At 40.6% G+C, this 72,089-nt stretch overlaps 1 protein-coding gene across 2 annotated transcripts; it reads left to right on the top strand.

Moving 5' to 3' along the window:
* The first annotated feature begins 26,004 nt into the window (after positions 1-26,004).
* Zwint (ZW10 interacting kinetochore protein) lies at positions 26,005-46,946 on the top strand. Of its 2 annotated transcripts, XM_059282237.1 has the most exons (8): positions 26,005-26,107; positions 27,550-27,640; positions 27,804-27,927; positions 28,091-28,257; positions 28,375-28,431; positions 28,598-28,737; positions 28,818-28,934; positions 46,603-46,946. In XM_059282237.1, the coding sequence occupies exons 1-7, from the start codon at positions 26,070-26,072 to the stop codon at positions 28,930-28,932; spliced, it is 732 nt and encodes a 243-aa protein (XP_059138220.1). In that variant the 5' UTR covers positions 26,005-26,069; the 3' UTR covers positions 28,933-28,934; positions 46,603-46,946. The 2 variants fall into 2 exon arrangements, with proteins under 2 accessions (XP_059138220.1, XP_059138221.1); XM_059282238.1 differs by lacking the exon at positions 46,603-46,946 and having other exon boundaries at positions 28,818-28,935.
* Positions 46,947-72,089: the final 25,143 nt, after the last annotated feature.

Raw genomic sequence — 72,089 nt, 5'->3', positions numbered from 1 at the left:
CTGGCTCTGGGTTTTTATTAAAAGATCTTTAAAAATTAGAGCAACACATGGGATTTCAAGACAGGGTTTCTCTGTGTAGTTTTGGTACCTGTCCTGGATCTCGCTCTGAAGATGAGGCTGGCCTGGAACTCACAGTGATCTGCCTGGCTCTGCCTCCCAAGTGCTGGGCTTAAAGGTGTGTGCCACCGATGCCCGGCTTTAAAAAAAAATATCTTAAGAAACGTTCACTTCTGTATTGCTCTAGATCCCTGTGTGACTGTAACACAATACTTGAAGCTGTGTAACTTGATATATGGGCTCAGCAATCTTACATTTGGATGGCACGCACCCCATGCTCCTGTGCCATAGTGAGAGGTTCTCAGGAGACAGCTCAGGTGAGAAATGAAGTCTACCACATGCTGAAGGGGCTACACACATGGCATATTCACTATGAATTATGACCTTCTCAAACACAATACACCCACGGGACATCATTCTCCCTTTGCAAGATGAGCATTTCAAACTTCTGAAGTGGAGGCCCTGGGGCCCAAATACCATGCATCAGGCCCTGTCTTTTGATGGTTCTAATAGCTCAATGTTGCTCCACTGGCAACCAAGCTCGCAGCTCATGAAACTTTTTGGAGAGTTAATATTTATTATTACTTAATTGGATTGGGAATCAATTAAGATAGTCTCTCTGGATTGGGGTGTGAAGGCATTTCCAGGAAGCTATGACTGAGGGAGTAAGATCTTCCCCCAGAGCTGGAGGCACTTTCTGGCTGCAGCATATATGCAAAGAGGTCAAAGGGGAAAGCAATACTGCTTCCTCTTAACCTCTAATTGGTGAGTAAAACTATCATGGCACCGGTGCCACCCTTCCCTGACATCTGATATCAAAATCCAGGTACTTTGGCCTTCCACTGGGGACTGAAGACCGGTGACTCTCCTGGAATCACTTAGGCCCTTAGCATTAGACAGGGATGATTGAGGTATCCAACTTTCTGGACTGAGTGCTACAGAGTTCTGAGCCCCTCCAGTGTAAGACAGCCATGTTAGACTGTAGATGCTATCCTGTAAAGGGATAAATAGTTCCCTTTTGTCATATACATTCATTGTAAGAGGTTGTGGTCCTCTAGAGAAACCTAGCATCTAAACACCATCAGTTCCAAATGAGGAAAACCTGTCAAGGTAACAAGCAATGAATGTGACCTTTCCCTTGTTGATGACAAGATCCTGAGGGAGATTATCACTGAATCTGAGCATCCACTGTGTTGTAGAGAGTTTGAGACCAATAGCTAGTGAGGACAGTAAATACTGCTGATGGGGGCAGGGCTAAGGAGCATATCCAACCTCACAACAGCAATACAATAAAACTCTAAAAGACAGGACAAGTGTCCTAAGATGAGAAGTAGAGAACTTTCCAAGGAGGAAAAACTATATTTTTTTCTCAAGTAAATAACTGCAACAAATTTAGTGTCTTAACATATGCTGCTTCTTATATTTACCTACCATTCTTGAAACATTCCCAGGACATTGACATTTGATGTGACTAGGCATCCTGAAAAAAAATACATGGTGTCATTTATGTCCACAACTTGGGATCATTCTCCTTGAAAAACAACTTCTGTTCTGACAATCAGCTTTGGGTTTTTGTCGGTTGGGAGCGCATTATCACATTAAAAACCAAAGGTCAGACATCTGTGAAACATTGTGTTAAAAGCCAAGAAGCTGAGGCAGAAAAAATTCTTTCTGCTTCAACTCAATATAAATTGCAGATCAAACAGCGATCCAGACTGACAATTGCTGTCCAGTCTGAACTGAATTGTATTCCATTTAACATCTAAAATGTCATACTGAGTATTGCATGGGGCTTTAATTTTCAACTGCCCAGTCTTGTTCCTGATATTTGTTCCTTCCAAATGTGCTTTCTGACCTTCAAATGATAGGATTTTACCCAGGATAAACAAGTAAAATCTTCGTTACATTTGCTATAATCCAACATTACTTATTTACTAAATCATTTATTTTTAACATATATTACCTTTGTGCATAAACAATAAAATCATAATTATAAATTGATATGTTAGTAGACGGTAGAATATAAATAACTTAATTTTTATATTCCGTACAATAAACAATATTTGAAAATTGGTATTTAAAAAAAGACATTTTGCTCTAGGGAGATAGTTCAGGTGGTAAAGCATTTACCTTGAAAACATTAGGACCTGAGTTCAAGTCCAAAGTACAGGTAAAAAGACTAGGTGTGGTAGCATATGCTTATACTATCAGTACTGGATCTTCTCAGGCAGGTGTATCTCTGGGGCTTTCTGGTCAACCTGCATAGTCTCCTTGATGAGACCCAGGTCAGTGAGAGACTTGGTGAATAGTACTGAGGGAAGATAACAGAGGATATCTTCTGGTCTTACCATGCATGGGCACACATACCTATGCACACCAGTACAAACACATGAACCTACGTACATGCTCATGAAAACACATCAAAGGAAACAAAAGCAGCCATATTTTCTCAGCAGATACAAAAATTCACAGCTATGACTAACCGTAGTAGTATACACTTCAAGTTTCCTCTGTGACATATAGCTCATAGTGAAGGTCACTAAGCCTCATAAGCAGCTTTGAGAGTTGCTCTCAGATTTCTGTTCTCTGTAAAATGCAGGTTGTTTCTATGAATTTTTTTTTTTTTTTGGTTTTTCGAGACAGGGTTTCTCTGTGTAGCTTTGCGCCTTTTCCTGGAACTCACTTGGTAGACCAGGCTGGCCTCGAACTCACAGAGATCCGCCTGGCTCTGCCTCCCGAGTGCTGGAATTAAAGGCGTGCGCCACCACTGCCCGGCGAATATTTTTTTTTTAAAAAGGCCACACCTGGAGAACAGAATGCATGTGTATTTGAGTCAGCAGCATTATAAAGACAAGAATGGGATATGGAGGCCATTAGTGTGAATTTGAGCTCTGGGACCACTGTTTGTGCTAACTTGGGAAGTGACTTTTCTCCGTTCCGGTTTCCTTAACTCTAAGATGAGTTTGATGATGTTTACTTCAAGGAAGATTTCTAAAAACTTTATCTCATGCCTAAAAGTATATGATACAATTCAGAACAGTTTGAAAAAAATGAGACATATGTTTGCTATGTAACACAGGTTAACTCAAACTTCTGATCCTCCTGCCTCAGCTTCTTGAGTGCTTAAAGTACAAGCGTGTGCCACTATGCTGGTGAGACCATTTAAAAAATAAGATACAGTTACCATCATGGTATCAACAAAGTGAGTCTCTATATTACTATCATACCAGGCAATTCCCCATATTTCATGGGCATATTTCCAGACAGGATAATCTTCAACTGTTTTATCAAGTGAACTAACCAGTCAGAAGAGGTGTGATCTGTAATTCTGGAGAACAGAAACAACTAGGCACTGAATCAGGAATCATTAAAGACTGGCTAAAATGTCCAGAGTAGCATAGAGAAGTTCCATTTGTGGCTGGAATAATGAAGAACTCCTCAGCCAGCATGGAAAAAATCTGTTAAGGAGAGAGAGACAGAGACAGAGACAGAGACAGAGACAGAGACAGAGAGACAGACACAGAGAGACACAGAGAGAGAGAGACAGAGACAGACAGAGACAGAGACAGAGAGATGGACAGACAGACAGAGACAGAGACAGAGAGATGGACAGACAGACAGAGACACAGACACAGGCAGAGAGACAGAGAAAGAGACAGTATTACTATACTTCAAAACCCAGCTGCATACGAGCTCAAAAACAGCCTTTTTCGGCCTTTTAGGAAGCTTAGCCTCCACTGATGGCATGTTCCTTGAACATGGCTCCTAAGCCTGCCTGCAGGAGCTGCTCCTCTGACACCCAGCCTCACAGCTGCCCTGCCTGCTTTGCCTCGGGCTCCCTCACCTGTGAACAAGTGAAAAGGAAAAGCAAGCATGAAAAGGGCCTGAGAGACCCTGCTTGACATCATTTTCCTACAACCCCATTATGTACTTTGACCATATTCATTCTGTCTTTCCCCCTGCCCCTCTGCCATTCCCATTCATCTCCCTGGTCTCTCTTCTGCTTCCATGTCCTATGTACATACAGGATTTTATTCTTCTGTCTAACATTTAGAAAACACAAATGAGAGAATATGTACCACATTTGTTTCTCTGAGTCTGATTTTTTTCTTTAATCTGATGGACTCCAGCTGCATCCTCTCCTGGAAAGAGCATTTTGTTTGTCTTTTTTGGCTGAATAAAACTCCACTGTCTACATATACCACGTTTTCATTACTCATTAATCTGTTGATAGCCACATAGCTGCATTCTATCCCTGAGTCTTTTGTTCTTCACGCCATCCCTACGCCCTCTCAATAAGACAGGTTAAATAGACCCTGTGGAGCACTTAGCTTCCTTCCTTAGCTACTGTGTCCACTTATCCTCAAAGCTCCTCTTTTGGACATATGCTGTCCTCAAGACCCTTCCCCGAGATGGATTCATTTTTACCCTAACCCCAGCCTGAGGTCAACCTAAAGATTTTCTTCTGTCCATTCCTAAACTGTATTCTTACTGGTTTTGAATGCACAGAGCTTCCCCTCAGAGCTCCCCACCAGAGGTAGCTCCTGTCAGTGCCAGACCTTTGATTTTCAAGGGAGCGTTTAACACCAGCCTGTCAGTGCCACAAACTCTAGAAGACACACGTCAAACTTCCAGAAAATGCCTCTGACTGCTTTCTCTTAGCTGAAGACAACTGTCTTTCTAATTCTGTCCAACTCCTCTTGCTTCTCCAAGGATGCAAGAATGCCTGATATCCCCTATTTTTAATTCCTTTGTAAGTATGCATTGCATAGGCGGACACTCTCTTTAGAACACATGAGTGTGCTTTTAGCTTTGGGCTCTAAACAAAACTAAAATCCAAGTGGGAGAAAATTCCAGTTACTGTTATATTTTTGAATAAGAAATAGTTTTCTCTGACTTTTCCCTTTGGCTACAAGAAAATCACTCTCCTCCAACTTCCACTCACGCCTGATCATATCTGACACAACTGAGCTAGTGAGTCTACGTTCCACGAAGCAAATTAGATCCCAATAGTCTTAGACAAGCTTTTATTTTTGTGGTGATTAGAGGCAAAATAGCCAGCTCTGGCACCGGGTCTGGGGAAGCTAGTTGTTTAGGAAGCTATTCATTTGCTTCTTTCAAATTTCCATCGCTCTTGCTGTTTAGAGTGCTGATTTGAACTGTATTTTTTTTTTTCTTTTTTGGTTTTTCGAGACAGGGTTTCTCTGTGTAGCTTTGCGCCTCTCCTGGAACTCACTTGGTAGCCCAGGCTGGCCTCGAACTCACAGAGATCCGCCTGGCTCTGCCTCCCGAGTGCTGGAATTAAAGGCGTGCGCCACCACCGCCCGGCCTTGAACTGTATTCTTACTCTCTACTTTCCCCCTCTTCTATGAGGACGCCATCCTGACAGGTCACAAACAACAGTGTTGGGGCAGGGCCGATGATGTAGCTCTTGGTGGAGTGCTAGACCAGCATGGAAGGAGCTCTGGATTTGACCCCAGCACCATGGAAATCTCAAGAGGTAGAAAGTGGTACTCAGCTGGCTTCCTCCTTCTTATCTGATAGTTACAGTGGGTTTTTCCCACCTCAACTAAACTAATCTAGAAAGTCCCTCTATGTAGGGACCCTTTATCTCTAAGGTGATTCTAGATCCTGTGAAGTTGACAGTCACTATAAAACATCACACTACTTGAGAAGTATTCCTATAGAAGGAAAATGGATCTGGTGATGATGAAATTTCATTTCTTTTCCACACAGAAATCTCAGGGTCAGTGTAGCATGTTGAGCACCTAACCAAGTTATTATAAAGATTTCAAGATCTATGGACAAACTTAGTCAAAATGAATAAACTTTTACATGTTTAGCTATTTTAATGGCATTACTAGTACATAAATATTTTTCTTTTTAGAGACACACATTTACGTTTTATAAATTAAATGATAACAATAGCTGAAATAAGCTTTAAGTGAAGAGATGAGAGGAAATGAGCTGATGATTTTTAAAGGTAAATGAATCAAGTTTTTTTTTATATATTTAAAGTTTGTCCTTTTAAAATTATTTAAAGTATTGTTATCTTCATAAATTACCTGAATGAACATCTGGAATGATGTAATAAGATTGACAAAGTAAACTTTAAATCATCATGTATCCTAGTTGATTTTATGTTGCGATGAGAAAACTTGTGCAAGATGGAGCTTATGTGGCTTCTACTTCCGAGTCACAAGGCATCATTGAGAAATGTCAGGGGCAAGAGCTTAAACAGAAGCTGAAAGCAGAAACCGTGGAAGAATGAGGCTTCCCGCTTCCTGGCTCACTCTCTGTTTTGCACTGTTTCTGCTTACCCAACTTTCTTACACAGCCCAGACCTACTTGATGATATTTGTGGGCTAGACCTCCCACATATATCATCAATTAAGACAGTCTGTCACAGAGGTGGCCACGGGGCAAGTGGAAACCCTGAGTTTTAGTCCCCTCTTCACAGTGACTCTAGGTTCTGTCGAGTTGACAATAAAACCTGACCAGAACATCAACATGTATGCCATTTTAAAGACGAGCACCTGAGGAGTTTTGCAGGCATCTTGAGGAGACAAACCTTTGGGGCACACACTGACAAAGACGTTTTTAAAGGTACCAAGATCTCTTCAGCAAGAAGAAAGTGGTTTCACTTTCCTGTTTTACTCATTTGCTGGATTCTGTGGGAGAACCTGTCCAATGCTCTGGTGCAACATCCCGAATATGCTCAAAGCACAAAAACATGACCAACCACAGCCAATGTTCAGAATTTTATGTGTGAGATAACCGGGAGCTGACTGGTTCCCTCCAGCTATGATGAATGAGGTTCAGTTCTTACTGAAGCCTCTGGATACTCTTATTTGAATCATGGCTACTTCTGAAGGTAACTTCTCTTGAACCTCCACATAGCTTTCACCATGTGGAAAACAGGAGCCTAATCTCACAGCTGCTCCAGCAAGAGCTATGCTCAGAGACCTGTAATGGGTCACATTCCTCAGCCCTGCATCTGGAGGAGGGCCCATGTTTGGGTTTTACGCTATTTGACCTTCATATTTATATACAAGTTCCAGAAACATCTAGAGTCTAGTCTGTGCTTACTAAAACATTACTGAATATTTGATGAGCGATCTTTACCCCTTAGTTATCAAGTTATATACTAGTTGTTGTGATAGGAAGTAGGTGTGTTAAGTCAGAGGGTTAATAGTTTATAATTCAGGTATTATGGCTTTCCAGGTAACTATCAAATTCTGGCTACTGCTTGGTTTTACAAAGGCTGTGTTATCTGAAACATATTCACTGAGATCTCAGCACCAACAGGACTTTGTTACTAAGTGGAAGCCTTTCAGAGATGACTGGGTCGTGAGAGAGAAGAGCATCTTTACTCTCTTTACAAAAATCCCAGAAAGTTGCCTTGCGAGGACATTTCAGTTATCATCCTTAATCATATCTGAAAATTTCCCTTTCCATGAAGTATAAAACATCCACAGGTTGTGAACATCTGGTTAGGCACATCCTTGGACACCCATTATTTACTTTATGCCCAAAGCACATTTATCTTAAAACAAATAATGTGTTACTTATCATGAAACTGCAAATCTTTCTGAGAGAGGATTATGAGAATCCCCATGTTAGAGTTGTTTCCCAGAATGCTTTCTTCTTAAGATTATCAAGCTGATGGCCCGAATGTCAACCTATAGTTATGATTATTTTCTATCGAGTACTGACCAAATGGTTCTGTGTTATGTAATAAATAAAGTAGAGATGCTGTCTGTGAAATTATGCTGTGTACATAGGCAAACTGTATATATAACATAGATACACGTACATGTGCCTTCACATGGAGCCACACACTTTCACTTTTTTGCTACTTTCCAATCATTAATATATTTAAGGAAGAGGCAATTCTGCCATGGAAGTTTTTGATGCACTTTCTTCTCAATGTATTAAAAATGGACTTACTTTAAAATGTGTATCAGTGCAGCAGAGTGTACCCATATCTTTTGTGGAATATTAGCCCAGGAAGACAATCTTAGTTGCACTCACAAATAATTTTTTCTGAAAGACAGAAACAAAAGCAATGTGTTTTCTTAGGCGTATTCCTTTAGGCAGGTAAGTGTTGGCAGAACAAATCCATAGAACATAGCTGAGAGCAGAATGATGTCATTTAGACATAATATTTTACTGAAATGTCTTATTTCTGCAGTTGAGACATGCCATTTCTGAAACCGCACTGCAAATCTTTTTACAAATTGCCAATGAACCACCGATAAAAGCGCAAGAGAACAGCAGAGAAAAGGAGATGATCCCCTTTCCTCCATCTCCCCAGTGCTAGGATTATAGATTTTCATTACCACACAAGCTTTGGAATGGCTTTTAAATATCTTCTATTCAGTCTGAAGAGAAGGCTCTGTAATAATGAGTTCTTCCTGCTTTCCAGAGGACCCAAATATGGTTCTCAGCACCTAGATCTGGCCACACACAGCCACCTATCACTCCAAAAGGACCTGACACATTTTCTAGTCCACAAACATCCTCACACATGTGGTACACACATTGTCTTTCTCTCTCTCTCTCTCTGTCACATACACACACATGTGATATTAATAATAATAAATCTTGAAAATATTTTATATGAAGACTGGAAAGGTGTAAAAGAACCAACCATCTTGTTGCAGGTCTCTCATGTTATGTGTTATGATCTGGTTACCATGGTGGTCCAGTACCAGAAACAACATTGCATGCATCTTTATGTGTGGAAACAGGAATGAGGGAGCCATTTACACCTTCACAACTCTGCCTGCCATTTATACCTTCACAACTCTGCCTTAGTTTTTACTTCCTTGGTATGTTTACCATTGAGCGTTACATAAAGGTTGAAAGTATAATTCGGAAAGACCAGGGGGGAAAAAAAGACACAGAATGCGTATGAGGATGTGGCCACTCAAGAAACTGACTCCTCCCGCCGGGCGGTGGTGGCGCACGCCTTTAATCCCAGCACTCGGGAGGCAGAGCCAGGCGGATCTCTGTGAGTTCGAGGCCAGCCTGGGCTACCAAGTGAGTTCCAGGAAAAGGCGCAAAGCTGCACAGAGAAACCCTGTCTCGAAAAACCAAAAAAAAAAAAAAAAGAAACTGACTCCTGTAACTTCTGCTACAGTCTTATTTTGTTACTGTTTCTTAAAAAGTGTACTCAACATTAATGAAAATTGTTAGACTTTTCATAAAACTACGTTAAAACATGGACAAGTACTTTGAAGTTGCAAAGCCATCTGACCCACTACATAACAGTTTCTCTCTTGAAGAAAGACAAAAATATTTTGTAAGAAAATGAGAAAAATGGAAAAATGAAAAGAACCACTCCAGAAAGAGAAGAGAGGAGAGGACAGGAGAGGAGAGGGTCTCATTTGAATGAACATTTCTACAAGCATTTGACTTTAAAGAGCGTTAGAGCATGTAGCCAAAGGAATGGAAGATCTATTTGTTGTCATGAATTACCCAATCACTGTAGGCTTCATCTCCAGTTGCAACTTAAGGCACGTTGATGAAATTATGACCATGGTAGCATTTTCAACACCACAGAGATCAATTTCATGATTTGGAAATCTAGTGTGGCAAATCTACAGTGATTAACATCATAGTGATGAATATTGGGATAAACCTGCTCATCACAGCTCCAGAATGGCTCTTCACCATACCCTCTAGTTTGGTAAATACAAAATAGATTTGAGTGATTCCATAGCAAAAGCCTCACCAAGCACTGACTACACTGAACTCAGAAAAATGCTGAGCAAAGCATTACTGCCATTCACACGCTCTCCTCACATAAGCCCACAAGGATGTGTTGGAAGGTTCTTGGTTTGTCCCTCTGCCCCCTAAATTCTTGCTTCTTAGTCTGCACGGTTTACTTTTACATTCATTTAGACTTCTTTTGTCTCTCTGGGAAATCTTTACTCATTCTTTAGGAATCAGATTTAGCATTTATCTATCATTCTGCAGCTTACATCTTACTAGTATTTGAAAGGAGCACCCCTGTGTTAACTTGTAGCGGTGTTATGGATACACTAACATGCAAGTTGGTGACCTTTGGTCTTTATGGCCTGAGTGGGTCTAGTGTAGGCTTGACTAGGACAGGAAGATGGGCCAGTAAGACTTGCTCAGGCTTCATCTATAGAGTGGTTTCTTTGGTTTTAAGCCCACTGCCTAATACTTGACATTTTATATAACAAATCTCCCTCAGCCCTATCTCCCATTTTTAGTTGAAGCCATTATTATCTCTTTTACCCCTGCCATAAATAAATACGACATTCTGGCTCACAGGTAGTATCTCTCTCCCCAGAGAAAGCTGGGGGCTAATTTTAACTTAAAAGAGTTTAAAGAAATATATCCCTTCTAGATGAGCCCCATCTTCCCCACAGCCTACTAGTTCCATATGATCCAGCTCTTGACTTTAGTTCTTCTCATGTTCCCCACTCTGCACATGCTCAAACAACACTAAATATGTCAGAACTTCTTTTGAACATAATTTTACCTGTGGGGTTCACACCTGCTATGCTCTGGCCCTCACATATACTTCCTTCTCATTATTTACCTGTCTGGTATTTTCTTATCTTTCAAGAATCTATCCTTAAATTCTACCACGAAGAAGCCTTCCCGAACTGCCTGATATAAAGTAGATTCCCTTGGCACTTACTTATATAGAACCTTGTTGCTTTCTCTATTACTTGCACTTTTGCATTTGTTTATCGATCTCCTTACCTCAAATCTGTTACAGTATCCTAAAATGTTCCACAGCATAAACAAATTTAACCCATCTTAAAATAACATTCCAGAACATCAATGTCTATTAATTACATCAGTGTAGAGTGAGCATATTAGGGTAGAGTGCAGTACATAATTTTTAAGTGTGTCTTCAATCCCCCCAAAAAGGAAGAAAGGCAATATTTTTTTTATCTCATCCAAGAGACATGTTCAGTTATTAATTAGTGAAAACTTGCAAAACTACTTCCTGTTCCTAAATGTAGTATTATTGGAATCAACACGGATGTTGTGTTGGTTGTAATTCCAACAGTCCAAAGTGTGGGGAAATTGTAACAAAGAAAAGAAAAGCTTCACATTGTACCTTATTGATCTTTATTATGTCTGGGGTGAAGTAACTATTGATGTAAACTCAGTGTTAGGCAAGAACTTGAAAAAATTAGAGGTGAATACAGGATTTCAAATCCTTTTTAACTCTGACTCTAATTATCCTTTGAGGAAATTCAGGAGAAGGTGGGGTGGGGAGGAAATACAAACAGTAGAGGGAGAGGCAGGGAGGGGAAGAAAGAGGCAGAAAGGAAAGGAGAAGGGAGAAGAGAGAAATTAGAGATATCTTTTGTGTTTTTCTTTTCCTGAAATGTCTGTAGTGTATGTTATCCCTGGCATACCTTACTCATTATCTTTGGTCCTTTGAGTTTTAAACTTTGAATGATTATAGTGGCAATTGAAGGGCCAATCATTAACATTATCAAGCTTTGATATAATGGAAATAAATATTTAAGCACAAATAGCAAAAGGAAAAGAAGGGTTTATATGAAGTTGGACATTAGAGGAACTAAAACGTGTCGTTGGCATCCCATAGCTAGAGGGAAGCTTGCAGCAGATGCTTTTACTGGCTGCTTCAAGTTCTACAGTCATGGCCCAGAATTTCAGAGGATGCGTCACACTAGGTTCCACTCTGATATTTGGAAGAGAAAATGCTAGCGATACATTAAAAAGTTCAGACACTATCAGTTCTTAGAGTTTTGGGTGCTGTAAAGGTCAGTGAGATTGTTTCCTTTATCTTACACTTAAACCATTTCAGCCTGTGCAAGTAATGCTTCTGAAATCGGGCAGCTGGGTGAAGTGGATAAGAAGCTAGGTACCAGTCCCTTGGTAATTCATTGTGTTCTCTCCCTCCAACTCAGTATTGCCTTCTTACAGTGTCAAAGCCAAGGTTAATCTAGCAAAGCCCTAAGGTAATCAAAGGCATCACTGCAAACCCTGGCCTCCACCTCCTCTTCCTTACCTCTAAGGCTTGAGTATTCCCAAGAGTTTTGCCCATGCCTTTCCTTCCTTCTGCTCTTATTTTTCATTGTGTTTCTATTGATCTAGAAACCTACAAATGTGATGGGCAAGAACGTGATTGCCTAATACAAGATGGCAAAGACAAGCTTCAGTTACATTAGTGCAAAGAGAGGACTCCTTAAGTTCTAGTTTGGATTTATTTTCCTTAGGAGAAATACATGCATTTCCCATTCCCCTTTGTTATTCATTTAGGGACTGTGACATTTATTTCCTGTAGCTCTTTCATAAAAAACATAGTATAGTTTAGGAAGTAATGTTCCATTATGTGTTATTGCGTTGAAAATTTAAATACGGTCAACATTTCTTTATTTTTTATTCTAGATAACTGCATATCCCACTTGCTGAAACACCCCACTCTGCTGGGCTTTGGTCCTTCTCCTTGAGAAGTTGCTTCAGTAGATGCATTTGTTGCCTAATATACAGAAGCATTTGGACTTCAGTCTTAAACACAAAAGAGTTTTTGGTCCCTGTATTAGCTTTTTATTTTAGTGTCCTTCAATAATGCATTTCTTGGTAAAATAAAATAAATGAGATAATCAAATTGCACTTCCTGAAAAGTAAGAAATCTGACTTTACTCTCCAAGAACAAAGAAGAGCACAATTCTAAAGTGATTTTAAGTAGCATAATCAAGTACCTCCCTGGTAGAGATGTGACTTTCAAGATAAGAAGGGGAATCCTACTTTGTCCCACAACATGATGAATCCTATTGACACTATGTTACCTGAAATAAACTGGTCACAGGAAAAAAAAGATATTTCCTGATTCTATTTATGTGAGTACATCACATGTGTCAAACTTTTAGAAATTGGATGTGGAATGGTAGTTGCTAGGGCTGAAGGAATAGGGAAAGAGAATCTGCTGTTCAGTGCCTATCACACTTCAGTTACAAAAACTGAGAAAATTCAAGACATATGCCATGAGATCATGAACGTGGAGTTAACAAAAACTTACCTCAGATATTTGCTCAGAGTAAGGTTTTATTTTCTATGTTCTTACTACAATTTAAAAAAGAAAATTGCTGTAAAAGATGACTTTAGTCCATGCAGGCTAGGAATTAGGAACTTTGATATTGATCCAAAATGCAATGAGTTGTTGCATGATACATTAATGAATAAATAAAGCTTGCCTGGAGATCAGAGGGCAGAGCTAGCCACTAGTTAACCATAGAGGCCAGGCAGTGGTGACACACATATTTAATCCCAGCACTTGGAAGGAGCAAGCAGGAAGATCAAAAGTTCCAGGCCACCCTTGGCTACAGGAGATTCAAATCAGTCTAAAAGCGAAACAGAGCCAGACAATGGAGGTTCAAGCCTTTGATCCCAGCAATGGGAGGTGGAGACAGGATCTCAGCCCATTCAGTCTGAGGATTCACAGAGACATGATCTCCCTGCCCCCTCCCCATTTGATCAGAGGATTCCTAGAGGTAAGAAGTGATTGTTGCTGCTCTGCTTCTCTGATCTTTCAGCTTTCACCCTCAATATGTGACTCTGGGTTTTTATTGTTAAGACAATTAGATTCACGCTTCAATGAGGCAGTAAACAGAGGTCAATATAGGAGCACCTAGCTAAATGCCAGGTCTATTAGAATCAATAGGAAGTGGCTTCTAACATTTATGTCAAAGAGGAGAATAAAATCAACTTCTCCTTTCAACAGATGGAGACCATTACAGAAAACTATAACCAATCAAAGTACAGAAAATAAGTGATCTTTTGGTGCCCATTCACAACACAGCTACTGCACCCAAGACTCAAGGAATATCTCAAAACAGGGGACAGAAAGACTGTAAGAGACAGTGGAAAGGGATGTCAGCTGTGAGATTGTATCTCCTGGAAATGTCAGGGAAGCTATACCCATGAAACCACAACAACAGGGCTGTCCAAATAAGACCTGAACAAGGACACTACCAACAAACATGTTACCATGCAAAGGGGGAAAGCTCATGGGGCCCCAACCTTAGACAAAGAAGGACAGGTAACTAAGGAATGTTGAAAATGAAAATAGCCAAACTAGTGGAAACGCATGAACTGTGAGCCAATAGCTGAGGGGTCCCCATGGTACTGGATCAAGCCCTCTGGATAAGTGAGACAGTTGATGAGCTTGAACTGTTTGGGAGGCCCCCAGGCAGTGGAGCCTGGACCTGTCCTTGGTACATGGGCTGGCTTTTTGGAGCCTGGGGCCTATGCTGGGACACTTTGCTCAGCCTTGATGTAGGGAGGAGGGGACTGGACCTGCTTAGGCTGAGTCTATCAGGCTAGCCTGACTCCCCAGGGGAAACCTTGCCTTGGAGGAGGTGGGAATGAGGGGTGAATTGGGGAGGAAGGGCTGGGAGGTGGGAGAAGGGAGGACGGGGGAATCCGTGGCTGATATATGAAATTAAGTTAATTATAAAATAAAAATATTTTTTTAAAAAAGAAAATAATAGTCTGCCCAGGTAAGAACAGCACACCAATTGGTTATTTAGCTTCAAATGGTCAGCCCTGAAATCACACACACACACACATACACTAAACAGATGTGTGTGTGTGTGTGTGTGTGTGTGTGTGTGTGTGTGTGTGTGAACAATTAGAGAAAAAGATGCCAGAGGTCATAAATTGGAGAGTGAGCAAGGATTGGAGGGTTACATGGGAAGAGTTAGAGAGAGGGAAGGGAAGAAATAATATAAATATTATACATGCTGACTAGGTTAATGTCAACTTGACTGAACCTAGGGTCATTGGAGAGGAGGAAGCCTCATTTGAAAAAATGTCTCCATTTTCAGGCTATAGGCAAGCCTGTAGGGTATTTTCTTAGGGATTGATGTGGGAGGGCCCCACCCATTGTGAGTAATGCCATCCCTGGGCTGGTGGTCCTGGGTTCTACAAGAAAACAGGTAGAGTAAGCCTTGGGGAGCAAACCAGTAAGCAGCAACCCTCCTTTGCCTCTTCATCAGCTCCTGCCTCTAGGTTCCTTCCCTGTTTAAGTTCCTCTCCTGACTTTCTTCAGTGATGAACAGTGTGATGTGGAAGCATAAGTCAGATAAACCCTTGCCTCTGCAAGTTATTTTAGTCATAGAGTTTCATCACAGCAACAGTAACTCTAAGACAATTATATTTTGATTTCAACATTTTTTTTTTAAATAAAGGGAACTTTGCATATCACTGTTAAGGTTCCAAAAATGAGAGTATCTTCGTACGGAGAGAGTGGAGGAAGGCTCAAGACAAGAGGGAACCATCTGCTTTGGGATGGGGAGTTCAAGCTGGGGAAGGCAGGGAGTTAAGAGGAGAAGAAGATGAAATGAGAGGCCCCTGTCGTAATGAATCAATGAACCATTCACAGGGTTTGGAGTCTCAACTCACCAAACAGACTGAACCCTTCATATTAACTTTATCCCCATCCTACATTATTATCTCCACATGACATGCAGTGTGTTGCATGCATTTGTGCAAGATAAACACTGGAAGAGAAGCAGCACAAGATGCCACAGGAGAGCCAACTCCACAAAGTTGTCTTCTGACATTAGCAGTGCCTTCCCCAATAGCAACAACAACAATAATAGTAATAATAATAAATGTTAGAATAAAAACTTAATAAGCAATAGAAATACATAATAAGATTTAAATTTTAGAAAGCTCAAGCCACATGTGGGAAAAGCATTTCCAAAAGCTCTTATATTAATTATACAGTCTTTTTTGCATTTAAGAACAAACATGTCATGTATCATACTATACATTTGCTATGAGTTGTGCTATAGCATTTGTGTTTATACAATTTATTTATGATACTAGCCTGAATATCATTTTAGATACGCATTTATATATTTTCTTTTGTTGACAATTTATTCTCAGTTGTAAGACCATTTTTCTTGTTGTTATCATTTGATGCTCTTGATATCTGGTCCCTAGTGAGTTTGGAAAAAGAGGTCAGACAGGAATCCTCAGCATTCTGTCAGTGCAGTGGCTTAACATATTAAAAAATATATCTTAAGTGCTAGTGGCACCTGGAGTGATCGGCTTTGCAAGTCATCAAGGCAGAAGGTAGCAATAGAGATGCAAAGGAGCATCCTTTAGGCTCAGAACAGAAGTCCTAACAAGGGCACAGACTGCACAAACAGTTGGATGGGCATTAGCCATGGCGCATTTGTCCTTGATGCTCAAAGGTAATAGCCACTGAGTAGATTTCCCTCAAAGTATAACTATATTTTGAAAACCAAAGTGTGTGACCATCTGCTCACAGATAAAAGCCCTGCTGTCCTTCAGTTTGGGAAACCCCTTTCCCTCCTACTCACACATTCCTGGCTTGGGGGAAGCACAGAACTCTGCTGTTTCACACCACTTCCATGTCCTGCTTCCTCTCTGACTGCTCTGAAGTTGTCTTCAAGTTTGGATGCAGTCTCCAGAGCTGTGGCTCTAAGTTTCCCGTAACCACATTTACGAAGTGCATCATTATAGTATTGTTTAAGATCCAGCATGCACACATGTAGTAAGGATCATAAATTATAAGGAAAACCTTGTCTTTAAAAACAGGAAAATATGGTGATAGAGTTGACATTAATTGATGAAAATTCTATATTGTTATTAAGACAAGTTGTATTTCTTTCAGCACATAATGTTAATGTACTCCATTGACTTTATTTCCTTTCCCTTTTTCTCTTTCTTTAATTTCTTTTCCTGAACTCCTCCTCACTCCCTCCCTCTCTCCCATCCTTGCTCTCTAACTTACTCCCTCCCTCTCTCCCATCCTTCCTCTCTAACTCCCTCCCTCCCTCTCTCCCATCCTTCCTCTCTAACTCCCTCCCTCCCTCTCTCCCATCCTTCCTCCCTAGCTCCCTCCCTCCCTCTCTCCCATCCTTGCTCTCTAACTTACTCCCTCCCTCTCTCCCATCCTTCCTCTCTAACTCCCTCCCTCCCTCTCTCCCATCCTTCCTCTCTAACTCCCTCCCTCCCTCTCTCCCATCCTTCCTCTCTAGCTCTCTCCCTCCCTCTCTCCCACCCTTCCTCTCTAACTCCCTCCCTCCCTCTCTCCCATCCTTGCTCTCTAACTCCCTCCCTCCCTCTCTCCCACCCTTCCTCTCTAGCTCCCTCTCTCCCTCTCTCCCATCCTTCCTCTCTAACTCCCTCCCTCCCTCTCATGTAGTCACTTTTTGATTAAATTTTAATACACTCCTTTCCAATGCTCGGCATGTTCTACAATCACTGCCAAGTCTTCATAAAATAAAAATAGAATAAGATGTGGTACTGCCTATACCGCCAACAGCAGGGGTACCGTGAGCTCAAGTCCCCTTTGAGCGATATAGCAAGACTCTGTTTTGAAAACTTTATCAAAACCACAGCTGTAAAATCAATAGCTGAGCATTCAGAAACAAGATGGAATCAATTCACTTTTTCATGTGACTCTTCTGTAGGCGTAATTCCATACTGGAAATTGTTTAACAGACAACCAGAGACCTCTGGACCTGGAAAGAAGGCCAACAGGCCTGAGAGTGCAGGAGAGAAAAACCAATGTGGTGATTTTCCTGGGTTTTCTTTCTACCTCTCAGATAGCACAGGTGCTGAAGGGGCCTAGAGCAATGAACTGCCAACAGAGATGGAAGAAAAATGGAAACAAACAAACAAACAAAATCACAATGAAAACAGCCTATCTTCCCAGCCCAGGAGACTTTGTGGAGCTCCAGGAACTTCGCAGAAGAGGCTGTGGTCTGCCTCCCTAACAGCTTCTGCCCAGCCTGCCCTCCTTCCTGCCAGCTCTACTCCACACCCTTCTCTGCAGTGGAAGGGAAGCCACAGAATTGCTCTATCCAATGCAGAGCTGGAACCGGAAGTGCTCTGTCTGCACAGGGCAGCTACAGAGCAAAGCCTTGTCTCCTGGCTCCACCTGAGGGCAGAAGGAGACTAAGGTCTAAGGCTTTCTTGCCCTTTCAGAAAGTTACCCTGTGCACCCCACCCCCACCAGAGGGCTCCCTGAGAGCAGATGAGATTAGCATCGTGAAGTTCATGAGAATGAGAGTTAGACTTTGCAAAACGAAATGGGAAATCACAGATTACAGTTGGCATTATAGCTGCGGCTAAAATATAAGACTTAGAAAAAAAGAGCCTAAGAAAATAATAAAAGTGTGTGAGAAACAGTTAAAATTACTATGCTGAAACCAGCAGGACTTCAACATAGAAAACCAATCATTAAGTGACAATATAGAAATTAGTCTCATATTGTAGTTTTCTGAAGTATTGTAATAATGCTTTAGAAAGCATGTAGAAATTCCCTCAAAATTTAAATATAAAAAGTCTCTGAAAATAAATAGAAATTACATAAAATGACTGAATGGCATTTCATATCTAATAACTAAAATAAGTGAAATTATAATGAAATTCTACTTCTGTAAGGTAACATATACCTACTGCGTATAGTTAATCACTTCAAGTGTTAAAATTTCTAAATATACAAATTCATGACAGATTTAGCAGAGTAGCTTAAAACATGATAAACTGTGTGTTATTTTTAAGATGTTTACTTTAAGCATAACATAGGTTAGAAGCAACAGTGTGGAAAACGATGGCCTATATATCTTAAGAGAAAGTGGACCACTGCCTGTGCACATCTAATTAAATTAAAACTGGAACTAAGTCAAGCTGGTGCCTACCTAGAGACTTTACCCTACTGAACAGCATTCATGGTACTGGAAAGTACTCTGCATGCTGCCAGAGAAGAAAGGTAGTCATCAACCAAGCTACAAACCCTTCAATCTACAATGATGGCCTGCCTGAAAGACTCACTGGTGAGATTGTAGTGGGTAGCCATTCCAGCTTTGGTCTGGAAGTTCCAAGCCCCATTGAGGCTTCAGTAACTCTATCACGCCTACAAGGCAGGGCCAAGAGAGGGCCCTGAAGACCCGAGATCTGGATGTGCCACCTTCTCTTGGTTCCCGGACCCTGGACGCTAGAGGTAGACCAAGCAGAGTTCTCCAGAGAACACCGCCCGACTGTGCTACGTCTTCCCCAGACCCTGTAGCCTACCCCTTCATTTGTGAGTTACCCACAAAATAAACCTCCCTTTTAACTACATGTAGTGGCCTTAATAATTTCACCAATATGAGATAGTGACAAAAAACTTCTGGGAGTAACCAACCACTACTTTGTTGGATTTAAGGTTCACACTTGAGATGCAACATATGCCAGACACTGCTTGGGTGGCCAAGAATCTGACACTAGATAGGCCATGGACCTAGGGGAAAACCAATTACTATTGATGTACTAAAGGAACATAGCAATAAAATGACTCCTAACAACATTCTACTGTACTCATAAATCAGCATCTTGCTCATCCATCATCAGAGAAACTTCTTCTGGTAGTAGATGGAACAAATAGAGATCCATAGACAATAATCTGAGAGTGAGAGACCTTGGAACACTCAGTCCTAAATGAGAAGTCTCCATCAAGTCCTTCCCCTCAGGACTCAGGGAATTCTGCAGAAGAGGAGCCAGAAATATTGTAAAAGCCAATGAAGATGGAAGACACCAAGGAGGTAAGGTCTTCTAGATACAACAGGGCTGACACACTTATGAACTCACAGAGACTGTGGCAACACACACTGCACAGGTCCCAGGTAGATGAGATGCCAGCACCAAGAGGGGAAGTAGACATGAGCCCACATCTCTACCCCAGAAGCTATCTCCAATTGACAATCACTTGCAAAGGAAAAATTAGTTTTCTCCAATGCAGTCTCACCGAGTATATGAACTACACTTAGGGGCAGGCCCCATGCCCAGCAGTACATGGCCAACACAAAATGATATTCTGTGATATTTTTTAAGATATCTTCTTTCTCCTTCATAACGCTTAGTCTGGGCTGGCTTTTTTTTTCCTATCAGCAAAAAACACATTCACAACTGGAAGGTTCCCATGTTCCTAAGTCAATCCCATGGCTCATTATTGCAGAGAAGGCCATTCTCAGAACTTTATTTGCAGACTGAATAAAAATTAATCTAAGTTTGAGAAAGTCTGCTCATAAACGTCAATTATACACTTTCAATGGAAATGCAAGAACCATAAGTATCTCCAATATTTGGAAAATAAATGAATCTCAAAGATACATACTGATCCCTTTCAACTATTAATGCAAGTATACAGTCACTAAGGCAATGTAATAGTAATTAAGATGCTATTGGCATAAAATAGGTATACTGATAACCAGAATAGAAAGTCCAGGACTAGATCCTTGTAGATATCTTCCATTTTGTTTTGCACTAAAATGCTAAAGCAATTCAAAGGTAAAGGACAAAAATTTTGACAAATGGTGTTGAACCACTTGAATAGCAACATGTGCAAGACTGAACCTCAATGCTTACCTCACATTCACACTCAAAATCTTACTTGCTCTGTCATGGCTCTAACTCCAGGTAAAAGAAATGGGAACTGTCTAGTTTCAACAGCTGAGAAAAAACAAAAACAACAACAACAAAAAAACCAACTCCGTGTCCTGCTTGTAGGGTCATAGCAAAATTAAATGCGCGAACATAGAAACCATAAAATAAAACTGTGATATATTGGGCTAAGACCAATTTCTCATTAATTTTCTTGGAGGAATACCATTGGTAAAATGAAAATGAGCAAGATATAGTGGTGTAAACCCAAAGTTCAAAGATCTGGGCAGTCAAAGGAGGAGGACTGCTTGAGGCCAGAAATTTGAGGGAAACGTCAGCAACACTGAGACAGTTTCAGATACTATGTAAAATTAAAACTACCCAAATAACTAATAGGAATACCCAGTACATCATTATTTTATACTATCTCAGTATCTTATTATAATGAAATAATGGGCACCAATATCATCCCCATGGTTTTCTTTGAGTTCTTAAGACTTACCTGGAAAACTAGCACATTGCCCAAACCAAATTGCTTTGGGATCCTTAGCGAGAAATGGAGACAAAGAGAGGGGGAAATCCCAACAAATGATGTTGCATTTTTATAAGCTTTTCAAATAAACCCAACTATTAACTTACCCCAAAAACTCATGGCTTATTTCTTTTATGATTAAATAAAAATTCCCCAGGGTGACCTGGTACCTCCATAGGAATATTGCAATGGCATCTCAGAGTCAGACATGGATAAAACAGGCCAGGAGAACTGTGGATATTCCCCTTGTTTTGTCTGTCTTTCCCAGGACAGCCTGTTTACGGGTCTCTCTCATTGGCGGTTGAATGGTGAAACCAAATCAATTTAGCATTTGCCTTAACTATGGAGAGCAAGATGGTTCTTTTCAAAGGTAATGTGGAGATCTGTGGAGATAAGGCAGTACAATATCCCTTTAAAATCAGATGGAAAGCAACCGGAACAACCTCAGTGTGATAATAACATCCATAACATTGAGTTTGAGACTTAAAAATCATTCCTTTAACTTTCAAGCTTTCCTAATACGTGTTTTGGCTCATCTCTGCCAGAAGAGAAAGAGTAAGAAGCTGAAGGGCTAGACTGATTGGGAAGGATTCAGTGGGTTTGAAGAAAGGATTTGCTTTTGGGGAAGTCATCCTTTCTCACAAGGGCTTGCAATTCCGGTCAGGTGGTCCGAGTCCAGATTGCACAGATGCTGAGCATTGCGAGAGGAATGACAGACTTAACAGGAAACTGAACAGTGTGTGAGGCAGAATCTATCCATCTGGAACTAGCAACCCAAGACAAGGATTGCCTTAGGAGCTGCAATTTAGATGCTAAGCATGAAGAGTCTTCCTAAAACACAGTGGAACATCTTGGTTCAGAAATTCCAGAAAAGCGTAGTTACAGCTAATGTGACACTAACACCGACCTTCTGAGCATGGTTCGTGGAAGAGCAGTATATTGCCTCTAAGATAAATACTAGGCATTTGGGCAGCTGTTTCTCTGTGAAACTTGAAATTAGAGTTTTAAGTGTATTGATCAAATTGACAGCGAAAAACAAGTGACAGCAAACCTTGACAGGAAATGCTTTGAATCCCAGTAAATGTTTTTGCAACCGGAAGAGACACTTGGATTGGAAAATTAGTCTCATTCGTGTTTTACCCCTTTACACGTTCCCTACTTATGTAGAATATTCTTCCCAAGACATTTCTGCCGTTTTTTCATGTTCTGCTCTCATTTACCCATGACTCCTACAGGGAACTGACAGTCACGGTAGCCAAAGCATTAGAACTCTACGAGAGCTACTCTGTGTCAACCAGAAGTGAGAGATACTTTAAAAAATACCTTTCATGGTTTTCAAAAAGAAATGTTCTCATAATCATTATAGAGAAACATTCCTATCCTTATTCTCCTTAATAAATGACAAAATTAAATTCTCAGTTAAGTAATTTATTCAAGGTCATCAGTGTACTAGGTGGTTGAACCCAGACTGAATTTGAACTTCTTTTATTCCAGCGTGTGTTCTTTGCATTGCCATGGATTGTGTGGCAAGCAAGCTAATTAAAATCTTCTGTAACAGGAAATTCACTCTCTGATGAGATGTGGCTCTCTTAGCTAATATTGGGCTTTGACTATAGGACAGACATAGAGAGTGTTAAGATTTGAAGTGCTGGACATTCGGGTGTTCTGATTAGAGCATATTTTTAAAAACTGTATGGAGGCGGGCGGTGGTGGCTCACACCTTTAATCCCAGCACTCGGGAGGCAGAGCCAGGCGGATCTCTGTGAGTTCGAGGCCAGCCTGGGCTACCAAGTGAGTCCCAGGAAAGGCGCAAAGCTACACAGAGAAACCCTGTCTTGAAAAACCAAAAAAAAAAACCAAAAAAACAAAAAAACAAAAAAACAAAAAACTGTATGTACTGTGACACCCATTCTTTGTCTGAAATTATCGATAAATATTTTATAAACATTTAAATACTAAGAAAAGGCATATTTCTTCATATAGTTATCATAGCTGGTGCTTTCTACTCTTCTGCTCATATTCACATTCCATATGTCACTTTCCCATAAGACTAATGCATTTTATCTTTCTTATAGAGTGTGGATCTGAAAAATCACTTCCACTTACACACTAAAAATGCCTTTAGTTAACCATTTCGAAGGCTGTTTGCTGCTTATAGAGACCAAGGTTGACTTGTCTTTTTAAAAAGTACTTTACAATTGTTCCACTGCCTTTTTATTGCACTATATCCAACAAAAATCCCTATATTCATTGTTTTTGTTTTTTCAACATACAACATTCTTCCTTCTTTTGCCAGTTGCTTATGGTATTTTCTTTTCATTAAAGGTCTTGGATAAAGTGAAATAATTATGGTATGCAGTGGCATTTTCATTCATGTTTCTTGTGTTAGGGCAGTGGTTCTCAACCTATAGGTCGTGGCCTTTTAGGAGGTCGAGTGATCCTTTTACAGAGTCGCCTAAGGCCATCAGAAAATACAGAATTCTGGTTGGGGGGTCACTACAGCATGAGGAACTGTGTTAGAGTCGCATTTTAGAAAGGCTGAGAACCACTGTGTTAGGGGCTTTGGGAAATTTTGGATTTACCATGAAATTTCAATTTGTTTTTTTTGTTGTTGTTGTTGTTACTACTCATTTCTGTCTTTTTCCCCCTTATTTCATTGTCTCTCATTTAAGAACTCTATTTAAAAGTATATCAAGTTAGTTGTAAGGACTCATGTCTCAGTTCACTGTTGTTTTGCCTGTGTCATTTTAGTTTTTTTAATAAGATACTCTGTGGCTCATTTTGAATGATTTCTATGTTTTAAAGCTTATTGATTTAATTCTCGTGTTTAATCTGTTGTTGAGGCCATCTAATTTAGTGTAGTATGTCCATCTCCACAAGGTTGGCTCATCTTTGTTTTGTTCCACATCTCTAAACAATGGTTTTTTGGATATTTGTTTTTGAGCATTAAAAAATGGCTTTTTGGATATGTCATTCAACATAAACTAATTTTAGATCTTTTTTTTATTAACCCCCCTTAAAAGAAACTCTTTATTCCTTTCCAGATCCTCTCATTAATTTGTCTGTACCCTACTTCTTGTTCTCTCTCCCACCCCTTGTTCAATATTCATCCACTTTCTACTTGCACAGATTTGCCTTGTTTGGATATCCCATATAAAAGAAATAATAAAATCTGAAAAGGTTTTTTTCCATACTTGATTTCTTTCACTTCATTTTTTTTCAAGGTTCTTTGCTAGTTTGTTATTGCCAATTTACATTACATTGACAATATGTACGTTTAGTTCTTTTCATTCCTTATAGCATGACGTCTTTGTTCCACTTTGGGTCCTTACAGACTTTGTGTTTGTATGCATTTTGTTTATATTTTGATTTCTTTTGTAGTTATACTTGGGAAATGACGGCTCATTCCATCATTCTATGTTTCACACTTTGAGGAAATGCTTTATTGTTTTCAAATACACGTGTCGTATTACATTCCCAACAGCAACATGAAAGTTCTTCTCTCCCACATTTGTGCCACATCTTGTTTTCTGTTACCTCTCCTCATTCTTTGGAACATATAGATTTACTTACAGCTGCTTGCTTGTCTGCTGTCTTAACATACATTTCAATTCTCATTCATGACTTAATTTTCTAGTAATGAATTTTCTTGTAGTCATGTTGGTAATAACTAAGTGAGGATCAGATATTGTAAAATGAACACATTGCTTGGCGACTTGCAACTTCATAGTCAATATTGCGGTTTAGTCGGCCACATATTTAAGTGATTGTTAAATCTCATTCTTTTAATCAGCTAGGTGGCACTACAACAGTGCCCAGTCAAGGGTTAATTATTGCTACTTACAGGGCAACACTTATCAGAGGTCTATCATCTTAAATAGATGATCATGCATCTCTCAATCCCAATTTGTGAAAATGTGAAGGCCTAGACTTAACTTTACAGGCTCAGGAATATGCCTTGATAACTCAAATGGATACAGAGCAGTATCCTCCTGCAGACATCCTGTCTGCTGTTTATACAGGAGAGGAAAGCTTAACAGTATCCTGCCTGTGGTTTATGGCCCTGGGAGATCTCTAGATAAATCCTGCTGAGCAGTCCAGATAATCCTGTTCAGTGGGTTGTGGTTTCCCATCAAAAGTCTAGACCAATAGTTTCAAAAAATCACCTTGCCCCTTCTACCCAATCCCAAATTGCCAATTCCCAGCTTGTGGTTTATTCCTGATAAAAACCCCTCTACACCTGGGCTCATGGCCGTGGCCACATTTCCTTCCATCTACCTTGAGGCAGCCCAGGTTGAACATGAATAAAAGGACCCTTATGTGCTTGCATCGGAAACCGGCTCCTTGGTGGTCTCTGGGAGTTTCGTAAAACAAAAAAATGGTGGCCGATACCGATTTCGCTTAATCTCCAATCACCTTTAACAACCCTTTAGGGATTTTCCCTTGATGTTGCTCAGGACTCAACTGAATATTTCAGAAACCTGAACCTCTAGGAGCAGTTTTCTCTGCCTCCCTCTGGTACTCTGTCGACCCCCTCAGTTTCAGCTGGATCTTCTCAACACAGGAGACCCAGCTGCTTCTGCTGGGGTCTGTGAGAACGTCTGTAAAAGCACAATGTTTTGCTCGCTTAGGATTTATTTATAAGATCAATATTTTCAGCGTCCTGGAGGATAGCCCCACCTCCTTTCTTTGGCAGCAGTAAATTTAAAAAAAAAAAGCGTGAAGAGTGAAAACGTAAAAATAACGTAAAAAAAAAAAAACCAACAACAACAACAAAAAAACCCTTTTCTCAGTCAGCTGCAATTACCAGAATAAGAGGTCTCTCGCTCTTTTGGCCTTTAGGGCCAGGACTCCCTACCGCGCAGGCGCAGAGCCTCCCGCCCGCCCACACGCTCCAGCTACATCTGCGCGTGCGTCGAGGGCGGGTCCGGAGTCGGCACTTGGCCAATGAAAACAAGGTGATGGTCCTTAGGTTCCCGCCCACCAACGCAGCAGCCAATCGCTTGCCTGGGCGCGCAGTTCCGGGAGAATCCAAAGGCGCCATCGCTGAGGAGCCATGGAGGCTGCAGAGAACGGAGCTGATGCTGCTCAGGAGTGAGTGTGGGCGGCGGGCGGCTGGGGCGCTCGGCGGCCCTGCCCGGCGGCTGCGCCCGGTGGCTTAGGAGGGTCGGTGTCACCCTAGTTTAGGAGGGCGACCTCTGAGAGACGGTTTCGCTCTTAATTTAGGAGTTCAGGCCCTGAGGGGCGGTGTCCGTAATTCAGGAATGCAACTTCTGGGGGGACTGACTCCTCTGTTTCAGGAGAGATACCTCTGGGTGGCTGTCCTAGGTCACCTTATGTCAGGGGCTGCCTTTGAGGGACTGCCCCTTGCCCCTCCAGGGCCCCTGTGGTGCATTCTAGAAGAATCAGTTCCATTACAGTTTGTCCTAACCAACCCTTTGGCATTCTAGGAGACTTGTTTAATTTCTGTCACAACCCTTTTCGTTGGTGTGTTTTGTACTTATATCTGTCCCCTAGTGGATGGTTCCAGCCAGTAAGGAAAGGTTGGGCAATGCATCTAGTCTCCTCAGTGTCCCCTCATCATGTGTTTTGAGAGGAGCCCTTGCTAGGATGACTCCTAAGGCTCACCTCAGTTTTGTCTTTTATCTGTTTCTATGTATGTGTCCCTGGCTACTTTCAGACTGACTCAGGTAGCTTTTATCCAGTGAGACACTCTCCCTATTTAAAAATTTAGCCACTTTAGCACCCTCCTTATCCACCAGTGTTCCTGATGGCTTTCCTCATGACACTTGGTTACCATTGCATGTTCTCCAGGCACAGCGTAGTTCTTCTGATCCCAGTCTGGAGCCCCTTCCGGTCCTTGTGTAGACTTTGGCCAAGTTGGGACCCTGAGCGTTGGCACGGCCCCCTGTTGCAGTATATTATTTTAACTGGGCAAAGATGTGTTACATTTGTTTATGCTGTGGAATATTTCTTTAACTGTGTAAAGGTGGGTTACATTTGTTTCCTGCTGCTTTTGTGAACGATGTAAAGGTGTGGTTCATGTCTTTAATGATGAAAAGACGTGTTGCTGTTTCACCTTGCTTGCTTAAGGCACCTGGTTGGCTTAACAAAGAGCTGAATGACCAATAGCTAGGCAGTGAAGAGACATGTGGGGCTGGTGGACAGAGAGAATAAATAGGAGAACTCTAGAGAACAGAAGAAGAGAGGAGAGAGTGAGGGAGAAAAAGAGGGAGATGGCCAGGGCCAACCAGCAAACACAGAGTAAGAAAGAAAGAATGAAGGCAAAAAGCCCCAAGGCAAAATGTAGGTGAAGAGAAACACATTAATTTAAACTAGAGAAAAAAAAAGCTAAGCAGAAATGAGTATAAGCTAAGGCCGGGCATTCATAACTAATAATAAGTTTCTGTGTCATGATTTGGGAGCTGGTTGGTGACCCAAAAGAAATCCTGGGACAGTCCCTGACATATATGCATGTGTATGTGTCCTTTAGAGGTAGTGTGCTATGCTATCATGGCCCCACTTGTTTTCTACAGGGTCCTGGCTGAGGTAGCAGTCGTTCTAGAACCTGTAGGCTTGCAGGAAGAAGCAGAGCTGCCGGCTCGGATCCTGGAGGAGTTTGTGAAGGTATGTACAAGATTCGACCCATCTTTTCAGAGGGTAAGGGCTGGTCTTAGGATTGCCTATTGAGATTTCAGGCAGCAGTGTGGAGGAACAAAATGGAAGATGATCTTGGCGTAGAGTGCTCGAAGGTAAGGAGAGTCCCTGCTTCTGTCCCCACTCTGACTAGAACTCTCGGAAGAAGGACAAGCTGCTTTGTAGCCAGCTGCAGGTAGTGGACTGCCTACAGAATTTTCTGGCTCAGGAGGATACTGCCCAGAGCTCAGACGCTTTGATCTCTGAAGACATGAGTCGTGAGTAGGCTTGGATTTGTGGTAGGGTCTGGTCTGAATGGTTGAAGAGGGAGATGTGAGTGATGTCTGTGTCTAGCTAATGGGAAGACTGTGGCCAAGTGCTTTGGAAAGCTTGCTGCAGGCCAACCTCACTCATGCTCTCCTTCTTTGTGGCCCATCTCAGGACGCCAGGCAGCGGAAGCTAAAGAGCGATGGAAGGAACTGAAGGCCACGTACCAGGGCCATGTGGAAGCCATAAAATGTGCCCTGACCCAGGCCTTACCCCAGGTAGAAGAGGTCCAAAGGAAGTACACAGAGCTCCAGGAGGCATGCGAGCAACTTGAGACTAAGGTACACCTAGAAGACTTGAGGGAATGAAGGGCAGGAGGAGGGGAGGGGTAAGCTGGGTTGCACTTTAGGCACCGTCTCCACAATCAAACCTCCGAAGTCAACCTTTTCTCCCCGCAGAAGCAAGTCATCGAGGAGAAACTGCAGACAGCTCAGAAGCAGTGGCTGCTGCACCAGGTGGGCTCTTGCTCTTCTCTAGGCTCTTTTCTGCCTCAGAATGGTGAGGTACCTCTTTCTGTCAGTGAGGGTGAGCCCTGAGCTCTGTCCAAGCAGGGGAGATTGGAGGTGTGACTCCAAGGGAGCAGCATCCCATGAGTCATGTCTGCACCCTCACCCCCATCAGAAACGTCTCCAGGGTCTGGTGAAGATTGCTGCAGAGGTAAAAGAACATCAGGCGAGAGCTCAGCAGAAGCTTGACCGGTCAAATCAGGAACTGGAAACCTTGAATCAGCAAGCAGGAGAGGAGCAGGATAAGCTGCAGAGGTGAGGCTGGAATCCTGGGTGGGAGACTCAGACAGTCTGCCTGATACTGTTGTCACTGCACACAAACTTTGTCCTTTTAGGACCCAGACCTACCTCCAGCTACTTTGCACCCTGCGGAATAAGCTGCTGGTACTCGAAGCCAAGGCTGAGGACGGGGACATCACAGGAAATGCCCTTCCACCTGAATCTCTCTAAAGGTAAGCCCCATCAGCTGACCAAAGAGCACAGCAGAACAGGGAACCCGTGGAGGGGCAGTAGTGTGTCCTTCCAACTGAATTAAGAGTTGATTCGGCAGATGCAAAGAGGAGCTGGGGACTTGATCTGACTCATTGTCCAGATTATATATCAAGGCCAAAGGCCCACACCCTCAAGTGATGACGTTCTGGGTGATGGTAGAAGTATGCATGACTCAGAATTTGGTGTCCTTTAATTTGCAAAGTTGAAAGGGAATCCTCTCCATCTGAACTTTAGATCTGAGGGAACAGGAAGTGGGAGGGTAGGAAGAACATGATTGTAAGAATTTCTGTTGTGTTTAGGAAAACATAATGCTCCTAAGTGCATTTTTAATGTTTTTAGAGAATGCCATTCGTAGTAATTGCTATTTTTTGATTAGACTGGAAAAATAGTTATACCCTCAATGTGGTCTTTGTTTAATGTTTCCTAGGGGTTTGGAATTATTTCTTTTAGAATTGTGTGGTGTTTCCTTTGGATTGTGTGTGTTAATTTTTTCCACTTACAGTTTTAATGTGTTTGTTTTTTTGAGGTCTGAAAAATCGTGTTTAAGTTTTCAACTATGATTGTTAATTTACTTATTTTTCTTCATAGTTCTGTTGTGCTTGATGGTATTTTCATCGTTTACCTAGGCTCTTCTGTACCAGTCCTTTACCATTATGTACTTGCCCTCTTTATCTCTACACAAATACCTTTGGACTTATAGTGCAGCATTTTTAAAATTAATGTAACCTTGCCAATTCTCTTTGCCTACCTTTTATCTGGCTTACCTTTGTCTGGATTTCAATTTTGAATTTCAACCTTTTTTTTTTGTTTGTTTGTTTGTTTTTTTCGAGACAGGGTTTCTCTGTGTAGCTTTGTAGCCTATCCTGGAACTCACTTTGTAGACCAGGCTGGCCTTGAACTCACAGAGATCCTCCTACCTCTGCCTCCCAAGTGCTGGGATTAAAGGCGTGCGCCACCACCGCCTGACAGAGTTTCAACCTTTTTTAATCCTATCATTTGTTACTTGTATGCAACATTTTTAGGGCTTCTTTGAAAAATTGGTTTCAGTCGTACTTTAAGATTTCATAATGCTCAGTTTATAATTACTGTAATTTTTATTATTTTAATTTTCTTTGTGCCTTAGTTTTAATGTATTGTCTTGTTGTATCTCTTTTGTCCTTTTTATTGCTTAGAAGCTCTGTAAGTTCAGCTATCATTAGCCTAAAGTTAATGTGTAAGGAATATTGATCCTTTTCTTAAACACAGAAAGATGCCCAGAAGGCATTACTATTGACCTATCATCCCACTTTTAACCAATAAAATACAATTGTTCATCATACTACTTCTAGCCTGTTTGTATTTTCACATATTAAAATTTTAGTCATTCAGTGCAATATTCACATCTACATATGAATTTACCATTTACTTTACCTTGATTTTACATTTTATTGCTTTCTTATAGAGTAACTTCATCATAAAGAAATGTCTAATAATTTCCTTTAGAGTTGGTCTTAGTTAACTTTTCTATTGCTGTCAAGAGACACTGCCCAAAGCAATTTAAGGAAAGCATTTAACCTAGGGCTTCCTTATGGTTTCAGACCGTGAGTCCATGACTATCGTGGCAAGGAGCATAACAACAAGCAGGCATGGCTCAGGAGCTGGCAGCCGAGAGCTTACATCTAGTCCATAAGCAGCAGGCAGAGAGGAGAGACTGGGACTTCTGGTTTGGGCTTTTAAAACCTCACAGCCTCACAACCTCACTCCAGTGACCCATCTCCAAAAGACCACACCTCCTAATCCTTCTCAAATAGTTCTACCAACTAGGGACCAAACATTCAAATATATGAGCCTATGGGGCCCATTCTCATTCAAACCACCACAGAGTACAAAGACTGTATAGTTTGAATAATTTTGTTTCCTCCTCAAAGTATTCCCTCATACTTTTCTGACTCTCATTGTTTCCTATGAGAAATCAACTGCAAATTTCAAAGCTCTTTCTAGGGTATGCTTTTCTTCTTTTTTTTTTTAAACTTTATCAAGGTAAAAATAGAAAAACAATATATAGTATAAAGGTATACAACATGTTTTGATATAGGTATATGCTGTGAAATGATGAAATCAAAGCCAGTAGTAGTTATTACTTCACACTTTTTTGCATTGAGACTACCCAAGATTCACTGTCTCAGCAATTTTTAGCGTACAATAAATCAACTGGTTACTGTGTTATACCCAGATTGCCAGAACTCATTTATGGGTTCTTACTTAGCTCACTGTCTGCTCGCAGAATCTAGTGTTTTCTACTTTGTCATTTTATTATGTTGTGAATAGTTTGGGATTTACTTTTACTTGCCATTAATTGAGCAAGTACCAGCCTTTCAACAATTCTAGACTATTCGCAGCCTAGTCTCTTAGGAATAGACCTCGTTGTGTTAGTCTAAAGGAGCATTTAATATTTTTTAAATGTCATTGTAGTTGTATGTTGGTATCCATTATTCAGTCATCATGAATTTTTAATTTTCATTTCAAGATGTTATATATAAAGCCCAGTATACTTTTAGTTGTTTATTTTTCTGTGTTAAGAATGATGCCCACAGAAATCTTGTCATCACTCTTGGCTAGGTTACTAGTTTACAACCCTGGTACACTGCCAATATTGCATGCTGCCATTTGTTTATGTTTGAGTAATCTCACTGTGAGCTCTCCTCTTCTTGACCTTTGTCTTTGGCAACACTTTGTGCCTCATGCACAGCTGAAACGATTCTGCCAGCGGCTAATGGGTACCACCAGTGTAACTTGTACAAATTTTAAAGTACATATTTGTGCTATTCTTTATATCTGCATATATCTGCATGCTACCTAGTTTACGTTCTTGCTGTCTGGATGTTATTTCTCTTTCTCATTAGTATTTCCCAAGGGGCTTTTATTTCTTTTGTTTGTCTTTGCAAACTCTAGCTGAGGGTACAGATAATGGTAGAACACTTGCTTAGTATATACAAAGCTCTACAATTAATCCATAGCTCCACAAATCAAGGAGAGTGATGGGACATTTCAATCTTTGGCCTTTTTACAGCGTTTTTTCTTCTTTTAACTCACTCTTTTTTTAAATTATTTGTTATTTCCTTTCTTGCGACATATATTTTTAATATTTGTATAATTTAGATAATTGGTAGATTAAAAAAAATGCCCTTTCTTCCCTGTGTAGGGTTATATATTTTATGAGGCATTATTATTTTATAATTTTGTTCTTTCTAACTTAGTTACCTAAAAGCATACTAAATTATCAGTCATAACATTAGAAATTCCTGCTAACTTTGAAAATGGAAAATCTCGTTTCATATACTGTTAGTCCTCTCCCATTTTCTGGCCTTTCAGAGGTGTGTTGCATGAATCCTAATTGGTCTTATAATAAAAACCTGAAGGCAGGTAATGGGAGAAATGCTGTAAGATCAGAGGAAACAAACCACAGCTACTTCTCACCTGGCCAACTCCTCAGCTGAAAAGGGAAGAAGATCCTGTCTCCGAGAATCCTCAGACTGAATGTCCCTGAGTCCTGCAGGGTGCTGAACTCTTGTCTCCTCCCACCTTATATTCCTTTCTCTGCCCAGCCATGTCACTTCCTGTCTCAACCTTCCTAGTGCTGGGATTAAAGGTGTGTGCCACCACTGCCTGGCTTTGTTTTTCTTTTAGACTGGATTAATCTCCTGTAGTCCAGTCACTGCCTCCCACATGCTAGGATTAAAGGTGTGTGCCACCACTGCCTGGCCTCTGTGTTTAATCTAGTGGCAGGCTCTGTCCTCTGATCTTCAGGCAAATTTTATTTGTTAGACTACAAACAAAATATCACCACAAAGATGAGTACATTTCATCCCTATCTTACAGAATCTATGTAACTTGCATTAAAATGTCTTCTTCGTGTGTGTTTTATGCATAAGTTATGAAATACTAGTGGAGTGTGAAATTGAATACATTGATTTAATCATGATTCCTGGCCCAGTCTTTGAGTGACCCATTTGATACTTAGATTGTTGGGTTCCGAAAAACTCACTGTTCGGATTCCTAGTCTATTAACTGACAAACATGCTTCACTGACACACTTGGCACTAGAATCAGCATCCCTTAGGATTTTTGAAGCCTTTTTCAAATGTCTTTTGAAGAAACATAAATTATCCTACTTTAGTTTAATTAAGAACAAAGTTCTAAAAAAGTTTTTTTCTTTGTGATACATCATCTCTTGCTTTGTAGGCCAGAATGGCCTTAAATTCCTAGTCTCCTGCATCAGCCTTCTCATGGCTGAGATTATACCTGTTTACCAACACATCTTGCTAAAAGACCTCTTCATGGAATCTATAATATGTAAAGATTGGTACCATATTTTTATACATCTGTCAAATTATGACAGAATTTAACTAGTCCAAAAGGTTTTCATACTAAATTTTTTATCATTGTGTATCTCAGCCATAGTTTTATGTTCTACATGTATGTGGAAAGAAAATAGTATCTTTGAGGCAGAGCCTGGTCTTGATCCTGGATTAACTGGATCAGATACTGTAGTATTTTTTTTTTTTTTGGTTTTTCGAGACAGGGTTTTTCTGTGTAGCTTTGTGCCTTTCCTGGAACTCACTTGGTAGCCCAGGCTGGCCTCGAACTCACAGAGATCTGCCTGGCTCTGCCTCCTGAGTGCTGGGATTAAAGGCATGCGCCACCACCGCCTGGCTCAGATACTGTAGTATTAAATGGGTAATTTAAAAACAGTCTATTTAACAAAGCATAGTATCATATCTTACTGTTTGTGTTAAGAACTCCAAAATTGTTAGAAATAGATAGGCTGTTTCTAATTTGAAAATCTCTATTCATAACAATAGCTGCATTGCCTATTTCAACATGTCATGTACAATCTGAGAGGAAATAAGAGTAAAAAGAAACACTAAGCTCATTGTATGAGTTCAACCACAGAGACACATAATGTACATGTACATGTGTGGCATATGTCCATGCACACATGCACATGCATTGGGCAGGGAACCAGATAAGATGGAGCAAGGGTGTGACAACTTTATAGTAGGTTTCCTTTTTCAGATTTCTTCTCCATACTCCTATGTACAAGACCCTACATACTTTTGTCATCAAAAATTAATATATACTTTGATTTACGGTGTATTCATACTTGAAGAGTATGGCAAATATTCATTGTATACTATTAAGGGAAGACTAGCTAGAGAGCTGGGGCGTTTTAGCTCAATTTCAAGCATGTAATTACCTGGAGGCAAATATAAAATATTTATTGAAGGTGTTGTGTGCTGAACATAAGTCCTGAGCATTGAAGGCAGTGGTCCTGTACTCTCCAAGCTTAAATTTAGAAATGGAAGAGAAAAATGAATTCTATCAAAAAATGATAATACCTTCTACCATTTAAGGCTAAGAAACAGAACGTTTTGGCCACATCAAGGATGATTACATTTATCAGGCTGAAGAAACATTAAGAATGGAATCAGGAATACTAGGAGCCAAGCAGAGCTTGGAGCAGAGGTTATAATATGGTAGAGGAAGTAGTGAGTCTCTATGAGCTTTTACCATCGTGGTTGCATAGTCAGAGCCTTCATCCAGAATATAGAAAACCTAGTGAAGTTTCTTACTTTGGGAAAATATCTTCAATTACATTTTAATTCAGGGAAATCATCAGTGTTTCAGTTCTTGGCAGAATGGGCATCAGAAAAAAAAAGTGCTTCCATTCCTATTGCTTTTGGGGACTATAGAATGACAGTAGCTGCAAAGCTGAAATCCGCTTCAGGCAATTAGATACTACCTGAGAGCAACATTGGAGTGGCATCCGGATGGAGCCTCTTATTTTGGAATGCAGCTACGTTGAAAAGCCTACTTTAAAAGAATACAGTGTAGCTGTGAGCTACAGCATATTATCAGGGATAATGAGTAAGGTAGTTGAATGACACTTGTATTCCTAGGTGGTGTTAGTTACCAATTAAAAAGCAAAAAGATACCTCTGGAAAATAGAGAACTACCTACTTTTGCAGTTCATACTTCATGGTAGTAGTCACTAAGGGCTCATGAATGTTGGAAAGCATTTTTAGCAATGCAAAATTACTCATTATGTCTAATAATAATCTACCTATCAAGGATATAGGAATTAATTGAATATATGAAAGGAAAAGAACTGCCATCTGTATATAAGCATTTAAGTAAGAGCTATGCTTATAATAATATTATAAATAATAATTTTAGACAATGGGTGTGGTTTGTCAGTCTTACAACTTTAATACTTAGATTCAACAATATTCGTAGGTTCCTTAAATTTAAAGCAAAGAGGAAATTTCAAGTTCTGCTGTCATCTTTGGTACTAGAAATAAGCTTTTTTAAATTTATTTTGAGAAATTAAAAATTTTATCCAGTGGCATCAAGGAGATGGCTCAGTTGGTAATGTGCCCGCTGTGTGAGCCTGAGGAGCAGAGTTCAATCCCTTGCATCTGTTTCAAACATACTGGACATGGTGACAGAAGTTGCTTGTAAGCCCAGTATTGTAGAGGTGAAGACAGCTGTATCCCTGGGGCTCTGAATTAGCAAGCTATAGATTCAGTGAGAAACTCTTATCTCCCCCAATCAAGGTGGACATCAGCTGAGGAGGGATGACACCAAAGGCTGTCCTTTGAAATCCACACACATGCACACATAAGTGCATGCACACGGACACACAAACACACATCCACATGCATACAAGTTACCTAAGGGAATACTTGATACCATTATGGGAGTTTTTATTACCTTTATCTCTTTTTCACAGTCCCAGAGATCTTTAGTAACTATTTCCCCACCTCAGTTAAGCCCCCTTGGCATGCTGGGTGGTGACTGAAACAGTAAGAGTTACTAGAAACATGTGTCACAGCAAGAAAAGGGAAGGGTAGTAAATAGGTCATTTACTAAGCATCACTGCCAGTGTTTTGTTGCTGTGGTGCCTGAGATAAACAAGTTGAAGGCACCCAAATCTGGGCTCATGATTTCAGACTGCAGTCAGTTGTTCCCATGCTTCTGGGGATGTAAAAGATCTCTGGGCCTGCTGATGCTGTGTGGGTATCATTGCAGAAGGGTGTGATGGAAGAGAGTGCCTTACCTCATAGCAACCAGGAGAGGGAGGGTGCATATATGCCTATGTGTTCATGCTCGTAATTGCTAACACAGCTATACTCTTTAAGGCATACTTCCAGTAATCCAATTCCTCCAACTAGGACCCACCTCCTTGTCCATTCAGCTAGATTGATTCCCTTGGTGAAAGTAAAGCCATCATGATCCAATCACCTCTCCACTACCAGTCAGGTCCTAGGTCTTCAGCACATGAGCCATTCTGTGGTCTATTTCATATCTAATGCAGAAACTATAGATTGTGTATCTTTTGAGGAAAGTTAAACAGATTTAATATGTTAAAGCATAACTTGTTTTGCATCTAATTAAATTATTTAAATTAAACATTTCTTTGGAAATTGAGCTCCCCAAAAGTAGAATATGATTTAAGATAAATATTTGTCTCAAATTACTCTTCCATAAAATACAAATGTGTTTAACATGTTTTTGTATTTAATATTACTTTGTAAATTTAGTTATGAAGCTAGTACATTTTGTTTTCTCTAGGTGTCTAGTCTAATAAAGAAGAATTTTGTATGTGTATAAAATTACATATGGGTTTATACATATGCAGTATATGTGTGAACTGTCAGGCATCTGCCTTCTAAATTTATCCTGCTATGAGCCGACGGTGATGGCACACGCCTTTAATCCCAGCACTCAGGAGGCAGAGCCAGGCAAATCTCTGAGTTCGAGGCCAGCCTGGTCTACGGAGTCTACGGAGATCCAGGACAGGCACCAAAGCTACACAGAGAAACCCTGTCTTGAAAAACAAAACAAAAAAAACCAAAACAACAACAAAAAAAATTATTCTGCTTTATTCTTTCAAGACTCATTTCAGTCATGAAGACACCTGGAGACTATAGGAATCTTGTCTAATTTCGCTGCAGTTTTGATTACTACCAAGTTTACTATATTTCTTTTTTACTGGGTTTTCTATTCATTTGTTTACAAAGAAGCTAAATGACTACTTGGTTTAATTTTTAATTTTGTGTCAGGAGCTGTGTTTACATTCAATGCTATGGTGTATTTCAAGAGATGTTTGCTTCTTGGAAGTTTTTCTCAATTTACCATCATTGAAATTTTGTGAGACTATGTATTTTATTCAGTCAGTTGAAATATATATAATGGTTCCCACATGGCTGATGGATAGTATAAAAAAAGCGTTAAATATGATGCATTTTCTTCAGATATTGCTGTCTTCACAGCATATGCTTTGCAGGAAATGTGGATAAAGTGTCTTCATTCTTATGGCAAATCCTCCAAAGCTTTCCATAATGTTTCATGATTCATGATCCTCAGTTCCTTCATTGGTAATTTCTCTGCCCTCTTAATACATTCTGTATTAACAGATTCCCTATTGGATTGGCTGAAGTCTTTCTTGGTTTACTTTTCTGGGTGTCCTGAATAAGAAACCAAACCTAGATCTCTCTCGGCTGCTTGCTTTCTTAGTGATGTTAATGGATAGCCTGAATATGGAGACACTGACAAGACTTGCTAATTATTTAATGTATGTTTTCCTGGCTATATCTGGCATGAAAATCATTCTTTGAAGGTAACCAGAGGCTCTGTGAACATTGCATTTTCCACAATGGAATGAATGGCTCTTGAAAAACTTCACAGTTCATGAACTAAGACAGTGAAGAGGTGAGGTAACCTTGAATATAATTATGGAAAACAATTCCAGTACACTTGAATACAACGATATTTGTCTATGGTAAAATTTTATAGTTTAGGTTAAAGGTTGCTACAGTACTATATTGTGTGCTTATTTTCTCGTTTTGATCCCATGGTGGAACTTGTTCTGTATACAGGGAGTTATCTCTCATGGCCAGTCTCAGCTCCTGTCCCTGTATGGAGAGGGACCTTAGTAGTCCAGTAGTCAGTCCAGTCTTTTTCCTAATGACACAAGTGAACTATTGATTAACGGACACTTTCCATAGGAAGTGACTTTGTTCTATTAAATATGCTATTATCGATGTAAAATACATATTCCTAGGAAATATGTGAGGGCTTGTCTAACTCCCTGGAAATTAAGTAGATCAAGAAAATATCTTAGAAATGGTGAGGGGTGAAATCTTTGTAGAGATAATGTCTTATCAAGGAAGCATTAAAGTATATTTTAAGCACAGTAAACATTTGGATTCCAAAATCCAAAAGAGATGGCATAAATATTTTGATGAACAGTAAGAAGTGTGGCTGGAGAGGCTAGAATAGATGGGATTGTGCAGCTAGGAGAGAACATTGCTTGACTCAAAGCAGTTGTTGGACAGTGTGGCAAAGGACATCCTGAAGAATTTGAAGATTAGAGGTTAAAAACAAATAGATGTTAAAACTTCAAGCTCTTGTCTGTCTTTTTAATATTAATGTGTTTATTTTATTATCTTTAAAATGAAAACAACATCTTTTGAAATCCTCCTGTTTTTGAGCAAAGATAATATTATGGTTATCACATAACTTTTGGCTTCCAGATATTGAATACTTAAGTATTACTGTTATTGTTTATAGACCTAGTAACTATCCATCAGATGCTTAAGGTGAAGAGAATTCCAGCAATTGTTGTAACATTCAAATTTAAGGGCAAGTGTATTCAAGTTTCTTTGTACAGGTCATACATAGTTAACATACATTTATATTTTTGTCTCCTTAATGATCAAAATATACTATGTTGAAGGCTTTGGTTCTTAAGATTCAGTTCAGGAGAATTGATGAAAGTTCTTTAAGCAAGGTTGACTGTACAGATTTGTCATACCTGCTTCCTAGTTTAGGCCTTGAAAACATTAAACATGTCTGGTGACTGTAATGCTGTGAGCTTAGGACCCAGGAATGGTATGCCATTTAACAGCATCAACTTCTTAACAGTGTCATCTCACTAAGTAGCTTTTACAAATACCATTGAAACACTGACCAGAAATTTTTATCTTGGATTTCTTGAGACAGAGCTCTGTTTTGTAGTTCAGATCTGTGTCAAACTCATAACCCACCTGCTTCCACTCACTTGATGGGATTATAGGCCACAACACCCAACTGGAGTGAGGAGGGGACAGTCCAGAAGTGGAGCCTAGGTTCTCCAGTCTTGCAAGAAATAGCACTAGCAAGGACAGTTGTGCTGGACTGTCTAGGAAAGGGAAGAGGCAGGTTTGTACATTATATGCTATCTCCAGAAGAGTTCTGTCACATACAAACATTCTGATATCTCCAACCAAACATTTTGGAAAAATCCCATTTACTGTGAGTGCTAATAATTTTTTTTAATATGAGAAGCTACTTCAAGGATTATTCATGTCCAGTTTCAAAATAACAGCATTCAAGTGGATTCTGTGTGCATTCAATTCTATCCTCACAAAAATGATGTGAAACCCTACTGCCAGAACAGTACTCTACTGTTCCTTCAAGTAGCCCTTATGCTAAAACACAAAACCATATGTGCTTTGAAGAGACCATTACTAAACTGCTTGTATCCTTAAATATCTCATAAGTCACAAAATACCACTGTGTTCTCAGATACTGAATACCATATTAAATCAGTTGCCTTATACTTGGGAAGATGTCCTAAGTTTATAAACCCCTCACACACTGGGAATTTTAGAGTACTAATGAATGCTACTTCTACTGATCCCTGACCTGACTTATGCTTTGATTGGTAGGTTTAGGTTTTGTTAAAGTTGTAAAGGAGGGAAAGAGTTGACGTACTACTTTTGAGTTTGAAATATTCTAGCTTCCTTGAGAAAGCTGTTTACTAGTCTTTGGGGTGAGTCACTTATATGTACATTGATATAAGAATATAAGTGTACATAGTACATATACACAGTGTATATATTTATATACTTATATGTACACTTATATACTTATATGCTATGTACATGTATGTACTCATATCCATGCAGTGTGTGCTCTCCTTTATTTTCATGTCACTTCCTTGGCTGTATCTCCAACTTCTGTGACACCCTCGAAGAGCCTAAAGGGCCATGAGAAAGTGACCTCATGAATTACATGACTAAGTACGCTTTTGTATTCTCCTCTTGGAGATTTAACATTCCAATGGAAAGTTTATTTTTTTATTTTCATTTCTTTTTGTTTTTAATGTGTATGGATATTTTTGCTTGTATATGTGCCTGTGTGCAATGTACATACTATACCCAAGGAAGCTAGAAGGTGTTGAATCTCCTAGAACTGTCGTTACAGAGGACTGTTAGCAGCCATGTGGGTGTTGGGAATTGAGCCTGAGTCCTTTGGAAGAGGAACCAGTGCTCTTAACTGCTGAGCCAGCCATCTTTCTTGCCCCTCAATGCAAAGTGTTTTAATCTTGCAATGATTTCCTTTTGTCTACTTTCCAATTTTCAAACCACAAGGGTTTCCAAAATACTTTTAATACTTGCTTTTTTGATTGTTCTTAAAGATTTATGATTTATTTTTATTTTATGTGTATGAGTGTTTGCTTGCATGTATGTATGTACTCTTCTGTGTTCTCCTGGCACATGAGAAATCCAGAAGAGATCATTGAGTCTTTTGGTCCTGGAGTTAGAGATACTTGCGAGCCCCCAAATGGGTGCTGAGAACTGACCAAGCCTGAGTCTTTTATGAGGCAGCAAATACTCTTGACTGCTGATCCATCTATCTCTCCAGCTCCTTGTTTGCTCTGTGATATTGCTCTGTTTCAGCCCTGTCTGTCATCTCTCTTTCTCTTCCCTGCCTCCCCCTAAACAGAGAAGTATGTCATGTGATGTTTACAGAAAGTTTTCCTTATTTTTGACCCTGAACTAATTGATCTGGAAGATTTTACTTACCTATAAAAATCCCAAGTGTAATGTCTGTGATTAATAATTAAAGATGTTGATTTTTTTACTGTCATTTCCGAATATCTCAAAAGAATTGAGTTGCCATAAAATATCTTAGAAGTGCAAATGCAGGGAAATCTTTTAGTAAGAGATATCTTTACTGCATCTGTTCCTAAATGTATTGTCATTTGGGGTGAGAGTGCGTGTGTGTGTGTGTGTGTGTGTGTGTGTGTGTGTGTGTGTGCGCGCGCGCGCGCATGTAGCCAGCCAACTCCTTAAGACTTGAATTAGGTGCATAGCACAGGTACAGTGATATTTGAAAATAGACAAGGACAAAATATGGTAGAAAGTCAAGTCATTGGTGCCAGAATAGCTTCCAGAAAGGTGGAGGAAATATGAAAGCAATAGCATTGAGATAGTAGAGTGCTTCATGTCTTTGGGGAATGGCTAGAAGGCCGAGAGTGAGAGCAGAATAAGGAAATAAGGAGCATGAAATGATTCCTGAAAAGCTCAGAGCCAGGTCATATTGGGGCTTTATGGACTGTAGTTGTGAGTTTAGGCTTCATTCTGAGTTAAGAAGCTAGCAGGAATTTTGAACAAGACAACTATGTGTATGTAATTTAAAAGAGCTTAAAGCTGCTGTATGAATAAAAAAATGTAAGATGAGGCAAAAGGTAGTAGCTGACTGAATCAGAGTCGTACCTTTAGAGGGAGTGATAAACAGTGAGATGTAGATACATCTAAGAAAAGAGCTAACAGTTGTGCACCTTCTGGATTTCTGCTGAAAAGACAGTGATATTAATATTGTATGGCAAATTGAAAGCCTGCAATGGCCTTGTCTTATTTGACAGATTTTATCTAGTCAGGGTCTTGATGGTCTCTCACTCTTCTTAAGACATTGGTTAGTATATCTAAAGGGAAACTATGATGGAAAATAAAAGCTAACAGCAGGGACCAGCATAGAGTCTCCTAAATAGGATTTTGCTGACCTAGGACAACCTCAGGATGCTGCTCTCAGGCTGCCTTTCTTCCTTTTCTAGAAGTCTGCTTGTCTTGGTTGCCCACAGAGGACTTTGATGGCACTAGTGATACTGCATGTCTTTGCTTGACCTTGGTATTCAAGTTGGCAATGGGAAGATAGTGGGAAATGCAAGCAGACAAACATGTAGATGGGGCTCTGTTGGGGAGAGGCCCTGCTGAACCTCCAGATGGAGGTCATCTCCCCACATCTGCACTCCTCGGTATGGAGGCAGCTACTCTTCCTGATTTGTTAGACTCCTCAAGAGATGTTTGTCCTTGATACTCAGTGATTCTATTGCTTAGAATCAGTTCTGTGATTTAGGTGCAGATAAATAGTTTAAAGGTTATTTTATTAAAAAAACTGTTGTGTGTAAATATCAAAGGTAGTCCTTTGCAGTCACTAAGCACAGGCATAAGCATTTACACCTTCATAGCATTTGATGGCCTATTGTTTCAAGACTTGATCTAATTTAGGACTATTTAATGAAGCATGGTTTTAAATAACCTTGAACATTGAATTCTGCTGTGGAATAATGTTTGTACACTGTAAATATGTATTCTTTCATTGGTTAATAAAGAGCTGACTGGCCTATAGCTGAGCAGGAGAGATGGGCTGGAAAGCTAGACTAGGAGAATTCTGGGAAGAAGAATGGCAGAGTCAGAAGAGTTGCCAGGAGATGCAGAGGGAGCAAGATATGCTGGAGGACAGATAACGCTGGGAGCCACATTGTCAGCACATAGATTAATAGAAATGGGTTAATTTAAGTTGTAAGAGCTAGTTAGTAACAAGCATGAGCTATTGGCTGAGCATTTATAATTAATATTAAGCCTCTCTGTGGTTACTTAGTGGACAGAAACAACCTATGGAGTTCAATTTAAAAAAAAAAAACTTTTTGAATGTATGTGTTTGTGCATGCATCTGTCTTTCTGTGAGTCTGTGCACATGAATTGCAGGTATCTGCAGAGGCTGGAAGAATGTGCTCTTCTTGGATCTAGAGTTTAAGGACATTAGTGAGCCACCTGACTTCAGTGCTGGGAATGAAACTCTGGTCCTCAACAAAAGCACCTAGAACTTTCAACTACTGAGTCATCTCTCCAGGTCTTGAATCCCATCTTTAACATAGCACATGTTCTTGAAATTTTGTTGTTACTGGCTTTGGCACAAACAGCCTCCTTGATCAAGGTTCTGAAAAATAGTTCTATATCTCATGTATCCCTTCCACCGTGTGTGTGTGTATAATATATAATTTATATTTATATAATTTATATATAAAAACATGCAGATATAATATATAAATGATGTAAATAATTTTATCAGAATTATAAGACTAGTTCAAGGTTTGTTTCAGTATCAAAACTTCTTTCTGGGACATGACTGGAAGAAATCACACCTGTCCTAAGTCATCCTGGAGTGAATGTGTGAGATGGTGCATGTATGTAGAGGGAGAATGTGAAGGGCACATAAGCATCAACAATATTGGATAGGATATTTTTGAGTCCATATTTTGTTAACCTACTCTCAGAAGTGAAAAGAATAATTGCAGAAATATAATTTCCCCAAACTCTTATGAAAAGCATTTGTATCCTGGCTGTGATTCCTAAGTTTTGATACAAACATCCCAGAGTCTGCGTTCTCTAAGTATGTTTACAGAAGAAGCACTGTGCTAGAGTTTCTTAATCTTCTAAGCATCATATTTACTGTTTACTCACTTGTTGAGTTGCTGTGCAGCATCATGGTGTCCTGTCATGGATAACTCAAGTGAGACTTTCAGTTGTACAACTAATAATAATAATACATTTTTTTTTCTTTATTTGAAATTAGACTTTTGGGTAAATTAATGGCAAAAATAACATTCTTACAAATAAGGCAAATGACTAGTCCTTTGGCAAAAGGGACTTGGAAATGCTGACACAGATGCTGGAAGACATGGGGGTTAAGGTCATGGTGAGCTTGTGCAGTAAACATACATGAATGCTCATGTGTAAGCTGCCCGGTGGCTTCCTGTTCCTTTCTCTCCTAAGACACTGATCCATAAAGTAGCATGAACCTCTGCTGTGTGCTGTTTTGATCTTAACACAAGTTACAGTGAAAATCTTTAGTGTTACTGATATGTATAGTAGCTTTCTCTGATACCCATTTCTATGAAATATTATACTAATACATTACATTCATTTTTATCTACTAATAAGTCAAAATTTAAGGTAGTTTATATTAAAGCTAGCTGAACTGGCACTCAGTTATTGAGCAATCTTTTCAAAAAGACTAGATGAGTAATGACGCCGGAATTTAGATGCAAAATTCTGACTTCAGCTTCCTGTGTCAACTGACTCTAGGGAAAGAGAACACTATTGTAAAGCTGAATATTTGGCAGTTACATTTAGTAAGCTGGCTAAGAGTAATACAATGACTTCCCCAAAGGTCTCATTGTGTCTTCTTTTGGGAAGTGTATTTTTTTCCTCTTCTCACATTAACTTTACCACTCATTATTTGTGTTAGGAAAAACAAGTGTCTACTCTTGAGCGGGCCTTGAATTCTGATTTTGAAAATAATAGATGTGATGGTGTATACTCATAATGTTTATCCTTGGAAGGCTGAGACAGGAGACTCACTGGTAATTTAAGGCTTCACTGAGCTGTGTAGTAAGTACCAGGTTAGCCTGGGATACAGAGTAAGACCGCCTCTCAAAGGTGAGTGTACGTATACACACACACACACACACACACACACACACACCAAAAAAAAAAAAAAAAAAAAAAAAGCTTCTGGGATACCCTTCACAATAACTGCTGGCTCAGAGAGGCTGGCTTGACTGCAGGTCGTTTGCCCTTCTACACTGTATTTATGGATCATCTTGAAAAAAGAAATCAGTGCTGCCAAGCCACTCAGTAATGAAGGGGAAGAAGCTGTAAACCCCCAAATTAAATCCACCCACTTTACAATTGTCCTGCTACTCACTTGGTCAGCCACATCCTGCTGGGGAGAATCGAACTTATTAACAAAAGCCAGGAGTGTGGGATTGCAAGGTCTTACCAACAAGCTATTGGCTCTGTGGTTCTGCATGAGTGAAGGCCACCTCTGCTGATTCATACCAAACTTACCCATTAGCACAGAGTCTAGGGATGTGCTTGCTTGACAGTCACATACAGAATGACAAATAATAGCATATTTTTTTCCCAATAATACCTGCTTTCCCAATTAGCAATTTGTAAAAATGACACAGGTGAAAATAGTTTCTGAAGTGTTACTCAAGTCATGTAAGAAGATATTTTCTCTTCCCTAAACTCATTTTCTTTTAATACTAGAAAGCTTCCTCCAGTGTAAATACTAAGAAGTGGAGTCGAACCTATTAAACTCTTTAAGTATTATTACAATACAGTCATGTAGTCATGGTTTTTAGGCTCTTTTCCAACTTTTGTGTATATGTATAACTTAAAAAAATGAATTCAAATAAACAAACCTTGGCCAAACTAATATTAGAAAATATGCTTTTCCCTTTATTGCCATGTTTTCTGGCCCTGTTTCCTCCTATTTCATCTCCTAATACTAGAAGCTCATTAACCACAACTTTCCAAATGGTAATCATGCATTCCAAAAGGTTCACCTTCAGCATTACACCATTGACACTCTAGCACACATAATGAAGTAAATATAGCAAGAAAAATATTGAGTGAAAATACATCAGGGAAGGAACAATATTCCAGGGGCAAGTGAAGTTCCCATGGGACAGAGTTTGTTACGAAAGTAGATTAAGTAGAGGAAGACAATTCTGCACTAAGGGGGAAAAAAAACCCCACAGAGTGAGGACTGAGCCATGTGAGTTATCTGTCTGACTAGATTCTATAAATGATTCTATGAAAGGGGCTTACTAAATAGGTAATAAATGGACCTTGATGACAGAGCTTATAGGACACTGGATTGGAGCCACTCTGAGAGAAACATGTCAATAAAAAGCTTTGAGTATATAATCTCATTTATATTTATAAGGACCACTGTCTTTATACAGATTAGACCAGGGATGATAGGTTTGAAATAGTTATTTAGAATTTATAAATGTACTTAATAAGGCTGAAAGATGACTAAGATTTAGGCAGGTATTTTTGCCAGAAATGTATTAAATCATGTGATTATGGATAGTTTGAGCATCTGCTTTACCCCATTGATAGGACATTAAATGTTTGAACTATATGTCAGGAGAACTCCAAAGTATCTTTATTCTAAACTGGTAGGATCCACTTCTATGCTGAGATGAAGAATAAACAGGGCTAGACACTGGCTGGGAAACAGAACTTAATGATAGTTAGTTATACTAGGTTTATGGTGCCCACCCATTCAAGGGGCACATTTTTTTTTTCTTTTTTTTTTTTTTTTTTGGTTTTTCGAGACAGGGTTTCTCTGTGTAGCTTTGCGCCTTTCCTGGAACTTACTTGGTAGCCCAAGCTGGCCTCGAACTCACAGAGATCCGCCTGGCTCTGCCTCCCAAGTGCTGGGATTAAAGGCGTGCGCCACCACCACCCGGCTCACAGGGCACATTTAAACCATTGTATTCATGTGTCTGGGGACCATAGATCATACTGGAATTATGTAGCTTTAGTGCTTCAGTGTATGCATCTTATAAGGCTGGAATAGTTAAGAATACAAAAGAAGTATGGCAACATCTGAAGATAGGGTTGACATCACCAGCTCTTTAACATTGTTGTATCACACTTGTTTGTATTTTATAAGGAACAAAGAAAAATACTGGTTTGGCATGGAGCACCGTATCCACGGAGAATCAGAAGTCTCGTGATAATGCTGTGGCTTGAGAAGTGAGATGGTATAATGACGTCTTCAAAAGCTAAGGAGTGTGGATTGAAGGAAATCTAGTTAAGATTGACAGCTGGTTGCAAAGCCTGTTAGCTGATCTTCAGGACATACTGAAATGCAGCAAACCTGAACTGCTGCTGAAGAACTTGCTGAAGAACAAGACTCTGGCCTGGAATGTTGACCCACCCTATGGAGATGGACTTCCTGGGAAACCTTAGGTTGTTGGATACCTTCCTGGGAACAGGAATCAATCTTTCATTAAATCTCTCTCTCTCTCTCTTTTTTTTTTTTTTGTCAGTGCAGTCTACCTTATTCTGCCTGATTTAAAATAAAAAAAAAGATTATGTAAACTATAGTTTTTTTGAAAGTTTTCTCCAGTCCTGCTTGGGCCCCCGCAGTTCTGCAGCCCAATGCAGCCCACTTATAAAATAGTCACTCAGAAGCTCATATTAATTAAAATTGCTCAGCCATTAGCTCAGGCTAACTGTTGACTAGCTCTTACATCTTAAATTAACCCATTTCTATTAATGTATAAGTTGCCACGTGGCTTGTGGCTTACCGGTAACTTTTACATCTCGCTTCCTCTGTGTCTGGTTTGGCAACTCATGACTCAGCCTTCCTGTTCCCAGAATTCTCTTCTTTGCTTGTCCCGCCTATACTTCCTCCCTGGCTACTGGCCAATCAGCATTTTATCACTCAATCAGAGCAACACATTCATAGCATCTGCAGCACTTCCCTTTTTCTTTTTTTCAAAAGGGTAGGTTTTAACTTCAACATAGTAAAATTACATATAACAACAATTATCAAGCAAGAATTACAGTTATAATATCTAGTCTGTAATATCTAGTCTATTTGTATTTGGCAAAATTAAAGAAGATATCCTATCTTATATTTGTGAATCTAAGGTTTCATATCTTTTATCATAACTAAGGAAATTATAACTATTTAGTCTTCAACTACATCAAAGACCTCAGAAGGATATACTATTACCTGAGAAACGGGAGAAGGATGCAAGCAACTTTCAGGAGTCTTGCGAGAGTAGACAGAGACAGCTGGCAGCCTGGACAGTCATCCAAAGTTCCTCTGTAAAGTTGGGGCATCTGTCTTCAGCCCACAGGCCTAGCAGTTTCCTCTGCAAAGCAGGAACCTGTAGGATCATTTCATCAAGCAAAATTCAATAGTCACCTTTATATGGGTCCTGCATGTCCAGTCGATCAAGCAGTCCAGGCAAGAACAATTTCTTGCCCAAATGGCTATTTTTGCCAAGAAGAAGATAAACTCCATATAGAGTGTCTTCGATGCCCATCCTCTCTGAAGTAAATTGGTGCTGCCAGGAGCAGACATGTCTCACTGTCCAGAAAGTCTAAATTTTTTTAAACATTTTAAATGCCATATTATGTCTGTAGGTCTTTGAAGTGTTTGAAGATTACCTATCTATCTGAAATATATCTATGTATACTTAGAAAACTTAACTAACACGGCTACAAATTTGTCTATCATAGAAGACTAATTATTAATCTGTATTTCTTAATTATCCATTACAATCTAAATGAGTTACATAAACATAATACCTCAAACAAGAGTAGAAATATACATACAGTATAACAAATTAAATTTGTATCAATAAACTAAAATCCATATTAATGTAAAACATTTTAAACAAATTGGTCTTTAAAAGTAGGTTCAACAATTTACCCTTTTATCCTATCATGTCTATATCCTATATTTCTGTATCATATCCCCTGTTCTTTTAGAAAAATATTGACTATGACCAATAACAATTTATAATCAACAACCTAAACAAAGACAAACATCCATAATCTAATTTTGGGGAATGTGGGTGTAGTTTTCTAGGACATCCATCCTTACTGCTGGATGAGGGTGCTGTATTCTTACGGGGACATAAAGAAAATTTTAGGATTATGGAGTAGTCTTTGAGGCTGTATTGTCTGAGCTAGTTGCCTTGAAACCATTCTGGATGTTGGATCATCTGGGCCATGGTGTCATCAGAGACCTTTCAGGGGGTCTTGGCTGGTCAAACCTGATGTATCTTAGTCTGGAACAAATCCATAGCCTCTTGCTTCCTGTGGAAACAAAAGCAGAACCCCCTTTCCAAAGCAGCATTCCTTAGATCTAAATTTTGAAGTCAAGGTACTTTTAAAATACACATATTGGTTTAACTGAGCAGTCTTTACAATCAAACGTCTTTCTGTGGTTAAAAATCCCAAAGACAACACAATCTAGATTCTCTATGTGATATCCATCTTAACGTGGCTTATTTTTTTATATTACTTTTACTTTTTTTAAAAAAGACTTTATTTTTTAAAACTTTATATTTCTTTAATATAACTGTCTATATTTCTTTTTTTTTTCCTCTTCCAAACCTGCATACATTTTTACACACATTGTAAACCATTTAGAGGTTTATCCCATCTGAATCTGTCTTATTGTGAATCTATTTGCTTTAAACTGTAGCATTTCCACCCACCTCAGTTTCCCAACATGGCAAAACTATGTTTACAGCCAGCTCTGGGAACCATGTTCCCACCAACTTTGGGAAGCGGGAAGCAGTGGGTCTATGCTTCTATCAAAGCAGTGTGTAGCCCAGAAACTTTTTTTTTTTTAACTAGCAAAAGCTATATCCACTATGCAGCATACTGTGTGACTTGGAATCTGCCATGTTTCATGTAGGTCAAACCTGCATTCCACGAACCTGCCATAGAGTAACTCAAGCCTGTATGTTGCAGCGTCTAGCCACCCACATGAGACATAAAGTGGGAACCTGGTTTTGGCTCTATTTAGAATTGCTTATTAAATGGAAACTCTAGCCGTTGGGCACCATTAGTAGTTGAAGTTTCCTGTGTCCATCCTTGCATTTTCGCAGCTGCTCAGACCCAAATAAACACACACAGGCTAATATTTAAAACTGCTTGGCCATTAGCTCAGGCCTACCACTAACTAGCTCTTACACTTAAACTCAGCCCATTTCTGTTAATATAGATGTTGCCATGTATTCTGTGGCTTTACCTGTGTGCCTGTTACATGCTGCTCCCTGGACAGCAAGCTGGCATCTCCTGACTCAGCCTTCCTGTTCTCAGAATGAACAATGTTTAAGATAAGAGGAACATGATGATAAGAAAGAATAAGTCAGAGAGATGCTATCATATGAGGGTTAAGTTGCCAAGAATTGTGAGGGGAGGTAGAGAAGATGGAATTGAGCCAGGAGACACACAGTGATCATAAAATGGGTAACATAAATTGTGTAGACAATTGCCATAATATGCCAGGTTTTTTTGTTTTATTTAGAAAAATACAAGCTTTTGTTTCATTTCTGTCTGATATTGTTGTGAACCCCAAATATATTTTTAAATATATATATTTTTTCTTATCATTTGTCAGAAGGCATGTGCTCTACATTTGTAAGTTGAAAATCCTCATATTAAATCTTGGGATAGGTTAGTTATGTTTGGTAAAACTTAGGCAGTCACATGTCTGAAGTGTAGCACAGTTATGAACAGATTATGAAGAGAGCCTGTTTTGTTTCGGTTTTTTTTTTTTGGTTGTTCGTTTTTTGTTTGTTTGTTTGTTTTTGTTTGTTTTTTTATCCACCTCCCTGTTCTGCTTGTATGGTTCCTTTGGGAAGAGTTTTTACAGGTTTAAGTGCAGTCAGCTATGTATGATCAAGGTTTGAGGTAGTCATTCTTTTTCGTTTGTTTTCATATTTACTCTTAAGTTTGAGTATTTTTTTTTAATTTTTGTTCTTTTGTTTGTTCTTTATAATTCTGGCAGTGCCTACAAGCCCATGTTGTCCAAAAGGAGGTCATACGCTGGGAGAGATGTGGAAGGCGCTACAGTTGGGGTTGGGTGGGGGGCAGTCACAAGAAGTAATACTTTGATTATCTTCATGATGGTGGTTTCTGGCAATCCACATTGGTTGTTGTTTGATGTATAGCTAAACTCCTCCCCATTTGCCTCCATTTCCTCTGCTCTCGGTGTGATAATATCTTTTTCCAATTTTTTGTCTAAAGACACCAGTAATGTTTAATTGAGACTCACCCTAATGATCTCACTTTAATTTGATTATTGCTGTAAAGCCTCATTTCCAAATAAAGTCATGGAGTCATGGAAGGCTAGATTTTAACAAATTCTCTTTTTATAGAACATACCAGTAAACAGAAAAAAAAAATATACATGTTCAAGAGGTAGTATAGATACTTACTAAAAAAAATAAAGTTATATAAGAATATCCTGAAACTTACCTGTTTAGTTACTCTTCTATTGCTGGGAGTAGACACCATGACCAAGGCAACTTATAAAAGAAAGCATTTCATGGGGGCTTGGTAACAGTTTCAGAGGGTTAGTCCATGATTATGGCAGGAAGCAGACAGGCATTGTGCTAGAGCAGTAGCAGACAGCTTTACATACTGCTGCACAGGCAGCAGGCAGAGAGATTGGGCCACCATGGGCTTTTGATACCTCAAAGCCCATTCCCAGTTGACACACCTCCTCTGACAAGGCCACACCTCCTAACACTTCCCTAACATTTCCACAAACTGGGGTGCAAACATTCAAACATGGACCTATGGGGGCCATTCTCATTCAAATGACTACCCTTCCTATCTGACAGTGCCCAGAGGATACTATGCTTTAACTGTGTCTTAGTTACATGGGTGCCACTAATGTACCAACAATGTCCATGTAACTTGCAGTTGATTTGCACAGCTAGAATCCATTAATTGGTGTAACATGCGATCATGCAATTAGGAAAACTTAATGTCAAAAACCATGCCATAACAAATTAATATAATTATATTGTTATAAAATACAACTGTACTGTATGTCTCAGTAGCTGGATTTGTGTACAAGCTGCAGTATAGGTGATGCTCATTGATCAATATAGCCTTGAATCCATTCCATGTTGACACTAGCTCATAAGGTAGTAGAGCTTTAATATGCTCTTGCTCAGTGCTATAGGTACATAATTCCCTAGCTTTTAACTTTTTAATTTGAGATGTAACTGTGGGGAAAAAGACATATGAGAATATACATTAGACAGTTGCTTTCATCACTGTGAATACCTTTGGGTTTCAATTGTGTTGTGGTTTCATTCTCTGCCTGTGATGCTAGATTGATAACCTAATTAGTGAACCAGAAACACGGTCATGAAAACATGTCCTCCGGGAGGAACAAAAGAACGACTCTGCATTTAATTTCAAATTCTTCCTTGTCAGTACAGCTTGGATTTCGAAGAACACCTGACACCATATGATCAATGATCCTGATCAAGCATCCTGTCAGAGAGAGGCATAAAACTGATTAAAGGATGTCCCACTTCTTTCAGAATCCAAGCAGTTGTGGGGAAAATGCTGAAATAATTTAGATATTTGACTGTAGTCCTGATCAAAGGACCACATAGATGGAGGGTAGCATGTCTCTACATTTCTCAGAGTGACTTTAGGAACTCTGGGGTTTAAGTTCAGTCAGCTGAAAAAGTACAGAACATTTACTATGTGAAGGTGGATGTTTTAGAATTCATCAACAGGATATGCCAAAGCTTTTGTGTAATTTAAACTTAAAATAAGGTGTAGCTTCTGGGTAATACCAGTAGACACGCTAATTCGGACAGGGGAAAGCTCAGAAGGCCTCAGCCCTAGACAAAGTGGGCATGCTGTGAGTTGGAACAATATCTTCTTCCTCAGGGAAGAGCACACAAATTGTTTGTCCAAAACCAAATCGTCAGTTCTGAGATCAGACATACAAGTAACGTGGACAAAGCAGCTTGCATTTATGTATTTATGTACATGTATACACCATACACACACACACACCAGCAATTAATTTTAAAAATCTGAATTTAGAAGAAAGCAAGAGCAGTGGAATGCATGCAGATGTTGGAGGGAGGGAAAGAAAGGGGGAAAGGATGTAACTGTTAACTCAAAATTAAAAAGAAAGCATTAAAAAAATGAGGTCAATTTGTTGTGGGCCCTAATGCAGAGGTTAGAATTCTGTGATTATTTTAATGCATTCAGCTGTGCATCCTGTGAATCATGTGCTGTGCCACTGGAATTGCAGCATGCTCCTGAATGTGCAGGTGCCTGGCCTAATTGAGATAAATGATGGTGCTGGGTGTTCTGGAAGTTCTGCAAAAAGTGTAAGTGAAATGGAGTAAGATGTAAGACTAAGCACAGTAATGACCTAAGGAAAAGTAGATGTGGTTGCTAAGTCGCACAGGGCTCAGGGAAATTAGGGATATAAGGAGCCTGAACTTTATTTAGGGATGGTCCAATATTCATTCATGTAATAATGCATATGTGTGTAATCATAATTTTACACAATATCTAATAGATATTGTGGTAAAGGTTTGGGTGGTAGATCTTTAATTAAAACAACCCATTGAGTTTATGAGTGGTGTGTGTGTGTTCAAATGAAAAATAAAACTAATTCTTTAGTAAGTTGTAAAAGATGAGAAGTTTCGTTTTAATACTGCGATAGGATTGGCAATCATTGTCTTAGTACATGGTTTACACCATAGTGTTAAGAGATTGTGGAGTATAAGGGAACCAGAATCCAGCTAGCCACACAATTAGTGTGAGAATAAAGTGAAGAGAAGATAACAACTCATTGTAGTGATGTTCTCAGCAGGGATTGTGTCCACACATACTGAGTTAACTTAGTAGTGAAAGTATCAATGCTTGTAGGGTTTGGAATGTGTCCCAGAAGCTCTGTGCCACATAGACTGTTGCCCAGGCTGCTCTAATGCTGACAAACTCCCTTTCTAGTTACACATGTAGTGACTGTGTCAACTGGGACTTCCCCAGGTTTACCTGACACCCAAGACTATTGAATGTTCATTATGTATTGTAAATGTGCTGGAGTCACAGAGGCAGCAGTGAAGGACAAGGCCCCCCACAGCTCTTCCAAGTTCTGACTGAAGTTCTGACTGATGCTATCATCAGGAAGCTCAGTGTGGGGATTTCCTCATGAAACACCTCAGGGGTGAAAGGAAAGGCATGCACTGCTCTGAGAACAGACAATTCCAACAAAACTGAATCTTAAATAAAATACATAAAATAATATTCTCATTGAGTTGACAGTCATTTTCAAATGTAAATTTTTCTTGAGACAGCATCTCATAAATCCCAGGCTGGGACTAGGCATGTGACTGGGGCTAACCTTGAAGTCCGAATCCTCCTACCTCCCAGCCTGACTGATAGGTATTGGGGTTTAGGTGTGAATCACTGTGCCAGCTTCCCAGGTAGAATGTTTAATTCAAGAATTTAATAAAATAAAAGTATGTTACCATTTTTTTTTTCCTTCTGGTATCATGGGTACACTGACAGTCTGCTCCTGTTTAGCATTGTTCCTTAGATTTTAGTGTGAGAGAAAAAGCAGTAGAGATGAGATTTAGCCAGTTCTATTGGAAAAGACTCAAACTCTCTGTCATCTATTTTCTTTATCAGTCATATGGTAATGGCAATCAATGCTAATATAAATTAAGTTTGGATTTCATAATTTGATTAATTTCTTTCTAATTTACCTATTTCTAGATGTGAGGTGACTTGCATTCTCTTCTGGATCATAGTTTATTCCAAATGTTCAGTCCCCTGCAAATTAAAATTAACTCATTAAGGGAACTTCTTAGGATTCAGGGAAGGATTTAATTTATCACACAGGAACTCTTGACATGTCATGTAATTAATCCCTTCTTAGACAGCCTCCTCAGGGTGCAAAGTTCAGCATCCTCATTTCCCATTAGGGTTCTGTGAGCACCAAGGATCTGATGGCAGCCTGGAGTTCGTGTGTGGGGTGTGGGGACACAAACGAGGAAATAGGCCCTGTGATTTTGTTGTTCAGGAGGCCAAAGCAAGATGATCTCTTGAGTTCCAAACCATCTTGGGGTACAGAGCAAGATATTGTCTCACACAGAACAGAGCAAAAGGCGATAGAAGTTTATATTGTAATTGCGAACCTTGGCAAAAGAGGGTGGGTAGAAAGTTACCGATGATTGAATTCCACATGGCACGGAACCTTGGATTAATATTGACTGCAATAATAGATGGCCTTACTGGTGCCTGGGAAAGAAATAGAATTAAAATGTCATACAAAAGAAAGTTCAAACAGACAGCCCAACTTTTGTTATTGAGATCTCTTCAAATACAAGATTACCAGTAGCAAATTACTAGGCCAAACGACGGAGGTTGGACTGTGTTACTGTCTGGTGTTTTCTAAACACATGGTAAATGATAAAAAGAAAAAAAAATCATGATCAGAATTCTTTTTTAACATTTTAAAACTTTCTTCTGAAATCACCGTAATTTGATATATTGAACTGGAAAACTTGGCCAGTAGATAATAGTTCACAGTGTTTATAATGCATCAAGGCCTTTATAAACACTTCCAGTTGAACTGTTAAGTACCATCCTCAAAGCCATTCTTTCATCTCTGCTCCACTAGCATGAATTCTTCCATGCCTTGCTCACTATGATGGGCTGAAATCCCTCTGAAGTAATGAGCCAAAGGCCAGCACTCAGAAGGCAGAGGCATGAGGATCACCACGAAGTCTCAGGGCAGTCTGCTCTGATTAGGGAGTACTGGGCCAGTCAGTACTTCATAGCACACCTGTCTGAAAAACAGTTCACAACAATGAGGGAAAACAAAGCCAAAGTGAGTCTTTCCCGTTGAAGGTGCTTCATCACAGAGATGAGAGATGTAGCAAACACTCTATTTTTATTTATAAAAGCTGACTATGGAGCTTAGCATTTTCATTGGTAGTCAATGAATACTGAATTCAGAACTGGAATCCACATCTTTCTGACTGTGAACTCATTCTATTAACTATTGTGTAGTATAGCTTTAGGCACTCTCTGAGTAAGTACTTGATAATTATTCATTGATAGAATGGAAAAAAATGCTGTGTTGGTAATCGAAATTGAAATAACACACGTGGCTGTCAGATCACCCAAAGTCCTCGTGACGTGCTGTATCCTTTAGAGTATATTTAAAATACTGTCTCCTCTGTCTCTCCTTTTCAACCAATGACCTCTACTGGAAGGGATCAGTCTGAAGACTGGCTAGGGATGTGGAAGTTCAGCAGTTAAAGGTGTGTCCTTGTAACTGCAAACCTCTGGAGAGTGAAAAGATGGAGAAGAATCTAGAAACAGCTAGAGGAATTCTTTTAGTTTAAACATTTGTGGAGCTGATTAAGTTTGGAAATCAATATTGTGTGGTGATTTAGCATTTCGCTGAAACACAAGTTGTAACCAAGATCAGAGTGTAAAAGGAGAGGCAGTGAAGGGAATGAGATTGGGGGAGCTCACCGCCATAGACACCGATGCACTGTTTTCCTTCATTGTTATCTATGGAATTATGTTCTAGAGCATATATTAATTTATTATCATGCTGTTACCCGAGTGGTTAGCAAAAAGTGCAATTTACAGGCAGTAAGATCTAGTCTTTGAAAACATTAAGGATCTACAATTGTATGTTCTCCATTCAAAGCAATTAAAGGTGTTATATTTGAGATTAAATATTTTGTTGTAAATTAAGTAAAAGCTACAACTGCCAATGAAATCACTACCCCCTAAAGTGAAAGACTATGACTAACTGCTGTTAATTAATGAATAATTAATATATTATTGCCGGAGATTGAACCCAGGGTCTTCCACGTGTTAGGTAAGAACCCTACTACTGAGCTCCCTCTTGGTCCCAGGATACCTACTTTTAGGTAGGTATTCATAAACAATAGTCTATTTAAATTCCAATAACTCTCCTGTAGGATTAAATACAAATGAATTGTGTTACAGAAGAATGATTCAAAATGAAACATAGAGACCCACATATGTGCATACACATAAAATATTCACATAAACACATAAAGTCATAAACTATTCTAAAACACTGCTACAGCAGAAGCTGAATAGATTCATGTCCTTTCTAAGTGGATATGATAGATGTATATGAAAATTGTAAAGAAATCTGGTGTCCAGATGCAAGCTTCCTGTGGTTAGATGCAAAACCTTCCTTGACAGCTGGAGACACAAATGATGTTAGGAAGCAGATGATGGCAGTAAGTTCACTCCGCACAGAGCCTCCTGACAGCCAGATACTCTGGCTCATCTCATCACACTGTCACCTGCTGGGCTTCTAAACATGACAGCAAACTTTCTTCAAGAAATTTCATTTCATTAAGTTTAACGTAAATGCCACTCAGACTCCTAGGCTTCTCCTAAGCATACCCTTATGGCTGCTAGGTGACCAGGGCCTCTGTGGACAACAGACCACATTGCACATACTCCAGTCTGAGCTGCTTCTGCCAGTAGTCTTTCAGTCACAAAGGCATGCTGGCTAGTTTTTAGGTCAACCTGACGCAAGTTAGAGTCATTTTGGAAAGGGAACCTCGTATGAGAAAAAGCTCCCTCTGACTGACCTGTGGGCAAGCCTGTGGTATTCTCATTTTGTTTTTTGTTTGTTTGTTTTATTTTGTGTGATTGAAGATTGAGGTGGCAGGGCATAGCTCACACTGGTTTGTACTACCACATGGTTCTGGGTGCTTTTAAGCAGCACTCCTCTGTGGTGTTTACATCAGTTCCTGCCTTTACTCACCAGGATGACGAACTACAAGCTCTAAGATGAGAAAAATACTTTCCTCCCCAAGTTGTCTTTGGTCATGGTGTTTTATTACTGCAATAGAAACAGACTGACTAAACCCTGACTAAGACAAAAAGTAGAACCAGAGATTGAAGTGTTCTGACAGACCTGGCCATGTTTTGGGGAGGATTCTGGAAGGATTTTGGAGCATGGGACTGGAAAAGCAATTGGGTGCTCAGAGCTCAGTGGGCTATTCTGTGGAAGTTTGGAAATTAAGAATGTTGAGAGTGATGCAGACGGTGGTGGCTTGTGAAGCTTCAGAAGGAAATTTTTAGGGTCCCTTAGAGACTCTCCTGGGCCATTTGTGTGATGTTTTCTGTTAAGACTCTGTGGTGTCTAGTCAGCTGGAGCTGAAGAATCAGTTGTGATTAACCAGACCCCAGCATGACTGAAGTAAATCCTTGGCTTTGCTGGGACAATGGATGCTTATTCAGCAGGGACCAGAGAATCAGCGGTGATTAAGAAGAGACCAGCATCACGGAGACAGAATCTTCTGGGAATTGTTTCCGGGTTAGCATATGGAGGTTGTGATCCAAAGGTAGCAAAGGTTGTACCTCGTGTTGGCAGCCAAACTTGGTAGTGTAAGAGTCACCCATGTGGTACTGGTTTTGAAGGCATGAAGGTTTCATAAAGAGAAACTGAGGCTTGGCACTATGTGGTGGGACTGAAGTCCCTGGAGAGAGGCTAGGACAGACCATTGGCAAGTGAGCAGCCCCAGTTACAGTAAAAGGCTTAGGATTAAAGGGGGTCATGGAGAGAGGATGTGGCTTTTCATCATGGGGCAGGGTGAGAGGTCCTGTAGAGAGCCCAGGAGAGACTGTTGTTGGAAGTGTAATCTGATTGCAGTGCAGACCAGAGCATTATGGAGATACCAATGCTATGGGACTACCGCCAAAGCCTGCAGCACCCACGGAGTGGAGCTGGCTTGAGCCTAGGAAACCACACTAATGTGTGCTGAGTAGGGTGGGGCCAGGGAAGTGGCTCCAAGCCCTCTGGAGGAGCCCAGAAGACTGTGAATGAATCCAAAAGTCGGACACTGATCTTCATACTGTTGGATTTTGGTTTTTCTTTGATTTGATTCTGACCATGCCCTGGTTCTTCTCTATCGAAATAAGAAAATACTTAACTAATTTTGATTTTACAAGGGCCCAAAGTTGAGAGGCTTTAAAAGCTATTTTAAATTTTTAGAGAGACTAGGATATTTAGAGACTTTGGATATTCTGAAAAGACTAAACCTCTCAATTGAATTTCTAAAGACTGTGGGCTTTCAAGTTTATAGCATGTTTTATTTTGTGATATTTATTAATATGACATCTTGGAAACAACCAGAAAGAGAAGGTTATAGTTTAGTATGTGACATGTTTGTGTGCCAAGTTGACAAGGGGACTATTCTACTGGCTAATTTCATGTCAACAAGCTAGAGTCATTTTGGAAGAGGGAACCTTAGAGGAGAAAATGCTCCCAACAGATTGACTTGCAGGCAGGCCTGTAGTGCATTTTCTTGATTGAGGATTGATATAAGAAGGCACAGCTTGCTGTGGGAGGTGCCACAGCATGGGCAGGTGGCCCTATGTGTAGTAAGAACAACTGAACAAGCCATGAGGAGCAAGTCAGTAAGTAGCCTCTGCATCAGTTCCTGCCTCCAGGTTTCTGCTTTGACTTCCTCCCCCGACTTCCCTAGATGACAGACTACAATCTGTAAGATGAAATAAACACTTTGCACCTCAAGTTGCTTTGGGTCATGGTGTCTTATCAGAGTGATAAAAACTCTAAGGCACAAGTTGACTTTGATGTTTCTGGAGTTCTTTCATTTTGAGTTAGTGAAGAATGGAGTTGGTGGGGTCAGAAGGATGAGTGTATGCGTGTTTTTTATGCTTAGCTAGCCTCATCTCCAATATATTCTATCTGGGCATGTTGAGCTCCTGGGCATTCACTGCCTCTGATTTCTTCCAAGCTTACACTTAATAGACATAGCATATGGAAAGGCAACAGAGATCTAGATTCCAGGCAGCTACTTTAATGTATAAGTGGTCTGCACTTGGGTGTTAGCTAAGCTCCCATTTTCTCTCCTCTCTTCTGAGGGAGTGTTTTATTTTCTATGAAATGGAAATACTGGGTCAAAAGGCACATAGTTGGAGTAAGTAATGCTTCAACTCAAGTGAGAGTTCTGTTCTAGTTCCAAAGAGTAAGGAGTAAAAGTCAGATTAAGTGCAGGCACCTTGAGGGCAAAAATGACTTTTTCTACTTTTATTGTGTTCTCCCTGGCCTGGTTATTTCTCTGCATATCATATTTCCCTAGCTTCCTTAATACAGTGCTGAAAAACTAATGGCTAATAGACATAGTAATAAAATATCTACTAGGGACTTTCTTTTCTACTCCATATCTATAAGAACCTAAACTGAGTCCTCAAATATCCAGGCTTTCATCAGAGAAAATGTGAAGTTGGAAAACCAAACAAACAAAAACACTTTACAAACAGAATATTGATCATTTGAAAATGCTATTCAGTTCTAATAACAGCATAGGCATATCTACATTTTAAATTTCTTTTTCTAAACTGCCCAGGAATGCATTTTACACAGTAAAAGTGCTCAAGAAATTTTTGTTTTTATACATTGAATTAGGTGCTAACAGCACTTATGTTAATGAAGAAAGTTGATGAGGCAGCACTTGGGCAATTACATTCAAGTACATAATCCTTCTCAGTGTTTCAAATTCAGGCTTTATTTGAAGTATCAAGTGGATACATTTGACCTGGTTGTGTGTGGATGTTCCTGATGCACCCATTCTTGGATCATGTAGGACAGAAATTCCTACATGACACAGCAATGATTATTTCATCTATAAAGCAGAAACAGCAACTTGCCTGCATTGTTTTCATTCATGAACTTATTCTTCTGGCCTACAATAGGATCAGCCCCCAAAGGAAGATACAGCACCAAACGTATTGGTAGGGGTTAGAGAAATCAGCAGTAGAGGAACCATTTCCTAAATAGAAAACACTTGGGACTGTTTGGTCAAATCATGAATGTATGAAAGAGTCTTATGTGGATTGAAAATGCAGTACAATAGGGGGAATTAAAATGGGGGTATTCAGTAAGCCTAGACTAGATTCTCAGTTGTGCCACGCACACATTTGTTAGCATTACACGTACCAAAAAGTGCTATCTGGCTCATGATTATAAAACGTTTATAAAATTCTGAAGAGAGATGACTGACCTCTATAGTAATTAACCAAGATGACGACAAGACCTGAAAGAACTTCATAAAACTTAAAGGAGGAGAGGTCCACAAAAGAATGAGTTGCTTTCTGAGTTAGGTGAGCACTGCTGAATACCAGTGTTTTGATAGCTAATGGGCTACGCAGTCTACTTAGTATAGTTAACACTTACTGGTTATATTCTCTAAGAAAGCATTCTAGGTGATTTGGGACAAAGGTAATACATTCCAAAGATGCTTATAATTTATTAATAAGGCTAACAGGGAACATGAATTTTTTTTAATTTGCATGATAGACAATTTGAAATATTCTTACTGGGAGGTACATTTGCAAGGTTAGATATTGTGAAGTCTAATTTTTGGGTGCTGAAAAAATTAGGTTCTTAAACAGAGATTTAATTAGACCTCAAAAATATGCAAAGTAATTTTCCCTGGTTCCTAACATCTTTCAGAATTAATTATAGATTCCCCTACTTGTTCCAAAGAGCATTATATATCATGACCCAAATTCACCTAATTTTTACCCTTATCTCCCCAGACTGCCTGTGTATATGCCCAATAAAATAAAATTTACATTCCTATTCCCTAACTAGTCTGCTTTCTGACACAGTACATTGCCTATGCACTGGGATATCATTAACTTTAGTAGACTTTTGTCTCTTTCAAGGCGGGAGTCAAGGCCTCCAACCTTCATGGATTTTTATTCATCTTTGAGGATTTTGGTTGCTTTCCTAGAGTCCTTTTTGTAATGTACAAGTTGTTCAAAGGGAAAATATTTAGAACAATATAAAGCCCAATCTCTCTCTCTCTCTCTCTCTCTCTCTCTCTCTCTCTCTCTCTCTCTCTCTCTCTCTCTCTCTCTTCTCCCCTCCCTCCTTTTTTTCTTTTTCTTCTTTGTCACATAGAACCCCAATTTTTGGTTTGGTTTTGTTTGGTTTTGTTTTGATGGTAGATGTGCTCATCTCTGGCTTGGACATCACATTATATGAAGCAATTGCATGGATGCAGAAGGCCAAGGATAAAGAGGAATCTGGTGTGCTCAACGTGAGACTTCAGATATTTAGCTGGGGATCTTTAGGAAGCAGTTAAATCTAGAAGTCTAAAAAAAGCTGTTCTATAATTTTGCCTGGAGAGGGTTGAAAGCCTCGACTAGACTCCAGCTCTAATTCTAAGCCATTTGTGCCCCATGAAGGTGATCTGTCCAAAGAAAGGACTGGTTCCTCTTTTTGTTTCTTATTTTCTTCTTATTTCAATTACAAAAGCTTTTGACTTTCTAAAACATTCACAAAGTGGATTTTATTGACTGAGAGTAGCTCTAGGATATGGGAAGTGATGATTATGGTTTAAGAAAAGAAATTCTGAAGCTGCATGATCCTTAGTTCAAATCATTGACACGTTCTCGCCTGCTTTATTTTTCACTTTAGATTAGAAAGACACATCATTTAAACTGTGATGGCTAAGTTGCTCATTCGTAAGACAATAATTGATCTTTTAGCTCTCTGTTATATAGTGAGGAATAAAAACCAAATGTGTACAATCTGCTTATCAGAGGTTCTGCTGCATCTAAGAAGCTAGAAAAATGAATGACATTATTTGCTGCTGCTGCTGCTGCTGCTGCTGCTGCTGCTGCTGCAGCTTCCTCTACTACCCCACAGGCACCAACAGCCCCTCCCTATTGTGATCAGATCATTGTGCTGGGCTCTTTTCCTTGTGCATCCAAGTGACATGAGTTGACAGTAGGAGAAAGGTATTCTAACAGAGAGACCTTTAGCCCCTTCTAGTAAATGGTATATGTGTCTCTTGAATATGTTTCCTCCTAAAAATGGATGTCTGTTTCAAATACTGATAATTAAAAATCTCTTCTCCCCTTCTCTAAGAAACTAAGAATATGTAAAATTCTAAAAATGAGGAACAAAAATAATGCTTCCCCTCTGTATATAATCTCAATGTTTTGTGCTGTGGTAAAATTCTAGCAGGATTTCACTCATGTATTTTGAAGATATGCTTTAAGTTATTTTTGAAATCTGCTATGGACCAAATGAATCACCTTGCAAGTCATAAGTACCTGTATATGCACATTCATCCATGATCCCAGAAGATTCTTCTCCAGTCTAAATAACAGAACTCAGTATTAAAGAATTAATAGTGATAAACATATAAACTAGTATTCATTAAAGCTGTTGATAAAATGTGTTCAGAATTATGAAAAGGCTGTCTGATTTGTGTTGATGAGGTACAGTTGTCACACTTAGAAAACACGGGAGCTTCTACTCTATCAGAATGGCTATATGGAAAGACAGGTGCTCGCTTCATGGTGCCTTTCATTGTTGACTTTTCAGAGATCGTTATAGGTCCTATGGGTCTCAGAGAGAATGGAAGGATAGATGGAATAAAGATGGATGGTTTTCCTGATCCTGATTCACACACACACACACACACACACACACACACACACACGGGGTTGGGGGAGAATATGTGTAACAATGCACTTAAGGGAAGGCACAGGGAGCTTGAGAAACAGGCACTCATGTATGTTGCATTGGTTAGGAGACTTTATGTTTCTCATTTATCTGAGAAAATATTGACAGAAAATTTCTATAAATCATGAGCAAGAATGGCAGTTATTAGGACTACAGATTGAAACAGGCAGAGAAATTTTGTTGCATAGCAAACAGGAAAATAAGATCCATATTAGAAACTGTTTTAAAGAGGTTTAATTTAGAAATACACACAATGTCATTATATTAAACCATTATCTCAAAACTTAAGAATGTCTAATGATCATCTTCCAATCCTAATTCACCACTTGACAATGACTGAGTATTATATATTAAAAGGAATTTATTTTTGTAAATCTATATATTTCATGTGTATTCTTACAAGATATTTTCAAATAAAGTCAGGAGGAAACTGAGTTTTACTGGAAAATGAAGCAACCCATAAAGCTTTTGATTTTCTTACAGACTTAAAATAAAACAAGTTATCTATCACATAGCACTCCTAAGAATGAAAGGACATACATGGGACACATGTAGAGTGCCATAGAAGTAATACAGTCCAGGATTTACAAACTCAAGTTCTGCAGAACTGTGTGTCTTTGGAGAATTTACTTGCTGTCTCTAAACATACTTTTCCCAGCTACAGAAATGTGTATTATGGGACTGCTATAGTATTGAATGTTACAACTGACACCATGTTTAATATGGGATGATCATAATAGAAAAGAAATCATAGTTCTTTGGGTTGCCAAAATTGCTTGCACACATGGTGGGGTGATTCTATTTTTGTTCCAAAAGGTAGATAGTCATACCAGCTAAAGATTGTCATAGCTTCAAATTAATACTATATTTTCCATTTCCTCAATATTAGGGTTACTGTCAGATGTTCAGTCACACACTCTCTTATTTAGAAATAACCACCACACTTAAACTATGATTCCACTGATATGGGCTTGTAAAGAGCCCACCTTTCTGATTTTCACAGAGATAATTTCACTAGAGATGGGAGGCATAAAGAGTGAAAAGATTAACCATTCACATGGCACATCCTGGGTTTTCTACATCACATTTTCACTTTCTTTCCAAACGTGTTTGTTTTGAAGTGATTCATTCTGATCTTCACATCTCTAGTGTATTTTTACTTGCACAAACTCTCTTAGTCTTCAATTCTATTTTGTAGGCAGATTACTGATCCTTACTGCATTTCAGATGTAAGTAACATCAATATAAAGAACAGTATGTGGTTTTGCCCAATTCACAATCAGAATGATAGGTTTGAAAGAAATTGCTGTATAGATCTTTAAATAAAAGCAAATGCTTCAGATGCATGATTTGTTCATAAGGCAGCCCTGCTGTCACAAGCAACAAAAACACAGTGCCCTGGATATTTAAGGCATCACTGCATGCAAAGCTATCACTGTGGAAACCCAGTTAAGAGTTACTCCATGTTGAGTGCTAGTCTGCTCAAGTGAACTCTGGTGACCAATAGATTTAAAACCAACTGCAAAGTAGACTTTACAATTGAAAATTTGACAGGCTTAGTAAGATAATTTTGTCTGTTATTTGTGACAACACTACATCAAAGATTTAAATTTAGCTTAAAAGTTTCCATCTTGAAGAGGACGGAGATTGGATTCCTGGCACCCACAGGGCAGCTCATAACCATCTGTTACTCCAGTTCCAGAGGATCCAGTGGCATCTTCTTACTCTGCAGGTTCTGGTTATGCATGAAAGTACACTTACATGCACACAAAAGGCTCATACAAATGAAATAAAACAAATGAAATCTTTTTTTAATAAAAACATTACATTAACTTCAATGGGAATAAATACCAGTTACTAAGTAACTGATTTTGTAATGGGTAAAAGTTAAGACTCTAAGACTGAGAAATTAGGTAAGACTGATGATTAATGATGAGCATTTTTATCTGACTTCTCATTCTTGATAACCACATAACTTGGGAGCAGATATTATAAACTTCAGTGATTATTTTTTAATAGGAAACTATGGAGTCTGATATTTGAATTCCATACCTGTTTCAGTGTTATTTGCTACGTGGCCCAATGTGCATGCTGAAGCCACCTCTGCTGTATTTTTCTCTGTCAGGGACAAGGATAGAATCTCTAGTTAGTGGAAAAATACAGACCCCCCATAAGACAGGGAACTAGATCATCTTACAGTCAGGTTGCCTAGCAACAGGACATTGAGGCAGAGCCCTTGACACTTTCACCCTGTAAACATCCTATGCAAATATCCTTAGCTTGCCCCACCTTATGCAGATGACAGCTTCTTGCTCCCCCTACCCTGCAGAAACTATATAAACCCTCTTGGAGAAAAATAAAGTTGCACCTTGATCAGAATCCAGACTTGGTGTGTTTCCTTGTATCTCCTGTCCCTATCATTCCGTCCTTAGGGTGGTCGAGAACCCGTTGAAGCCCTGCAGGCGGGGCAAACTGGCGCCCAACATGGATGAAACCACCTCTTGAGGATTCGGAACGTCGTCTCCCGGAGGAAGACCAAGGCCTTGGTGAAGTTGTTGGATCCCCCTGAAATCGCCCGGTTCAGGACGCGATCCCGGAGGAGGGTGGAGACGACGCAGGTAAGAAAGTGACGAGCCATGGGACAGGCAACATCGTCACAGGATTTATTTATTTCTGGCCTAAATGAGCCCCTCAAGATACAAGGAACTAGGGTAAAGAAAAAAGACCTTAAAGCCTTTGTTGATTATTGATATTCTTAGGGTCTATAAATATTCCCCTGATACAAGAGGTTATTAATATAGGAGAAACAATCTTCAAAGAAGCCTTTTGCTCCCCCTCTACCTGCCCTAAGACCCCCCAAGTGCTTTCTGGTCCGCCTTCAGTCTGTCCCTCGGTTCACGACCTGCGCTCTATGGAAGAGGGGATGCTCACAACTTTTAAACCTAGGAATCCCCAGGAGTCTGCTTTTGCCCATCCTCATGCCTCTGTTAATAATTTGACCTCTAACTCCCCTCTAGACCCCACCGAGGAGGCTTCCCTAGAGAAAGGGGCGGCCCGTTACCATAATCCAGACTGGCCCCCCTGCAAAAACCTCCCCTTAACACAGGAGTCCTTGGGCCCTTTTATACCACCTCAAAAATCTCTGGCAGTTCCCCCTTCCGCAATGCCCCCTTCCCTATATTTCTCCATCTTCCCATTTTTGCGGGCCTATTCTTGATGAGTTGGCTCCCCCTGTCCCAGATCTTGGTTCACTGAGACGGGCCCTCCAGGCTCTCAGGGAACATGTTGAGCTTTTAAGGGAATTGAAAACTCTTGACAAAGAACTTAAAGATCTTGCCCTTGAAGTGGTGGCTCCCGGTCCGCTAAAACCATCTCAAAAATCTAGTAAATCAAAGAGTAAGCCTCAGCCTGTCCTGGCATTTCCTGTTACCAGGAGCCAGACCTCTGGGGACTCATCCGAGGCAGCCGCCCAGAGCGGCCCCTTAGGGGGTTTGGAAGATCAAACTGAGGAGGGGGAGGAGGGGGAGGAGGAGGAAGAGCCATCACCAGAGGACCCCCCGCCAGGTCAGACTTATCACAAATTAAATTTCCGCCTAGTTGAAAAGCTGAAATCTGCCTGTGCTCAGTATGGTCCTACGGCTCCTTTTACATTAGCCTTGGTGGAAAACCAGAGCGAACATTGGTTGACCCCTAATGACTGGTATTTTCTTGCCCGTGCGGCTCTTTCTGGGGGTGACTTTGTCCTCTGGAAAACAGAATTTACAGAAAATTGTCGAGAAGTTGCTCAAAAAAATACTGAACAGCCGTCCTCAAAAACTTGGACATTAAAGAAACTCCTTGGCAACCCCCCTTACAATACAAATGCAGCACAGGCAAAATTCCCTCCTGGCCTCCTGGCCCAGATTCAAAATCTGGGGTCCGGGCCTGGAAATGCCTGCCCCAAAAGGGCTCGGCTACCACCTCATTAGCAAAGATTCGTCAGGGCCCTGATGAGCCTTTTAGCGATTTTGTCTCTCGCTTAAATGATGCAGCTGAGAGACTTTTTGGGCCGAACGAACACGAAAGCACCTTTGTTAAACACTTGGCCTTTGAAAATGCAAACCCTGCCTGCCAGGAAGTCCTCTGCCCTCATAAAAACAGAGCGGACCTCTCTGAATATGTGAGACTCTGTTCAGGTGTTGGCGCCGCCCATGCCATGGGATCAGCTATAGGTGCTGCCCTCAGGGCTTCACAACAGCCTGGAGCCCGCACCTGTTACTTCTGTAAACAACCCGGACATTTCGCTAGGGAATGTCCCCAGAAAGGTCACAGCCTCCCGCCCTTAGCCCAGCCGGCTCAGGAGGCCGCCTCTATGAGGGCCCTGCCTGCCTTCCACTCTCTGCCCTCGCTGCAACAAGGGCCGTCATTGGGCTACAGAATGCAGGTCAAAAGTCAATTATCTCGGTCAGCCCCTTCCTCCGAGGGTGCCGGGAAACTTCCAAAGGGGCCAGCCCCTGGCCCCAATGCCTCCAAGAGCGCACCCTGGGGCCTTGAGGTCCGCTCACCCCCTAACTCCCCAGCCTCAACAAATTCTCCCGCCCCAGTTCCATTCTCCTCCCTCCGGAGAGCAACTCCAGGCAGTGCCGGATTGGACTTGTGTGCCGCCACCGAAACAGTATTAAACTCCCTTGAAGGGGCTCAGGTCATCCCTCAGGGGTGACAGGGCCCTTACCTCCTAATGTTTGTGCGCTTGTCCTTGGCCGTGCTTCTGCGGCCCTCCGAGGGGTCCAGGTCTACCCTGGCATAATAGATAGTGATTTCACAGGTGAAATTAAGATTCTGGCCACTGCTGTAAACGGCATGGTCACGATTCCTCAAGGTACGCGCCTGGCACAGCTAGTTCCTCTACCCTCCTCTGTCTGTGATAATCCCTCAATTACAAACACCCCTCGGGGGTCAGCTGGATTGGGCTCCTCGGACGCCTACTGGGTCCAGCCTGTTACTCAGGATCGCCCTACTCTCACCCTTACTATAGAGGGAAAGAAGTTTCAGAATATCTTGGATACAGGGGCAGACACCACAGTCATTTCACAGTCTCACTGGCCGTCTGCTTGGCCACTGGTTCCATCCTTCACCGATTTAAAAGGAATCGGACAGTCTAATAATCCTTTAATTAGTCTCACCTTAGATGCTGCAGGGCATTCTGCCGCTGACAGGCACTGGCACCCTTCTCCAGATGCCACCCGGCCACTAGCCATGTGGCGAGATCCCCTCACGGGGCATTGGAAGGGCCCTGACCCGGTCCTTATTTGGGGACGAGGTTCGGCCTGCATTCTTGACCAGATACACTCTGCTCCCAGATGGTTACCAGAACGCCTGGTTAGAGCTGTAAATATACCTGATCTGCCCAGGAGAGATAGCCCCTCTCCTGAGGAAACTTCTTCTGTTTCAAATGCTGTCCCTCCAGCAAGCCCTCCAGGCTATTGTCCTCACCCACAGCAACCCCCACCAGCCCTTTAGCTCTGTTATCACTCTGCTCAGAGTTCCTGTGGGGGGGGACAGTGGGAACTTTACAGCAAACTGTGTTTGAGACTTTTTACAGAGTATACAAGTCCCATAGTCAATCACGTTCTGGGCTGTGACACTGCTTGTCACAAATCCAGTCTGACAGCAGGGGTCATGTTTCCAAGGGCAGTGCTGAATTTTCATCCATGGTGTCAGAAAGACTTGTCGGACCTGCTGGCCTTGGTGTCACAGGTGGTCATAGCCGTGTTGAGCCAGCTTGACACAGCCTGTGGCTGGCAGGTAGCACAACAAACAGGGTAGCACCAGAGATGCCACTCAGGGCACTTAGGTCCCTTCCACCTAGACTAACCTTTTATTCCTCAGATCAATTCCTAGATCTCTAGGAAGAGAAGCCGCGCTGAGACGACTGCCTTGACAGGAGCCTGTTACTGCTATCACCTTAGCAGTCCTTCTGGGGGTTGGAGCAACGGGAACAGGCACAGGAATTGCCTCTCTGGTCCTGTCCAACCAACATTAATCTGAGCTTTGACTGTCCATAGACGAAGATATTGCTCAATTTGAACAGGGAATTTCAGCCCTCCAGTCATCCCTTTCCTCCCTAGCTGAGGTAGTTTTATAGAACAGGAGAGGCCTGGATCTCCTCTTTCTACAACAGGGTGGTCTTTGTACTGGGCTCAAAGAGGAATGTTGCTTCTTTACAGACCACACCAAGATAGTCAGGGACAGTATGGAAGGTTAGAAAAGGACTAGAAAAAAAAAAAAAAAAAAAGAGAGAGAGAGAGAGAGAGAGAGAAAAGGAGAATAAGAGCTTGAGTGGTTCTAGAATTGGTTTTCCAACTTCCCTTAGCTAACAACCCTTTTTCCCTCCCTCCTAGGACCTGTTGTAGGCCTGCTCCTGGTCCTTGCCTTTGGGCCATGGGCACTTTCCTGGCTCACTCGGTTCATCCGAAGCCAAATAACAGACCTGCCAGCCAGGCAGATCCAGGTTCATTACCACTGCTTTGATATGCAGGACTCCAGGGTTGAAATTTCCCCTGACGAGAGATGCCCCACACAGACCCCTTCACTCGGGGGAGGCTGCACCTGTGTGTGGGAAAAAGGCTCGCTCAAGGCATGATTGGAGTGCAGCTGGGACTGCACAGGCTGGGGACCATGGTACCCCAAAATCCCGAGAGCCTGGATTATATGCCCTGTTGCATAGCGGTTGTGCAGTAACAGCCTTGCGCTTACCCATTTCCGCTCCCTCAAAAAACTGCACGGTCCATTGATTCCTGCACTATGGGGACGCCTGTGGTGCTTGAGTCTGGAGAGACATTCCCTCTCGGACCTTTTTTCACAACCTTTGGAGGGATAGGGCCTCTGTAATCCTCCATGCAAAGCCTCTTTCAGAGTCCTCCTTTTAGACCATTCAAACCTGGTTTATGTTGGCCCTTAGATTTATTACTAAAAAGGGGGAGATGTCAGGGACAAGGATAGAATCTCTAGTTAGTGGAAAAATACAGACCCCCCATAAGACAGGGAACTAGATCATCTTACAGTCAGGTTGCCTAGCAACAGGACATTGAGGCAGAGCCCTTGACACTTTCACCCTGTAAACATCCTATGCAAATATCCTTAGCTTGCCCCACCTTATGCAGATGACAGCTTCTTGCTCCCCCTACCCTGCAGAAACTATATAAACCCTCTTGGAGAAAAATAAAGTTGCACCTTGATCAGAATCCAGACTTGGTGTGTTTCCTTGTATCTCCTGTCCCTATCATTCCGTCCTTAGGGTGGTCGAGAACCCGTTGAAGCCCTGCAGGCGGGGCAAACTGGCGCCCAACATGGATGAAACCACCTCTTGAGGATTCGGAACGTCGTCTCCCGGAGGAAGACCAAGGCCTTGGTGAAGTTGTTGGATCCCCCTGAAATCGCCCGGTTCAGGACGCGATCCCGGAGGAGGGTGGAGACGACGCAGGTAAGAAAGTGACGAGCCATGGGACAGGCAACATCGTCACAGGATTTATTTATTTCTGGCCTAAATGAGCCCCTCAAGATACAAGGAACTAGGGTAAAGAAAAAAGACCTTAAAGCCTTTGTTGATTATTGATATTCTTAGGGTCTATAAATATTCCCCTGATACAAGAGGTTATTAATATAGGAGAAACAATCTTCAAAGAAGCCTTTTGCTCCCCCTCTACCTGCCCTAAGACCCCCCAAGTGCTTTCTGGTCCGCCTTCAGTCTGTCCCTCGGTTCACGACCTGCGCTCTATGGAAGAGGGGATGCTCACAACTTTTAAACCTAGGAATCCCCAGGAGTCTGCTTTTGCCCATCCTCATGCCTCTGTTAATAATTTGACCTCTAACTCCCCTCTAGACCCCACCGAGGAGGCTTCCCTAGAGAAAGGGGCGGCCCGTTACCATAATCCAGACTGGCCCCCCTGCAAAAACCTCCCCTTAACACAGGAGTCCTTGGGCCCTTTTATACCACCTCAAAAATCTCTGGCAGTTCCCCCTTCCGCAATGCCCCCTTCCCTATATTTCTCCATCTTCCCATTTTTGCGGGCCTATTCTTGATGAGTTGGCTCCCCCTGTCCCAGATCTTGGTTCACTGAGACGGGCCCTCCAGGCTCTCAGGGAACATGTTGAGCTTTTAAGGGAATTGAAAACTCTTGACAAAGAACTTAAAGATCTTGCCCTTGAAGTGGTGGCTCCCGGTCCGCTAAAACCATCTCAAAAATCTAGTAAATCAAAGAGTAAGCCTCAGCCTGTCCTGGCATTTCCTGTTACCAGGAGCCAGACCTCTGGGGACTCATCCGAGGCAGCCGCCCAGAGCGGCCCCTTAGGGGGTTTGGAAGATCAAACTGAGGAGGGGGAGGAGGGGGAGGAGGAGGAAGAGCCATCACCAGAGGACCCCCCGCCAGGTCAGACTTATCACAAATTAAATTTCCGCCTAGTTGAAAAGCTGAAATCTGCCTGTGCTCAGTATGGTCCTACGGCTCCTTTTACATTAGCCTTGGTGGAAAACCAGAGCGAACATTGGTTGACCCCTAATGACTGGTATTTTCTTGCCCGTGCGGCTCTTTCTGGGGGTGACTTTGTCCTCTGGAAAACAGAATTTACAGAAAATTGTCGAGAAGTTGCTCAAAAAAATACTGAACAGCCGTCCTCAAAAACTTGGACATTAAAGAAACTCCTTGGCAACCCCCCTTACAATACAAATGCAGCACAGGCAAAATTCCCTCCTGGCCTCCTGGCCCAGATTCAAAATCTGGGGTCCGGGCCTGGAAATGCCTGCCCCAAAAGGGCTCGGCTACCACCTCATTAGCAAAGATTCGTCAGGGCCCTGATGAGCCTTTTAGCGATTTTGTCTCTCGCTTAAATGATGCAGCTGAGAGACTTTTTGGGCCGAACGAACACGAAAGCACCTTTGTTAAACACTTGGCCTTTGAAAATGCAAACCCTGCCTGCCAGGAAGTCCTCTGCCCTCATAAAAACAGAGCGGACCTCTCTGAATATGTGAGACTCTGTTCAGGTGTTGGCGCCGCCCATGCCATGGGATCAGCTATAGGTGC

This window comes from Peromyscus eremicus, chromosome 16_21 (assembly GCF_949786415.1).
Source record: "Peromyscus eremicus chromosome 16_21, PerEre_H2_v1, whole genome shotgun sequence".
Lineage (NCBI taxonomy): Eukaryota > Metazoa > Chordata > Mammalia > Rodentia > Cricetidae > Peromyscus > Peromyscus eremicus.
This window is presented reverse-complemented; position numbering and strand designations above follow the sequence as displayed.

What these genes read in the sequence shown, in the direction of transcription:
- Zwint (XM_059282237.1), top strand. Translation starts at nt 26,070, where the DNA reads ATGGAGGCTGCAGAGAACGGAGCTGATGCTGCTCAGGA. An exon ending in GCGAGCAACTTGAGACTAAG is followed by an intron (nt 28,258 to 28,374) that starts GTACACCTAGAA and finishes TTCTCCCCGCAG; the next exon opens with AAGCAAGTCATCGAGGAGAA. An exon ending in AGCAGTGGCTGCTGCACCAG is followed by an intron (nt 28,432 to 28,597) that starts GTGGGCTCTTGC and finishes CACCCCCATCAG; the next exon opens with AAACGTCTCCAGGGTCTGGT.